This window comes from Micropterus salmoides, unplaced genomic scaffold (assembly GCF_014851395.1).
Source record: "Micropterus salmoides isolate LMB-PRFRI ecotype aquatic unplaced genomic scaffold, ASM1485139v1 Ms_hic_scaffold_16, whole genome shotgun sequence".
Classification (NCBI taxonomy): Eukaryota; Metazoa; Chordata; class Actinopteri; order Centrarchiformes; family Centrarchidae; genus Micropterus; species Micropterus salmoides.
Window position 1 is genome coordinate 12,925,639 of NW_024040707.1, and position 55,600 is coordinate 12,981,238.

Consider the following 55,600-nt stretch of genomic DNA (forward strand, 5'->3'; position numbering starts at 1 on the left):
CTGACACTGGGTGAGTCACTTTCACACACATGTGGTCCGCTCATCCAAACTCATACACACACATCCATACATGTATGTATGTAAAATGAAAACAAAGGCAGATAAACACACACAGAGTTGTGAAATTGTCTCACATTGGCCTTGTCAATGCTAGGTGTGTGTGTGTGTGTGTGTGTGTGTGTGTGAGTGTCTATGTGTGTGCAGGCAGAAATCACGGGTCTGTGTCTCTCTGCCATGTGATTGGCCCTTTTTCTCAATTTGTGTGAGTCCATTTGTCCACACAAAGATTCCCCATCTTTGGCTTGAGGTACTGCCACAAGCTCACTGTGCCTTCATGAGCTCAGTTATTTTTTTTTTCTCAATGGATTATAGTCCTCTGTCAGCTATTATAGGCTTGCGAGCCCTGTGGGCCACCATAGAATCTGAAACTGTAATATGGTGAGCTGCTGAATATCCTGCAGGGTCAACAGGGTCCTGTGTCACCCAGAGAGACCCCAGATCCCCCCCCCCCCCCCCCCCCCTTCTGTGTATTACAATCTTGTGTCAATCAATGTGTTTGACTGTGTGATGGCCTCTGATCAGTCTGTTGGCATTTGGCACTCTTTGAATGTACATCCTTTGTGGGTAACAATTTGTCCTGTGCTGTATCATCTGAGTTTGAGTTTAATCTATTTCTATTTATCTAATTCTGTTGTGTATCGGTAAAGTGATTTGTCATTACTGCCTTACTGAGTCAGCAATATCATCACTGAACTGAAGAGGCACAAAACTCATTTTTGATTATTAATATTATTTTTGTTATACAACTGTTCACTCAGCGAACAGAGTGATTCTTTTTCCAAGTTCTATTTACATCAGTGCTTATAGGATGTTGTAGCGTGAATGCAGAAGTGAGAATGGGAGAGAGAGAAGGAGAGAGGAAATGATACTAAGACATTTGGCCTGTGCAGTACCTAATGATCACAAGAGCAAAAAACACATGCACGCATATGAACACACACACAAGCACACACACGCACACACACCATGTGATCTCTCGATAAGTGCTGTAGTCACACCCTCCTACTCTCTCTGGTTGTTTGATCACAATCTCCCTCCTACTCCTGGGCTCCAGTCAAACAGAAACTTTCAAAAGATAATGCTTGCTTGACATGAAATCCTTGATGACCTTTTGTTGAAATGACTTAGATACTCAATTTCTTCTCTACACTCAATGAAAATGTATGGCTGACAGAGCATAAGTAAATCTCTTTAAGGGCAATCATACCTATTTACAGCTATTACAATGTTTTGCTGTATCTACAGAGATTTAAAACTTATGACTCAAAACCTAGAGGTGGACGTAATAGGTTTTAATAGCTCTGACTATTACTAGGCTGAAAGAGAATATGATTTCGGCTGGTTATAAGCCACTGATGTTACTGCAAGCATGACTCTGACGCCTTTGTTTGGGGTGAAATGGCTTGTCTTATCTTTATTTTTACATTCACCCAATTGAGCTTGCTGATGTCTGCCAAAGCACAAAAATAATTAAATACAGTAATACAAATATGAGGAAAATATATGTGATTTTAAACCATGTAACTAAGAGCTGGATATAACTTTTTAGAGGCCCTTTGCACTTTGAGCTAAAACCTTTGGCCCATTAAGTATTGATACTGTAACTTAAAGCACTGTATTTTCCTTGAGTGTGAACATTTTTACAGACTGATACACTGCTCTTTCTTTCTATGCCTTTTTCTATTTGATTTGTTCTGCTTGTGAGGGGTTGTTTTGGAAGGCTTCAGTATCCACACATGAATAGGCCTTGCTCTCCTATGAAATGGTGAGATTTATTTATGGTCAGCGGTATGTAATCAGAAGCTAATTCATTATTTTTAAAGATGATATGCACAGAATGTATGAGTTTCTGGGCAGCTGCATCATGTGCCTCTAATAAACATGTTTTATATATTGATGATATGATTAATTATTTATTTATTCAAGATTAACCATGCTCAGAATTTTCAGGTTACGAGTGATATGACAAAAAAGGACAATAAAACAAATAGAGGAAGCACGCCAATTTTAAAAGTAAAAGACTGATAATTGCTTGATCCTGCATGACGGAGTGTGATCAAAGGCTAATGAAGACTCTCACTTCACTTTCAACTCAGCAGGTGCAGGTTGTAGAACTCCGTTTGACATTGTATTGTAGAGAGATCCCAGTCCTGTAAGCTGTTCATGTGACCTGGTTTGGCCTGTCCTGGCAGTCCCAGCTCTGGACCTGAGTCAAATGTTTTGCCCATGATGACAAAGACGATAGTGAAAGTACTCACCCAGGTGTAGTTTAAGGCATCAAAGTAAATATTTGTCAGTGAGTTAGAAAAGTGAGATGTTAAATGTTAAGACTGTACGTTACTTCGGAGAAGAAGAAGAAAATGACTTGAAGTCCAATAAATATTTTAAAATGTTCATTGTGTAATTTTCATTTCTCAAAAACAGTCATTGTTTAACCTACATAGTTATCTCAAAGAGATAAAAGAAACCTCCCTTGGGAGTTTATGCTTGGTCATATGTGATGGGAACTGGGGCGTGCAGTACAATTAGAAGAACATGTGACTTATTGCTACATTACGCAGGACATTCCCATACCTCGCAGTGGTTTCACAATAAGATGTGTGAGTGGTCTGTTGTGGTTTCTTGCTTGAAAGAAAAGCACATGATGCCACCACACGCCGACCATGACCAAGTGATTAAGCAAAAGAGAACATGACTCCTGATTATGAAATCCTCAATGTGTTAGATTTGACCAGCTGGCATCACCTGCCGTATTCATTCATTCATCGTTCACATGTCAATACTTAGTGATTGCACCACTAATCACACAAATGCTACAGCATCGTGTTCACGGCAAACACACCTTTCCCATCATCCCTGTGGGCTGCGATTGGCTGATGGGCAAAGAGGCTGAGGTGTTGCAGCAAATAGCACGAGCCGTGGGCTGATCCATTCTGCAGCTCGAGGGAGGTTAATGAGTGAAGCCGCTGGGCTATCAGCCAAACATGAGCAATGCTAAGGCTCCCACAATGAGCCTGACTGTATTACCACTGAGCTCTGTCTAATTATACACTCCCAGAGAGGGAGAGAGTCAGAGAGAGAGAGGGAGAGCATATTAGGCAGGGGAAAGAAAAAGTTATCAAGTGTCACTCTGTGTCAGAGAAACTGAGTAAGAGGGATGAGTGTAGGCTGAAGTTGTAAGGGTGAGACAGAAGGTGTGTTTCAGTTAGAGCGAAGGGGAGAGAGAAGGAGGGAGGGGGTTGGAGAGATCAAGCGAGCAGGGGAGAGAGAAAGACAGCGCACTCAAAGGGAGAAAGAGAGAGAGAGCAAAGAGGCGTTTAGAGAGTGAGAAGGAGGAGAGGCAGGAATAGGATGAAGGGAGGGGAGGCTGAGCAGTAGAGAGGAGGAAGAGACTCGCAGTCTCAAAACTGGATATTCCCTACATGCCTGCTGCCGCCTGATCCAATGAGTAAACTCTCTGCTACCTGCTACGCAAAGGCACCCGGCGAGGTATGTGACCACACCGCTTCCTCCTTTGGCTGTGTTTGTGTGTGTGTATGTAAGAGAGAGGGAGCGCAGGTGTGTTAGCAACTTTGAATGAAGGGATAAACACACCGTGCTCTGTGTGTGTGTGTGTGTGTGTGTGTGTGTGTGTGTGTGTGTGTGTGTGTGTGTGTGTGTGTGTGTGTGTATGAGAGAGAGAGAGGAAACAGGTTTAAGAGTTACTGTAGGTACATGTCATTCTGAGAGTGAGCTGGGTTAATTATAGGGAGAAAATGTGTCTGAAATGTGTGTGTGTGTGTGTGTGAGTGTGTGTGAGTGAGTGTGTGAATGAGTGTGTGTTGTATACTCATGTAAGTCGGCACCTGTGTGTGGGGGTGTTTGTGCGCGTGGAAGAGAATAACAGAGACAGTGTGAACAAGAGGGAGAGTGTGACTGATCCAGAGACAAGGAGCGTGTGAGGAAAACAGAGGCAGACAGACAGAGAGAGAGAGAGAGAGGGAGAGAGAGAGAGGGGTGGAGGTTCATCACTCAGCCTGATGGTAGATCAGGACTTTCAGAATTAGAGCAGTGGGCTTAAATAGCCCTGGTCCAGAGATAGCCTGGGGCCCTGGAGGAACCCTCTGAAACTGGGAGCGACGGATATGAGATTGGTGAGGGTGGGGTTTGTCGAGTCGGGGGAAAGAGACCGAATGAGGGAGGAGGACGAGAAAAGAAAATAGAAAATAGGAGGTGCAGATGTTGGGGGGAAGTCTGGGAGACGATCTCATGCAATCAAAGGGAGGATGTGTAGGAGCAGGTGCATCAGGCGTCTGTAATCAAACTTCTTATTCAAGCAGTGTACAGGATAGATGAGAAAACAAGCACTGGAAGAACATCCAATGTCACGTTTCATTTTAAATTACAACTTCTCAACAATACTGGGTGAAGGACTTTAAATGAGTCTGTTCCCGCATCGCTTTGTTGGGAACACAGAGCTATGTTTGGGGTTCTGTTTCTGACGACACTCAGTTCCCTACTCATTTCTCGCCATTCTCGATGGAAAAATACTACGCCAGTGTGCACGATTATGATTTCTGAATGTCTATTTCTGTTTTAGCAGGCGCTGTCCTTCTGCTGCAGTGATTTCCCATATGCTGCATATAGGAGCACTTCACAGGTTCAAACAGTTCTAAGCTATAGATGTCTTTCAAGCGAGACGTACAACATTTGTCCCTGCTGACTTAATTCACTTATTTCAATTATGAGGACAATCTGCCGGCGTGTACAGGAAGTCTTATGTCACTGAGAGATTGTTCCTATAAATGTTCGTTCTAAGGGCATAATTACAAAGTGTGCCTTATTTCCTAAGAGCAAGTTTTGCTTGCAGTTTCTAGTGTTGGATTTGTCTCTAACATGTTGAAGCAAGGACTTTGTGGTGTATTAGAGAGTTTGTGCAACGGTGGGGCTCTGGCTGTTGTCAGGTGGCTTCAAAACCCAGATATCTTGTGTTTGATATGTACTTTATACAAACTTACTAATAAAACCTGGAGCTTTATTTTACGTACTAGAGAAGCGCGACCATGAATGATGTAAAGATTGCAAAGAGAAACTGAATTTAGATATCAATTTTAGGTGGGTTTCGATATCTTTTGGGACACCGAATTACACATTGTCTCTGTGGGCTGAATGAGAAATACAGCATGTTCTCCCATCCCATGTTTCTTACTGTCACCCTGAAGAGCAGAACAGGCCTCTTGTGAGAGAAGGTTGAGTGGCTGCTGGCCCTTTAAGAGGTCTATTTTTACAGGGGCACACTCATGCATGGAGCGAGGCGCACAGAGGAGGCAGTGGCACACGGAGACTCTATCTGCTGTGCCTCACTTCTCTGACTCCACACAACACATCCTTTAGGACCATAACCTTGTGACTGAGTGGCCGAGAGAGAGTAAGAGTCAGAGAACTTTTTCAGCCAATAGAGGAGCATGTGTTATACACAGGCTCAAACACGAAAATCATCAAAACTGGAAGTTACGTGGTTTGAGCCTGGCAAAGAGAATCAGCCCTTTTCAAGTGGATCTCTCTGAAGTCTAGAAGTGATAATGAGTGGGAGCTCGCAATAAAGACACCCTTATGCACACTGTACACAAATGTGCCAACATTCCCACATACTTGTTTTGATATGCAGATAGCTATGAAAGAAATCTGAAAACATTCATGCCCCCTTCTTACAAACACATAATACACTTTAGTTTACTTACACCCACACACTCCTCGAAAGAAGCCACAAAAATGAGCGCATTTCTGAACATTTTTACACAAACACACATCCATGCACTTAGAGGTGTGCATGGTGCTGTACACCCACGTAAAAAAATTACTTATACATCCTCAATATCTGGACCTAAAATAATCTTCTCCTTATGCAATCTGCATGTTATATAATGCATGGCCTGTCATTATCACAGCGCTCCTTCACGCCCTGCTGTGCCTCTCCACCTACAGCACCACACAGGCAGGCAGACACACTCGCACACACACCCTGCACCTTGTGTTGACAGTCATATACTCTACTCTAGCACTCTCACCCACGTTGAGTGTGTGCTCTCATATAGCCAGCCACATGAGTGAGAGGGAAAGACACAGAGGAAGACCGAGAGTGGGTGGGTTAGAGGGACTGAAAGTGAAAGAGACAGAGAGGGAAAACTTAGAGAGTGAAGGGTACATTCACGTAAAGACTACATTTACATGATTGTATGCATCTATTCACGTTGGGCATGAATGTGTGTTTTTTAGGGCTGTGTGTTATATGTCTGCTCTGAGAAAATTCCCTTTGTGGGTGCTGCAGTTAAACAGGCATTTGAGGTGCATAACCCCAAATAACCTTGTTCTTGTATTCATTTTCTTTACCAACTGATTCCTCTTTGCTCCACATCTATAATTAACTTGTCTTACTGCAAGTTATGTAAGAAACAGTCAAAACTAAATGGTACTGAACACATTCCTCCTAAGGTATATACTGATTCTGAATAAGCTGTGTGTTTATGGGATTTTTGAATCAGTCAAGGGTACCACTGTTCCCAGATCTGCACTCTCACAGTTGGAAGGGTATGAGAATTGGCTTGGGAGCTCAGCCGGGGAGCCAGGAGTGTGGCGAATAATCCCAAACAGAGGCAGGTGTTTGAATACAATTGACACCATGCCAGACTACTTAAAGGTGACAGACACACCTGTCGGTCTCGGCGTACCGTGAGAGGAAGGTGCAGAAAGTGATATATTATAACATGCATTTACATTCAGATTCACTTACTTGTGGAGTGAAGATGTGTGTGTGTGTGCATGCAAACATGCATATGCAATCTGTCAGTTATCTGAGCTTTCTTTGCTCTTTGTCTTCGTACAGATCATTTTCTTTGGCCCTGGCTCCCTAACCCTTGCGTATGATCAAGCAGTATGTTCTCCTCCTCCTCCACACTTCATCTACAATAGGGGTCAGCAACCTTTCATCCCTGCCACCCACCACTTACACCCACACCTTTTCAGTCAGACCTGCCTCTTTGCCCATGCAAGTAAATCCTCTCCCTCATACAGACAGACCCGACATGCACAAACACAATATATTGCCCAGTATCGGTTTTGGTATCACTGTACAGAAAGTGTAACATTTGAGACATCCTGTAGCCTATAGCATCAATAGTGTCCTGAAAGCCTGTCCTGAAGCTGGATGTGTATTACATTCCCTACCCTTGCAATGCTTTGCTATTCATTTGTTTCATTCATTTCTTTTGTGTTATTCTGTGCAACATTAAAATCACTCAGCAAATTCAATTTGATGTCATTTTTTTATTTAGTAATAATTAGCAGAGATTATCAAATAGCTGAGTGATAAAGGTTCTCTCTTAAGTGGGACTGGGGCTATCCCTATTCTCATTTTGAAAACAAGCATTAAGCCCACTCAATCCTATTTCAATTTAATTTGCAGCACCCTCTATAACAAACAGCATAAGCCATGTGTTTAGTAAATGGCTGTGACCGTGTGTGGCTGGGCAGCAGATTTGGTGTGGGTGGGGTTGTAGAGCAATAGCAATAATGGCAGTGTATTGCAATGTTGCCTTGAATACCAGCAGTGATAAAGGTACTGCAGACAGTATCTATGAAGCCAGTCTAGACAGTCTCTCTGAAAATGAATGGCACTTTAGCTACCAAAGGGAGACCTGGCCATGCTCTCTCCATGGAGCTGCTTACAGTTTGCTGACATTTTGCTGCAAAACTAGAGATCCAACAGAAACCCAGTTTAACTGGCAGTTGCCAGGGGACAGTGCCAAAGACAACAAATTTTTGGAATGAAAAGTAATCCCCCTCCTCTTTCGCACACACACACACACACACACACACACACACACACACACACACACACACACTCTTGTCCTCCCTTTTTTTTAGCTGTTTCTACCCCATCAGACTTTGTCTCACTCGCTGAGTCTCTCTCTTCCTCTCTCTCTTCCTTTCTTTCTCTTTCCCCTCTCCTCCACCCTCAACCCCCCTTGTAAGCTACTGATCTCATAGTGTGAGAGTACTACTCGCATCAAGGGCTCGGCGTTGGGCTAATGTCACAAACTAGCGAGAGGGACTGTTACCTGTGAGCCAGTGAAGTTGAGCATGTAAAAAGTTGGAAAACTAATTTAGAAAAACAAACAAGTGAGCTGCAAGAATGGAAATCCAAAAACATGACTGTGCATCAGCAGTATGTGACATCACCGCACTTGCATAAGAATTGCTGTCACTATTGTCAATGCTAACCAATAGTGGCAGATTTGATTCTGTTTCATGTCTTTTCTTTACGTCTTTGTAATGCATGTGATGCCAACAAATTGAAACCAAAGTGTGGTTGAAAAATAGAGCTGGTGCAGATGCCTCATAAGAGGCATATTATCAGATTGAGGCAGTGGAAAAGAGCGAAGATGAAACTCCCATCAGTAGACACCTAAATGTCAATGAATGACAACAACATGACACCCGCCTTAGAAAATGTCAGCCACAAGGTTTGCAGTATACCTGTATACGGTTCCACTTGTTCCCTGCTGATCTCTGCGTGAACACTTGTATGTGCAATATATGTCTGTGTGTATTTACAGAAGCAGGGAGAGACAGAGACAAAGGAAGGAACACTGTGGTAGTCTGCCATGGTCAGAGGAAGAGGAGAATGAGGTGGAGGAATTTTTTGCTTCTGCTGACTGGCTGACCTGCGTGTAATTAGTCAAGTCATATTTTTAACTGATATTGCGTAAAAGCCAGCTTAAGGAGCCATAGCTGCCCTATTTATACCCTAGGGGCTAATGGCATGTACCACTACACAGGGGGATTTCCTCCCAGAACTATACTAAGCCTGCCTTAGGCCGTACCAGTTAGGATTCACAGGGATTAACCCAGCAATACATCTCAGGCGTCACCCTCTACACTTACACTGTCCTACTCTATTCCAATTCGCTCTGTTCTTGCAATATTTACAACTCTTGCTTTTAGAAGTTGGTATATTCTGTTTATTTTGTCGCATACCCAGTTGATCTTATTCTAAATCAAAAACAGATATTTCATTATTTTTGCCAGAGGAAGGTTTGTAAGTCTGTCAAGACTGAGTACATTTGCATAAAAAATCAATCTTAGAATGACTCTTTGCGTGCATGTTTACTTTTCTCTGTACATGCAGCATACTCTGTGTGTGTTTGTGGGTGTTAATAGTAACTCCTGAGCCATAAGCCCATCCTCATAGTGCTCATCCTGTTGAAGAATGGGTCAGGGCGCCGAAGGCTGACCTGGCCCTTTGCCCAGTAAGCTATCACCCGTATCACCCTGCCCTTTTATCAGCTTAGCCCGGCTCCTTGTGGAGTAAGCCACCACACAAGGAGCTAGTAGTACCCCCCTCCTCCCTCCATCACTCCAACTCTCTCTCTCTCTTTCTCTCTATCAATCTATCTATCTGTTGTGTCCTCTACCCCCCTCCCCTCCACTCTCCTCTACTCTCCCCTCTGTTCAGATCTGTTACATTCAGCAACAAATTTCTGCTGCATCAGACGTCCATCATAGATCCCCGCTCAGCCTGAAACGTGATCAGACACCCCATACGAGGCATCCACATAAAAAAAGGGAGGGGGGCAATGCAAAATGGTGTTTAGATTTGGTTTTTAAAAGGACCAGAAGCCAAGATGGTGAAACATGTTTTCTGTTCAATAGAAAGAATAGTGAATCCACTCTCTGAAGTTGCACCTGTGGGACCCCTTTTGCTACTTTTCACTTCCACCACTATGCTTTTTTGAGTGTGGTCTGACTCATCTGACCTTTTTTGTCTGGGCCTGACCCTGTATGTTTATGAGTGTGTGAGTATGTTTGTGATGGACAGATTAAATAGTGTAAAGCCAGAGAGAGAGTGAGAGACACACAGATAGACAGACAGAAACAGCAAGTATGAGAGGGAGAAAGTCTGATGGTGCCATAAATGATTGACAGACAGTATGACTCCACAGTGAGTTTGCTTGTGTTGATGTTTGTCTGTCTTTGTGTGTGAGTTCAACATGCAAAATATCAAAGTGTGCCTGCATAAGTAGAGCATAACAGTCATTTCTATATCTCTGTATTGTCGTAAACATCCTTTGATGAACCCGGTCCATACTCTATTTCCTTCTCTTTCACTCTGACTGGACTATATTCTCTAATGTATATGAAACATAGTGTTGTGATTTATGCAGAATTATAAGTAAGATATTGTACATTTATAAAAATTAGTGATATATGCTGATTACAGGGCAGAAGTGTCAACAATAATTAGAAGAAAGTAATAATTCTATTTTGCGTAACCATCTTTCTTTCTTTTTAATACATGAATGCACAAAGTAGGATTTATGAGTTTTAATCAAATTACTTAAAAATATCTTTATTTTGTGTGGACAATTCAATTAAAATTACCATGTCAACTCTGACTCCTTATGAGCAATGGGTTGATTTGAAGGTAAACATGCAATGATACAAGAAGCAATTTTATTTTTACATGCTCTCAACTGTACAGTCAAATTAGTTATTAAGGTTTTTAAATCTAAAGAAAAGTACCGTAGAGTAACTTTTATAAATAAGTAAGAAGCCTGTAATTCTTGGCATATTTACCTTTTTAATTTAATATGAATTAATGTGATTTTGATATTTTCTTTATTTCATATAATCTTTATGATTGTTTTCTAATTTAATTATAGCCTACCAATTAGATATTGTTGTTACTTTTATTTGCTGAGACTGAACATTGATTACTATTCACAATGTGGCCCTACTTTCCAAAATAGTTTAATCTTAATAAAAAAAAAATTCCAGAATTAAAACAAATAGACATATTTGCTCTCTATTAATTGTGATACTTGTAATGAAACCACATGAGTACAGCAAATGCCAGAGTAGACAGCGATCGTGCCCACACAACCTCAGTGCATATCATCTTCAAACAGCATTCACTTTGAAAAATAAGTTATTTTCACCTTAATGTCAGAGGAGACTCACTGTGGCCTTCAAGCTGATGTGTCTGTACACACCTACAAGTCTGATTAGCTTTCCATTGCATTGAGGTTGAGAAGTTAGAGAAGGTTAACCTCTAAATTACTGTTGGTAACAAGTCTACATTTTGCTCTGAGTTTGAAAGGTTGGATGAATTGCTCTCAGAAATGTGAAAGAACATAAAGATTGCTTTTTACAGTTAACCACCAATAATGATTTGATTGCTTCATTAAATCCTATTTCCCCCTGCGCTGCAATTTACATTCTCGCTCCTGTATTGCTTTTCTGTGCTGGTAATTAACATAAGCTTGTTTGAACTGAGGTTTATTTCTTTGACGAGGTGCAGACGGAGTTATTTGCATACTGTTGCATTTTCAACCTTGAGCCTGTTTGTCATTTTGTAAAAGGTTTTAATACTGACAGCTTTCTGATTTCTTGCCGTGAATGAACCACACTGCTCTCACCAATTCAGTCCTAAAAAGCCATACCAGCCATACCTACACACACTTTACTTGCACTGACTGAATCACTGAAGCAAATCATTCAGAGCTCTCCTGCAGTAGTCCTGTTAGCGTATGAGCCTGTTTGAGTGTGTGTGTGTGTGTGTGTGTGTGTGTGCATATGAAGTCAAATCAAATGTATTCAGAAAAGCTCTTTTAACAACAGGTACGTAACAAAGTGCTTTGATGAGAACAAAGGACACAAATTCAGATGAAAACTACAGATAAACAAAAAGAATGAGTATGGCATTAGTGTGTGTGTGTGTGTGTGTGTGTGTGTGTGTGTGTGTGTGTGTGTGTGTGTGTGTGTGTGTGTGTGTGTGTGTGTGTGCGCGCGTGTGTGTGCTTGATGGATGTGAGGTTCAGTTTTGAGTCAGAGGCAGCAGCAAAAGCCTAAGTCTGAGAGTGCATGTAGGATGAGCCTCCCACCACTCTCCCTGTCTCTCATCAACTGTCTCTCTGCCGCCCCTCCATCCTTCCCTCTCTTTTATGTGCAAACATGTCTTCTGAAAATCAGAAATATAGATTCATTTATTAGTTAATGGCTTTTCATGTTAAGAGATAAATTTAATTGTTTAAAGTTATGTGGAAAGGATAACATGAGACAGTACCAAGGCAGCATAAATCATCCTGTATATTATCTGTATGTGCTGCATCCTTGACTGTTTGTGTGTGAAAATTTGTGTGTGCATATGTGTGTGTGTGTGTGTGTGTGTGTGTGTGTGTGTGTGTGTGTGTGCATGTTTGTATCCCTCACAGTGATTAAAGCAAGTGGGCGGCAGCAGCAACTGGTCTGCCTGTGTGGCTCTGCATAGCAGACATGTTTCTCACTGCTAGATATTACTCATTTCCTCAGCCCTTTGCACACACAAGCACACACACACACACTCTTGACACTCACATACACAACAGACACAGAGACGAATAGCAGGCTCTCAGTTCTTTCCCTCAGATTGGTGGGCTCGCTGGTGTTATTTTATGCGTACAGAGATCAGAGGCAGTGTGTAGCTGGAGGCTGCTGATATCTGCGGGTGTTGTAACTGGCAGTGGTGCTGTGGAGGAGCAGTGTAGCACAGTGAGGAGCTGAGGAGTGGGTTGACCCTCTGGGAGGACTGGAATATGAATGACTGTCAACACAGGGACGTCTGCACAGCCCGCACTAAGGTCAGTGTTCACATCACATGACAACAACTACCAACTCCATCAACCTGTCTGCCTGCTCCTCAATTCTCTAACTGCCCTTTTGGATTAAAAAAGCTGTTGCTTTTAGCACTATTGGACTATCAACTGATGTTTCTTTGATAACAAAATAGACAAAACTAGAGAGTAATATTCTTTAGTTCTGTTTTTTCAAGGTTTGCATTGCAAACTCATTGTCATGAGTATAAAGGTATGTCTGACAGTTCTCCTGAGAAATGCATGTAAAGAAAAGGCGGGATGAGGGGAGCTGTACAAATAGGTATGTCTAATTTGACAATTTGAAGAATGTAACCACTTTACATTTTAATATGCAACCATAACTAACTGTTTTAGACCATGTTTTATTTTTATTCGTATGAAGCACAAAAAATTTAAACAATGTTTTAGATAAATAGCATTTGTGCTTACGTAGCAAGTCAAAAGTCTTGAGGAGTATTTCATTGGAAGGAAGGTGTAATATCATTATGCTCGTGATGTGTCAGTTTTGATATATTTAAACTCTATAGCCACAGTAGCTCCAGCTAAACTCCAGCTCTGTGTGCATGTCTGCACAGTGTAGGAGTATTATGTTAGAAGACGTTTCTCTGCAAACTCCTCCACATGCACAATTGTGTTCTTTGTTTTCTTGTACTTTTTTGGCAAGTTTATATTAGGTCTACTTTGACAACCTTTTTCATAAGGGCTGTCGAAATGACACTGAGTCATTTGAGGACAAAAACTGAAACCAGATTTTTGTCCTCAAAAAGAAATCTGGATTCTAGTTTAGCTTTTCCATGTGGGACGCATTCAATAGTTGTTGCTTCTTTTCTCTTTTTAATTGTCAAAATGTATTTTTGATAATCGAAACATTCATTTGTAGTTTTTTCTTTTTATTTAATACTGATGCTATGTTGATCTTATGATACTGAACTGGCTCTCACATTTAATAGATTTATGAGATAATCATTAATTAATTAAAAATAATTAATAAAAAATATTGATAGAAAACTATAAATGAAGATGTGAATGGATTACATAAGTAATGATTTCCAATACTTGCTGCTGTCTGAAGGCCTTTTATCTGGCCTTTTTCAGCCCACAGAACAGCGTGTTATCATTTAGCTGAACTGAAACTCCTAAGTTGCACTAACAGGAACATGTTCATGTTCATGTTCATGACCTAATAATTGGCTATCATAGACATTCTCCGCATTCTACTCCATCACACCTGTCCTGTCAGTGTCTGGGACATTGAATCCCCCATCCTCTCACTGCTCAGTTTTCATTTTTCCACTCAGATGCACAAACAGCTTGCTCCACTCTAACACTTATTCTGTTTTTGGACCAAGTCACTTGATGAGCAACAGTTTACCCGCCTCTCCGTGGAGTATCCCCATCCAACCTCTTTAACTGACTGGATGTGTGTGTGTGGACACAGTTGCCATGGTGACAGTGGGGTGGATGGTGAGACGGCAGGGAGTTGGTAAGCTGTTGAGACAGACATGCGAGTGAGTGCGGGGCTGACTGGCAGCATGTTGTTGTGGTGTTGTGGCGGCCGACAGAAGCGGCGATGGTGGTGGTGGTGGTGGTGGCGGAGGGAACAGCTGGGCTGGCGGCGCGGCAACCATCACTTCAAAAGAGCTCATTTAAAACGTTTGGAGAAGAATTAGTAGAGCTCCCCCGCACTTCTCACTGAATGAAACAAGGCTGCAAAATCTCTGACACATTCGAGGACTCAAACACAAACACACACACACAAAGACCTAAACAAATAAACACATTCACACATTCCTCCCAGAAAGAAAAGTTACACACGCACACACACACACACACACACACACACATTTCCCCACACCCCTGCTGTGACACATAATTAATATGCAAAGACACATATCCTGTATCCACAACAACTGGTGGTAATATCAACAGTGTTTCTGTCAGCTTTTGGGTGGGTGGTGACCAGCTTTGCCTATCACTGGGGGAGTAAGTACAGCCGCCCTGAGGGAGTATTTGTGTGTCTGTTGCTGTCCGTGTGTGTGTCTGAAAGAGAAGGGGTGGGGGGTGCTAGTAGTAGGCTTATATAGAATACAGAGAACACCCGGGGGTGTCGTGGGGGTGGTTCATGAAAGTGGTACAAAAACATATCTACATATTCCAATCATCCCCTGAGAGTCAGAGATGAAAACTCTCCTGCTGTGAGTGCTGTGTGTGTGTGTGTGTGTGTGTGTGTGTGTGTGTGTCTGTGTGTGTGTTTTACACACATACTTCACTGCCTCTGAACTTCATTGGCTGCAAAATGTATTTTTAACCCACATGTGGGAGTAATGTGTTTGAATGAAAAGAGTAAGTTGGGTAGTTTCAATCCCACCGCAGTGCAAATAGGTAATGACTAATTAGTGACAGCTATCAAAAATTTCAAACCTTTTTAAAGCACTTTATATGAAGGAGCCACTGGCTGATTTCTCTCCATCTGTCTGATGCAGCTGAATGTTTGTTTGCATGCCTGACCAGACAGTGAAGTATTAACAACAAGTGATGCCAGGACCCGACAGACTGTTCTTTTTCTATGCTCACTCTTAATCTCCCTTACTTCTGTTTCTGTCCTGTCCTTCCTTTTTACCTACCTTATCTCTGTTTCTGTCCTCTTTCATCCTCTCTGTAGGTGAGTGGTGCTTCAGTAAAAAAGAATCAACAGTGATCTGAGAGTGATGCTGTGTAGCAGCCTTCCCCTCTGTCTGCGCCCCTCGTTCTCCCGTGAGGCCCATGTGACCTAGCCTACACCCACACACAGGGGGCCCCCACTGCCGCTGGAGCCCACCCATGAATCCCAGCCCCGACCGCGGCAAAGAGTGCCTCCCTCCCAAGAAGAGGGAATCTCGGCAAGGATCGACAGATCACCACGTCCCTCTGGATGAGTTTAAACCCCCTGTGCCGCTCCGAAGTCGGTCCAGCACAGGGGGAGGGGAGGGAAGCAGGGAGGCCAGCGACAGGGACCGAGCTCTGATTAACCCAAACCTCCATCTCCTACATACTCCTCCACCCCTTCCTGCTCCTGCACCAGGCCTCCCGCTGCCCCTTCCATGGCACCTGAGTTACTCCCCCTCTGTCTCTCTCCCCCTTTTCCCAGGTCAGGTTAGTGAGAGGAGGGGCTCAGGGTCTCCTGCTTGGAGAGATGACCCTCTCTCTACAGCCCTGCCCCACCACTCCAGGTGGCTTAGTAGAGAAGGGCCCCTCTCCTTGCCACCTTCACCATCTTCCTCCTCCACTTCTTCCTTTAAGACTCCCTTCCCAGCAGATTCTAGAGAAATGTGGCCCTACATTAACAGTGGGCGGCGAGACAGCAGCTCCTCTCTTTTCTCCCCCTCGTACTTGTTTAGTCACCACTCTCTCTACCCTCAAGATTCAAGCTTAGTTGAAGCCAGACACAGGTACCTGGGCAAGAGGCCCAACGGCCTGGATGGGCCAGGCAGCAGGACTGCCTCAACCTCCAGGCCTCTCCTCACAGGAGAATATGGGAACGATAGCAGCAGAACCAGGCTGGACATCAGTCCACACAGCTCCCATACCAACGGTGGACGGAGACCTCAAGAGGATCTAACATCCCGTGTCCATTCTGGAGGGCCATTTTTGTCAGACTCTCAAGCTCAGGAGGGCCCTGAGCCACATTCCTCACTGCAGGACAGACTTCCGCATGGGATAGTTAAGGCCAACTCCAATTTACTTTCCACCAGTCCCCTTCCCCTGGGACCAGTCCCCAGGGCAGGTAGAGGAGGACTATTGGACCCCTTAGGGGCTACACCAGCTGAAGCTCAGATCTACTACTCTTTGGGATCGGTGTGCCACCCCAGCCCTCAGGCCCAGGCCTACCCACTCTACAGCCCCTCAGGAACACCTCTGTACAACCTGCACAGGGAGCCAGGCTCCAGGCAGCACAATTTAAGGAACTCACCGCACTCACCCCTGGGTCTGCCTAACAGCCATGACAGGTCGCAAAGAGACAGGGAAAGAGACCAAGAAAGAGACAGAGAAAAAATCCTACAAAAGGACAGGGAACGAGGTAAAGACAAAGAGAAGCACCTACAACATGACAAAGACCAAGAAAGAGATAGTGAGCGTGAGAGGCGACAGAACAGAGAAAGAGACAGAGGGAGAGAGTTATCTCCTTCCCATCTTCACACCTCACCCCCGGGCCTTCACTCATCTCCCCCTGCGCTCCTACCTCACTTCACCAAGGGTTCTCTGATTGAGTTGGCCAGTGGGCGGTTGAAGCGGGTGGAGGAGCTGCGGACAGAGGACTTCCTGAGGAGTGCAGATACCTCTCCGGAGTTCCACCTCAGCACCTGCACTGTGCTGCTGATTTCCCCCAGCAGTACACAGGGCTTCAGCCACCTGCAGGTCCACCTCACAGACCGCAACACTCAGGTCAGCTTTCTCTTTAGATACATGCTTCAGCTTACACTCTTATATTACAACATTATCAGAAATAATTAAATGAATAACTGCATGGCAAGATTAGTGTTGATGCAAATCAACACAGTTTAGGCTGTAGTAGCCTTGATCTTCTCATATGAAAATACATGACGGACATGAGATACCTCATGGTTGAGTGTATAACAATGTTGTGGTTTGTGTAGGAGTTACTGAAGGTCTTGGTGGAGTACCCGTTCTTTGTGCAGGACCGAGGCTGGTCTTCTTGCTGTCCCCAGAGAACCACACAGCTGTATGGCCTGCCCTGCCGCCAGCTCATGGAAGGGGATGTCTGCCTGGCTCTCACCCCCACCCCCACCCAAACCCACCGGACACACACGCGTACCAGCTCCAGGGCCCATCGCACGCAACTCTCATCCAGGGCTGCAGGAGAGTCCAGCAGCTCGCACAGGGAGGAGATGCCGCCTCCCCCTCCTCCTCCCCCTCTTCCTCACCACCCACCTACTACCACACCGGCCCCTCCACGCTCTTTGGCTGCAGACCCTCCCGCTCAGGAGCAGCCGCGTCCACGCAAACGGCGCTGGTCTGCCCCGGACACCCTTCCCTCACTTGGAACTGATGAAAGCCTCCTGGATTTACCTCATGGCTCCAAGCTAATGAAGTGGCAGTAGAAACTCGGATATGCATATGAAACATGCATACTTACTGTACACACACACACACACACACACACACACACACACGCAAGCACATACACACCCTCCTTGTCTCTATTGCACCCATCAAGACAAAGAATTGAGAGACCTCAAGGCAGGGTTGCAGGGAAGGAATAAAAAAAAACTATAGAACACACAATTTACGGGTGTCCACACTGCTGCCCAAAATATTAACCTTGTCCAACCTAGGCTAGCCCTTATTGCACCTTTCCTTCCCTTCCCTTTCCATTCCTTTCCTTTCCTTTCCTGTCCACAACCTTACCTAACACAGCCCTGGAAGGAGCAGCATTTGAAGGATCTCTGGATGGCTCCTTAAAGATACACATAAGACATTTAGTGAGACAATCAAGCACTTGTCTGTGTTCACTCTGTTTTTGTAATGGTTGTCCCACACACCTACTTACTGACAGTGTTTTCCGCAGGGTATCAATTTTCAATCAGTGTTAGAAAAAACACTATTGAAGAAGTGCAGATATATATGAAAAGTTGACTATATATATTACATTACAAATGTTATATACAGTAAATATGCTAAACAGATTTAATGCAATCTCTCTGTCAATTTCGCAATGCATTTTTGTTTTCTTTCTTGCTTCTGAGCCAATGCCTACGTGTCGGCCTGGGCAGGCAAGGTGAATGTATGAGCAACTCTTCGCCTTTTTTATTCTCGTCACTGGGAGTCATTTCACACATTTGTTCGTCAAGGCATTACCCTCCAATATGTTCTTAACATTATCTCTGACAAAGGGAGAACACTAATGAAAACTGCGTAACAGACAATCCCACCCACACAGACAGGTCTGTGCCACATCGCCTCGACACTCATGGTGTTTTTCCATTAAAAACTGAATGATGGAAAGAGTAAAAAGTGCAGTATGGCTGAAGAGTAATGGTGCTAATAACACGTTGGAACATGATGCTTTGTGAATACTCTTGACCCCTGTGTACTGTACGCTTCTGTTCCCATCTCATTTTTTACGTACTGTATATGTTTGAAGGCAGGGAAAATGATGAAAGTATTTTAAACTCAGATACGGGTATCTCCTCTGATTCAGCACACACTCTCACTTTAGTTTTTGTGTTTGTTTTTTTTAAATTTTATTTTCAAAAAGAGAACCTTGTTGATTTTTCTTTTTAAATGTTATAGCAACAAAATGTATATTTTTAAAAAATTGTGAATCTGTTATATGATGTTCGCTAGAAATAAAGGAAAAAAGCTTTATAGATTTATGAAATGTGTCAATTTATTCTCTGCATGTGTTGTAAAGTACTATATGTTTAAATTATCATTTAATACATATGCTGAATATGGGGTTAACATAGTTTAAAAAAAAAAGTTTGTTTTAACAGTAGCTAATAACTCCTGCCAATTTAGCTGCATGGTGGATGTGAAAAAAATCAATATAAGGTAAAAAGAATAAAGGACATTACTTTCCCTTTATGCATTGCTAATAGGTCTACAATGCACCACCTTCATTGTTTCTCGATCATATTTACATCTCCACTGATGATATTCTGTATTCTTTGCTCTGCTCTTAGGATGTCTTTCATGATGATGACAGGAAAGGAATAAAGTTTCTGTAATCCGCTTGTATATTGTTCATGGCTACCCTGGTGCAGGGAACCTTTCCCCATCTTCCTACATCTTCTCACCCTCTGTGTTGGAGTTGAGACCTGGACGCATATCCTCAATCTCACCCAAGTTGAATCTCTGCAGCAGTTCCACTGCAAATAAGGGCACCACCTGGCACAACAGGACACAGAGTAGTACATAATCAGTATGCTTAGGAGGACCTCTACTGGTGGCTTAAAATACTACCGCAGAGAGCATTTACACAGCAATATTTTTTAAGTATTGTTAAAAGTATTGTTGATTATAGAGTTTATATACTTTTCAACATGTCATAAAAAGCACATATAACTTTAGGTAAGTCCAACCTGATGGTGTTTGCATTTGAGAAATGTATGAGATGGATCCAACCTTTGACAGCAAATCATACTGACACATGTTCACATCACTCTAGTGTAAGTGTAACTCTGTGTAACACAAATTTTAATGAAAGAGAGAAAAATGTTTGGTTGCCTCACACTCAACTGTAATTGTGATTTCATTCTTCCAAGAAGGACAGATGAATGTGTACCTGATGTACCTCAGAATGTTGAACATTTTCTTTAATATGATAAAATAGAAATTTTAAAGGGAGTGGCAACAGTGTTGTCCTTGATTTACAAGGCAAATATATAATCAAAAATTGAAATATGACACGTCTACAACCACAATCTAAACATATGCATGCAGGGTAAATGTGGAAGAAAAAATCTTTTCTTGTCTTTTTTTCAACCCACCTGAGCCATGATCAGCTTCTTGGTTTTAGGTATGTTGGGGTCTGGATATTCTTCTCCAAAGCAAAGCTCAATCTCATAAGAAGGTGTAGATCCCTTCCCCTGTAAACAGCTCTGGAGGTCTGAACACAAACATTTTATATTGGAAAATTCTTATTGGATCGTATAAACATATTGCCTCTTTACATAGGCCAATGATGTGACACAATCTGCGTGTCTCATGCACTGACTTACCACTGAGAAATGTGGGTATATCAAGCAGTTTGAAGGTCTTTTCTCGCTCCAGTTTGTTGGGTCGGTCAGTGTGTGGGGCCATGGGCCCACTCCAGTACACCCTGCCCTGACAGAAACGCTTGATGAACACCCCATCTGGGGCCACCCATAATAGCACACCCCTCTCTAGGTGACAAAGAAGTCGGTTCATTGCTTCGGCCATGCATGACGGCAGGGATACGGAGCCTGGGGAAGGGAAGGAGAGCTGCTGGGCAGTGCAGGGGCCGTAGATCCGTTCATTTCCCAAGGGGACACAGCCCTGCAGGATGAAGCACCCATCTGGGCTCTTGGTGGTCACTTTCATCACCCTCTGGCCGTGGTACAATAACATCACCTGCATACGAAGGTCTGTCCACAAAAGAATGCAACTTGTGTTCTAGGTCATACAATGCAAAAGCCAGTGACATTTTCAGTTGGTTTTGTTCCTGTGCATAATCCCATAAACGTTCTTACCTGATATAGTAAGTGCAGGGCTGAAGAAGGTAATAGGAGCAGGGCTGTGACTGTGAGGTTTCTTTCCTGTGAGCTCACAATACATGTGCTCCCTCAGCAGACCCTCTAAAGCAGAATAGCGATCAGTACTTTCTCAATGCTTTACTGTATATGTACCTGAACATTGCAATTCCTAGAGACATACCACTAGCATGCATGCCAATTATCTCGCATAATGTGAGGGGACACAAAAAAGGGCAGACAACACTTCAGCTACAAGTGTTGTCTGCCCCACTTTAGCCAATTTAGCAACCCATATGAGGTAAATGGACAAATACTATCAGGCTCTATTTGGATTGCTCAAATGGGATCCAAATGCCAGGCCATTACAATACTATGCCCACATGTATATTTAGATTTGATAGATTAGATTTTATTGGCCATTTGATGACTTGATTATTGCAGCTTTCTATTCTTTGCATTGAGGGTTTCAGCTAGACTCAACTTAATTGTTGGGGGTTGTAAAGCAAAATAGTTATAGACTACTGCCTTTCTGAAATTTATGGGCATGATCCCCCATAATTATTCTATAGAAGAAGTACCGGTTTGTTTGCATAACTCTTACCAGTCAATGGTTTCTTTTCATCTTCTTCTTTACTTGCTTGACATGATTCCTTTTGATAATGAAACTACAGAAACAGAAACCAAAATTAGGTGAACAAAGCAAGAGGTTTAAAGCAATTTTTTTAAAGTATCAGGTCCTTTTTTTTATAAGATCAGATCATTTTAAACTGATATCCCCCCAAAAGTGTTTTTTCCTTCAGCAAGGAGACACTGTTGTCCACTACAGTGTAAAGTGTACAGTTTGTACAGTGTATAGTCTTTAGATGCAGGTAGCTCAGAAAAATACTTCCACTAAAAAAATTCCCTCAGAACACTAATCAATACATGATTAAATCCCCTATACATAGGATTTCAACATTTCTGAATCAGGTGACTCATTGTGGTAATACCAAAAAAGACTAAATAAGCTAATTTGACACAGAGACAGTGAAAATAAATGGTCTTCTTCACCTAACCTTTTTACTGGAATTTTTGAATAAAAACAATGTATGCCATTGTAATCTGATTTTCATTGGTTTTTCAAACTCCAAATAAACACTGATAAAAACAAAGAAAGCCCAGAAATAATTAGCCCTATATTTATAAGAAGCCGATTGCACTCACGCAGAGTTTCTTAGCATGAGGTGACTGAAGGAAACCTCTCTTAATTGTGTCCACTGTAAGAACAGTAGGCTAAATGACCCACTGTCAATTATTAGTTCAGTGTTAGTTTCTCATTGTATATCTTATTGGTTCTTTGTTTTTAGAATACCTGTTTGTCCATAAAACCAAGGCTTTTTGGAGACCTCTTAGCCTGGATGATCACTTGATCCTTTGTCTCAGGAGACTCTGTGAAGTGGGAACAAAAATGAGAGCAAGTGAAGGACTCAGATATTTAAAGTTACAGAGAAATCCAAAAGATAAACCAATAATTAATACAACAATCAGTTTATTTCATATTGGTAAAAAGCTGATGGAAGAATGACAAAATGGTAATAAATTTGAAAACCTTTGTTCATTATGTAAAACAGCATTTCATTCCTTGTTTAATTTGCTTTGGTTCGCCTTTTAGGAGTATAAAATGGACACCACTGCTAAGCAGCATAGATATAATCACTAAGACGAAAAAAAAGGAGCTGTTTTCTTAGTTTTCACCTGCTGGCCTGGCTGGCACATTGTTGTGTTGGATAGAGTAGACTTTATAGGGTTCAGTGATGTCCAGCTGGTTGCGTTCAGGGACCTCTTGGAAGTCTGTGCTCTTGTTGAGTGCACAGCGGAGGCGGGTCTTCCACATGGTGGGGTCCGCTTTGTCCCTCCCCTCCCTGTACTTGCCCTTGTACACAGCCCAGGCCTGAAAGTGACAATTGAAACAAATAAACATGATTTAATGAAAAAATAACTGGGGAAATCACGAACTACTGGTTAAACACATACATTTCAGTACACAATATTTTTTTGCAATTCATTGATTAGCAGTGTCATTTTCCCTTTTCCCAATTTATCCCTGAAATATATGTAATTAATTATATTTAACCAAATCTATCCAGAGCATTGTGAAAGCAGAATACTGTAAGAAAATAATGACTTACTTAATTTTAAAAATATAAGTCACCAATCAGTCTTGAAATTGTGAGTTTATTGTACTTTTACTGAATAAATTGTTCAGATTGTTCATTACATGTGCTAACGTAAGTCTAACTGAATTAACTTTGGTGAACTTGTATTAGTGCTGAGCCATGGTTTTGTCATCTGGAGCCATGGTGCCTTACATATAAAATGCCTGAGGTTTGAATTTGATACTGTAGCTCCCCTCCAGTTTAAATCACGAATACAAGGCCTTCCTTTGGTTACAGGCACCAGCTGATGACAGCTACAGATACCTTTCTTCAGGTTAGCATTTTGATCAGAGTTGTACATATTTGTTTCTTAATTTCTGAGACCTAATGATAAAATTTGAAATGAATTTACTGCATAGACTTTGACATTTGACTGAATATTAAATGCCTTTAAGTGAATGAAACCAGCAGAATTAGAATCAACACACAGGTAGAACAGTCGTTTCATTCATTCATTCACTCAAGCTTGCCTGTCTCCTGCTGACTGTTAAACATTGAAGTATCAGCAATCTCAAATCTCAAATCTAGAAGTACTTATTCTTACACTGTTGTTTCTTGGCCATTTGAAACCACTGACACTATTGCAACATGATAACTGACCAGGATTCAAAGGAATTTTTAGTTGCACAGAGTTGGGCAGTAGTAGCCTACAAAGCATTGATAGTAAGTACTTCAAAATAGTTAGGCAATTAATGTTGCTTCTGTGTGCGAGATTAAAAAGAGAACAATAACAAGACAAGGAACAGGCTGGACTATTAGGCTTCTATGTTTTACTTTAGGCTACTGGCTGAATTATAAACCGAAGTTGAAGCTCAACATGGTTCAGTGCACAAATATTTTATCTTATATTTATGGACATGTTATATGCCTCAAATAAATGAATACATTTAGCCTAGCTAAATAGGGAAATATTGGTTTTCTTTTCCAACTGACTTCAACAGTCAAAGTGGATCAATTTCTTCCTCATAATAAATTCAAAACAGCCCAGAACTGAATTCACAAGAATCCACATGATATGTTTTAGAATTTGAAACAAACTGAAAGTGTTCACCTTGAAGAGAGCTGCATCTGCCGTCTGTTTGTAGTCCTTCTTAGCAGCGTGCTTCCACGGGATCCTGAACATCGTTTTGTCCTCATCTTCCCAGCATAGTCCTTCATATATCCCACTCTCTATCTGGGCTATCAGCCACTCTTTCATGTGCATCTTCGCTCCTTCTTCCATCTTCAACACAGACTATGTCTCTCAACCGGAACAAACGCACTCTACATGTGCAAAGTGGCTCAAACACTTTAATCCTGTCCCCGCGTTGCAAACGGAAAAAAACATCAATATTTTATTCGGACACGGCTCTAGCTTCGAAAATGACTTTAAGCACAATAAAGCTGCCTAATAATATAATGAAGTGTATAAAAGTTATAGCCAAACAGTCCTCGTCGCAAACTTAAATGCAGAAGTCCTTACTAAAATTAAGTGCGCTCGTAGGGAGCGAAAGCGAAAGTTTTCAGCTCATTTGATACTTTCGGTTTCCCCCTTCGTGCTGAGTTGCAGCGAAAGTTTAAGCATTTCCAAGTAAGGTGCATGAGGGAGGGTGATAAACGAGCATATCACTGGGTTACAAATCAGTTAAAGACTGTCTTTTTGTAAAAATATTTCATAAACAGCCAAGGCCGACACAGTTCCAAATGCCATGCGTTTGTTAAGGTCTATATTAGAATCAATTGTATGTTGCCAGATACCAACATAAACCCTTTATAATATGTCACTGATCACAAAACTCATATTCCTTATGATATTAAAGAAGAAGGAATCAGTGAATAATGAGGAACAGACAGCTAACCTCTGCAGTCCACAAAACTGCTGAATAAAATTATGTTTTCTTAAGTGGGGAATTCTCGTTTCATTTGCCCCCACTGGAATCAGCACGTGGGCAACTGGACAGTACCCGCAAACATTAAATACATGAAATGACGAGCACACAAACTCACACACAGATGTAGGCTAGCCTACTTGTAAGAATCATAACGAAACGTTCATCTGAAAATGAAAGTATGTGGGTGTAAGGGTTTTTTTTCTCATTGACTCCTCCTCTTCCTCACAGGGTTCATGATGCAGACTGAAGGTGTAGTCATTTCTTCAGCTCTGTTAATGATACTGAGGGGGCAGACAATAAAAATCCAAAGTTCATATCGATCAGAAAGATGTATAAATGGTTCACAGCATTACATATCGATGTGTACACAAGCACACTGTATCCCCAGCAGAGGGCAGTGTACGCCTGTGCTGCTGCCCACTGCCACACAAAGCGATGTGTGTTAATTAATCGACCAATCAACCGTCTGTTACGAAATTAACATGCTGTAAAATCCAGGGCTCATCTAAATTCAAGTGTCAGTTAGAAAGTATCTCAAAAACAGCTGGTTTGTCAGTCAGTGGTACTGTTCACTGGTGGTGCTGGTGTTAGTGGGAGTTTGGATTTGTTTAAGGTAGTGGAAAACATGATGCCAAAAGCCTGTCTCCTAACAGCCTGCAGATTGTGTTACCTGCACCAAGTGACCAGAACAACAACATTAGCCAGGCAGAAAAGAATCCCTGATAAAATCCAACACAGCACTCTTATAATAAACACTTTAGGAAACTACAACTTTTAAAGGTTATATATACTTTCTTTCTGTATGGCATATGTTTTCTCCTCTGTATAAGCAATTGGGTGAGAAAAATATTAGAAATAACTTCCAATCTAACAAAACCACACAACCAGCCTAAAAAATGACCATAAAATGTAGTTCTCTCTTATGCAGTGTCAACAATTAAAAAGACTGATGATTGATCATTAGTACATGACTGTTGTATTGGATTGTATTGCAACCCAAGAAGAATGAGCCTCACTGTTCATTTTGTGTTTATTTTTTGGTATTGTGTATTTCTGGATTTGCACGTTGTTGATATTGTATATTGGAACACTTTATATTAGCAGTCTTTCCTACTTTAAACTGCAACTGCTGCACAACAATTTCCATCCAGTTAAATAAAGTTCTATCTATTCTCTTATCTTATTTTACTAAAGCCTTCCAAAAGTGCTTTAAATATGTTCTTTCATGTCAAAGGCATTAAATTAGACACTCACACATGCACAGAATGCAGTTCTTACTATACTGTATAATGTCAATGTCAAATACCATGCCCTTTTTTATTTCAATAGCAAATTTCATTACAATACCAGTGTGCTTTATGCTGAAATACATGCGCAAACATCCACCCACCTAAAGACCGAAAAAAACCCACATCCACCCCACATGCAGAAACCACAGACAACCATGCACACAATAAGTAATCATAAGCCTGAGAAAACAGAAAAGTTTTCAGTTTGCTTGTGAATGTGGAAACACTTCTCAGGCAGATCTCAGGTCAGCATGTAAAGGATGTAGCTACAATCCAAGCAAATATTTGTGCAGGAACAAGCAAGAAATTGTAGTGCCAGCATGTGTTCCCCCTTCAGCTTCGCAATTTGATTCTGCTTTTCGTCTGGATTAAACAACACATCTCAAGGTGGTTTTGTTGCTTTTCTCCCAGTTTATTGTTGTACCAGTTCAGCAGTAAAGCATGGCTGAGACATCGGAGCACACTGTAGAACATATTAGCCAGCTCTCAATAAATAGACCTTTTAAATATGACAGATTGTATTACAGCAGAGGAATAGAAACCTGAAAATGTCTTAACACACAGAACATGAGGCTTCGTACAAAGCTCCCTCTCTCCCTCTCTCTTTGACAGTTCAGCTGATTGTTGCTATAAAACATGCGTCAGGTATACATAACAGCTTCGACTGATGAAATGTGCAGACATTTCCACAGGTCCAAGATGTCACAAATTGCCTCTCACCATCAGCGTACGTGTACACATGAGGCAGAGAGGAAGCGCATAGAGTTTGAACTCAACGCTCATGTCAAAGTAGTTTTCTGTCAACTTTGTTTTCATTTCCTCAGAGTCTGTGTGTACAATAATGTGAAAGAAAACAGGCAGCATTACATACAGGAGAAAACACAAACCCAGGTGACATTCCAGGAAATAAATACACTTCTTGTTTGTTTTTAAAAAAATTATTTACACAGTATTGTACACAGAAGAAATTCAGAACATCCACCCGGGTCTCTTGGCCATAAAAAAAAAAAAAAGTATATATATATATATATATATATATATATATATATATATATATATATATATAAAATATAATATATATAATATAATACAGTAAAATTAACTACAATAACAATAATTGAAATAAACTAAAGATTGTTGACTGTGAATGAATATACAGTACAATCACTGCTTTTAATGTCTCCTATACACAGTAGAAAGCACAAACATGAATGTGTGTGTGTGTGTGTGTGTGTGTGTGTGTGTGTACTTTGATCGATATTCCTATTCAGCCACTCAACATTGCGTTTACTTCAGGACAACCTTGAAAACGTAACGAGAGTTTCTTCCACACTGGAACTCTCAGAATGATCATAAAATACGTGTGCGTGCACTATATCATGTCATCCATTCTAAAAATTTTAGTTGGTGCCTGACAGCAAGGAAAAACCCTCTCTAGTGATGTGTGTGTGCGTATGTGTGTGTGTCTCTGTGCGAAGATGCCGACAGTCTAGTGGCAGCCACAAGCTCTGACCACCATGTTGCGGTACTTCTTGAGAATGACGTTGGAGCTGTCGTCAAAGTAGAGCACTGAGATAGCGTGGAGCTGCGTGGGGGCACAACAAGGCTTAGGAACCGTCTCAGGGTTGATAAAATGAACCTGGGAAGAGGAGGAGGAATTAAAATGTTGAATTCATCATTACAACATGAATGAGTAATGACAAATATCCTCTACAATAAAATCCCCAACCGTTTTGGATAATTAAATACAGTAGTTCCAACAATGGAAACATTTTCCTGACAGTTGATGAAATGATTAGACTCTTAACATGACTGCTGGGTTTTTGTTCCCTGCCTTCATGGTTACTCACAAGGGTTTGCACAATGGCATGGTTTGTGGCATTCATGTAGGAGTTCAGCGGGAAGGCGCATTCTCCCTCGCAATAGTACGCCGCATATCCTTCTGGAGCTATGATCCAGTCCTAAGACCAGGGAGGGAGACAGAGAGAAATGGAGAATTGGGAAAATGGTATAGTGCGCTGAAAACTAAAATACCGGGAGTGAGGAAGTGTGAGAGTAAGATAAAGAGATCGAGACAGATGAATGTTGAAGGATCAGAGAGGCCACATAGCCAGCAGAGTCAAGCAAAATATGCCTTAGACACAATGAAGTTCTTTCGTCAGAGGTTTTCAAAGTCTGACACTGTGGGTGTCCACCCTCCCTTAGGCAAAATTCAAGACAACTTGATTCAGACCCAGGGGAATAAAAATCTTACGCTTATTTCTCTGAGCATATGACCCAAAATGACTCAAAGACTGCATGTTGTGTGGCAGCTGGACAGTAAGAGTAGATTTTTGGTGACTACATCAAGCTGAACCTGTAAAAGTGTGGTGGACTTGTCCTTGTCCCCTATCCCCTATGGAAATATACACCCTTGGGTTTAAGTATTACGTGGACTGATTCTAGTGTTTATTATTTATCATGATTCTGGGTTAAAACCAGCAACCAGGAGGGTCTGAGTAAGGCTTCTGTTGGGCCAAGCAATTTTGGCTACCTGGAGAGGAATGTTTTTCGTACCTGCCACCCCAAGTCTCTGAAACTGACGTAGAGCTCATGCTTCTTACACGCCTGCTTCTGATCAGTACTGCTGTTTTCTGTGGAAAAGGACAAAAAGACAGAGAGAGAGATCACACTTCAGTACATGTGCTACTATCCCATGCAGCTACAAGAGTAACTATTTACTGTAGTCAGAACCCACATTAGGCAAATATGATAAAGAAGAGCCAGTATTCTCATACAGAACATTCACATTTAAACAATGGCTGAAGGACTACAGCAGCAGTTTGGTAATTGTTTCAAATGAATGGGCCACCCTGCTTAGAGGTCACTCTGCTGGGCTTTGAGTTTCCACTGAATGAAACAGATGTGCACACAGTCGGCTCGCCCTTTTTTTCATAACTCAACACATTATTTATTCTCTCTTCTTCCTCTTCACCCATTTCAATATTTCTTTTCCCCTTTACCCCATCTGCGTGTTGAAAAAAGAACAACCTGTTTTCTATCTAATGATATCTCTCGCTCTTCTTCTGGTGACCTCTGGGGCTCTGTGGTACATTAGTTCCTGAGAGTGGTTCACATTGGAAATGATGATGAGCAACTGGTTCTCATCAACCAGTTAAGGACCACTGCTATCCAAAGTTACAAACAGGCTCATTTGGCCCATGTGTTGTGGCCCCGGTTGCCCCACAGCACACCGCAGATGTGTTCCGCCATAAAAGCCTGCGCTGCCTTACCTCCATGCAGGGAACTTGGCCCCAACTGCTCTGTAATGCTTGTGTAAATAAACAAGGACAGCAGAGGGATATTTGTGGCTCAGGCATTACAGTCTAATGTTTCAGCGCTTCACATAAACACAGCCCTCTCACACCTCTAAAACAAAGGCCCTCAGCATGCATCGCATGTTTTGTCGTGCAAGGATCACATCGATTCCAATGGCATGCTTTTGGTGGTTCCAGATATATTGTATTATTGTGGATGCTCGTGAGTGTTTGCATGTATGTGTTGGCCATTGTACTATAAAAATATAGAGGATTCTCATCTGGGCTGAACGGTCATCTGTATCCCATTCCATTGATTCCTCACATAGCCAACAAAAGCCAACAACACAACAACATAAATCATCGCTCACTGTATATACAAAGCACATACACTTTGCGTGTTTACCTGCAACATTGGCCACTCTGAGTGCCTCTTGGCTCTTTGCCCCTTTAGAGCCTTTGTTGTTACGTGGTTTGGTCCCCCCTGTCGCTGATCGGATGCTTCGCAGGTGCACCTCAGTGGCTTTGAAGAAGGCCACCATGAAGGGCTGTTTATTCTGAGGCCCACTCCGACCAATCAGCCCTGCCACACGAGGATTGATGCTCTCTCCTGTAGTGGGAGACAGAGAGAGCAGTAAAACAAGTGTTGCCGTCACAGAAATCTAGATTTTATTCATACACAGCGATGTATAAGGAGAAAGGGAATGCTTTTGAAATCAAATAAATATGTTCCCACTTGATGTGCCTGTGTTTATTATGCATGTGTGTGGTCCTCTCTTTCCTCACTTAAACCACTTTCGTCGTGTCTATAATGCTGCATTCAGATTTACAAATGAGCTTTTTCTCTGTAAATTCCTTTCCCTTTTTCCCAACCCTCCTCAACCTCTGAAATGCCAAGAACAAACGTAGCACTGAACATCAAAGCCTCTCTACTTGTGTTTGCGTGCATGTATGTGTGGGTGTGTTCGTGCATGTGCACTCCAGCAATGTCTATCTAGTTCTCACTCAGAAGAATGTGTGTCAGATCAGCGTCTGGTGGTAAATCAAGGCTTCTGGTCGCCGCTGGCGACAGGATGTCCCGTGAGCCTGTCTGCACACGCTCACCCATAACCCTTCATACCCATTCTAACACACAAACACACTCATGGATACAGCCTCTCCAGCAGCCCCCTCCCATAACACGAAAGCAAGTCTGTTTTCCTCACCTAACATGTAACATCCTGCCATCCTGTGAGAGATAATATTCTCAAACACGCTCTTGTACTTCACACTGTTTGTTGATAAAAGTTTTCCGCAGACTAACATCCAAGCCTTGTGATGACAAACGCCTGCTGAGATGTTATCCTTAGGATAACGCAGCATATTTTCTGCATGCCCTCTAATGATGTTGAGGGTATGACGGATGAAGACGGGGATGAATGACTGATGATGAATGATGAGGAACAGGGTTTGATTTATCTCTGCTGTGTACACACAAACAATGACTTGACTGATTCTTTTGCCTTTCAGAGAACGGTCATGATGTAGGTGTAGTATAAATGCTATCAGCTACACAAATCTGTCAGAGGGGAATGATTCATCTTTATGGTCATTTATCTGGTTTCTCATCACCTTGTCATCAGCCACCCATCTCACCACACCAGTAACATGGCCACCTGTGACTTCCTATGTACTGGGTAATCCACTGATCTATGACAATCCACTGACAAATGGTGACACTCACCGTGGTGACACTCACCATTTGTGCTCTCCAGGGCCAGCTGTAGACCCAGGTTCCTGCCAGGGTTCAGGACCCAGTGGTTACTGGTGGCTGTCACGTCAAACACCAACCAGCCCTCCTCTGCAGCCCAGATCACCCGTGAGTCCAGTAGAAACAGGTCTGACTCCCTTGGAGATGACACAGAAGAAGATAATAAAAGTTAACACTTAAAGTCAGAGACAGACGGGGATTATATGCACAATTACAAAAGATAGGCTGAAACCACCTGACAGAGTGAAAAGCTAAGTGACCGAAGCGCAAAGCAAAGTAATGGAGTGGAGAGAGGGAGTCAGAAGAGTGTGACAGAGTGAAACAAAGAGAGAGAGAGATGGAGCATGAGAGTGAAGGAGGGAGGGGGTAGGGAGGGCTCCAGATGGTGAGACCCAGGGGAGCATTTCATTTTCTTAATTGACAATAATGGCTTTATAAACGACCAGTCCTTTCACACACTACACATACTCCATCACTGGCTGGAATTTTGTGGCTAAGCCAAAAAGCCAAAGAGAGAGAGAGTGAGAGAGTGACAGAGAGGAGGAGAAAAAAACACAGCTGCGAAAGAGGAAAAAAATGTGTGAAAAGTAGCAAGTGAAATAGTGCGTATTCAAGTCAGTCCTGTTGTCCAACACTGAACTCTGAATTTTCTACTATTTCGCCATCGGAGACTAAAATCTCTCGTACTTCATGTGGCCATTCATGTATCCCGACCTATTTTCTGACTGGGCAGATAGTGTGTCACAGGGCTGTGGTTCATTCATGTACCCAGGCCCGTCTCTGGCAAAGGAATAAATGACTGTGTTGTTCCCTCTGGACAACAGAAACCTTTAGGAGGGGTCGAGGAGAGCAGGACATGGGCCATTCCCGAGTTACATACACCTTCTGGAAGACTCAGATTAGCCACATCGAGAACATCGGGGGGGGGGAGCTTCCAGATTATAAGGATTGCAATTTATGCTTATTTTCATATGGACAAATATGTTTATTTTTCAAATTAATGAATCAATTATTAGTCCAGTCTATATACTATAAGAAATAATGGAAAAACGCTTATCACAAAGTCCCAGAAGTGATGACATTAATTACAAACACCAGTTCAAAACCCTACGATACTCAATTAGTAACCAAGGACATTTTGACATGTCACAGCAGGAAAAGCACAGACGTAAACACTGAAATGAATGATGGCTGTATTCCATTTAGCTGCTTTGGTTTCAGGGTCCTGGTATTGTGCTTCCTGGCACATTGTCATGGCTTACTGCGAGGGACACTTGGATACAACAGAGCCATTGTTAATGTTATTAGTAACACCTGTGCTTTTCCGACTATGATAGGTCAAAATGTCTGCTGGGAAAAATGCCTATGACATAAAAGCAGCAATTCTTCACATTTAAGAAAATGGAACCAGCAAATGCCATTTCTTCTTGATAAATAACTTTAGACAGTCTACAGCCACACAGAAAGTAACTTACAGCTGTGGCTGACAGGAATATCATTAGTTTTGCAGGTATGTGGTTAACCAAAGTAATAGACGACACACATAACCATATACCCACACTCACCTATCAGAGTGTTCCTCCAACACCTGGTAGACGCTGATGCGAAAGGTCTCATTGTCATAACGTTCATGGATGAAGTCTTTATATATCCGAAACTCAGCAGCAGTGACCGCCTCGCCCTCTGGGATCCGTGACAGGTCAAATCTGAACTCTCTGTGATGCCGCCGCACTGGTAGGAATTCCTTATCGTGCTCCACTGCAAAAAAAATAATAATAAAACAAGAATATTTTACAAAAAATGTATGCTCAGACAGATCATATGTTTGCAGAGGATGTTGCTTCTTCTCACAGAAGCTCTTTTATATTCCCCCTTTACCAACAGGGATACAAAATGTGTGCAGTGAGACACAGAGGAGTAATATGTTTTCATGTGAAACTAAAAGATTTTTTTGTGTGGTATTGAGTTGCATCTTACAGAGAAACAAAACTGACGAGCAAATGACTCTTCCTCTCCTGATTTATTTTATTCTTCCTCCTCAGTCCATCAACCTCAGCTGTTAGCAAGGGGCTGACATAGCTTGTCAGACTCTGGGTCAGTTCCAGATTAAAAACATCTATAGAAATGCAGTACACATGTTGGCTTATGATTGAAACATTTATGAAGACTAGCACTAGGAGCAATCATCTGGCCCACACCGAGCCAATGATAGAGAGATGCTGGTGGACTCTGACAGCTTTATGAGCCCCTTTCTTCTCCCTCTCTTCCTCTCATAGCCCCAGAGAGTCATCCAGTCTGCCCTTCATCTGGTTCTCATGAGTTGGGGCTCCGTGTTTGGTGCACCCCCTACCAATCCCCTCCTCTCTCACATCCCCACATCCTAGCTTTGCCCCCCCTCCCAAGATATGCCCCCCCTCTCATGTCCCAGCAGGATATCCCAGGGGTCAATGCCTTGTCTCTCATCATCTCCTGACTCTCCTGCCACCTCCCTCTTCATCAACTGTCAGACAGACCGCCCACATGTACACGCATCCATACATATAGAAACAGATACATAAAGACAAACAAACACAATTATAAATTGACTGAAAATGAATAGCCAAACCATTTCACAATTTATTAATCTTACAGTAATTTATAAACAAACACAAAAAAGAAGCCAAATCTCTTCTGGTTCCCAAATTGAGAGATTCCCACCCTCCTTTTATTTATATAGAACTTATGAAAAATAGACACAAAGTGCGTTTCAAGGGGGAAAATGGAAGAAAAACCCCAACATTAATATATCAAAAGGATTAAGTGATTACATGAAGGAAGACTAAGATGTACAAAGGTGCTTTAAGCTAAATGCTAACATCAGCATGCTAAGATGCTCAGAATTTAAATGCTAACATGCTGATGTTTAGCATGTATAATGTTTACAATTTTTTCGCATCGTAGTTTATCAAGTTAGCATGCTAACAATTGCTAATTAGCGCTAAAAACAAAATACAGCTGTGGTGGAAGGGAAAGTCATTATTTTTGCAGGTATTTAGTTATAAACCGAAGCATATGTTTTTTCCTGATGATGAAGCAAGCGGAAACAAATTTGTGATCACCAAAATCATTATCATTCTTTGGAGACAATGCATGTCTGTACAAATTATACAAAAAGGAAAAAAACAAAGTACCAGGATCTTTGCCAAGCTATTGTCACACTAATGGAAAAATACACACACACACACACACACACACACAAAATAATTTCTGATGACAGCATACTTATTCTTTACCAGCTGTCAGTAATATAAGTGTGGAATGATGTAAATGTTATGCATGTTTCACTGTACAGCGAGTGCGTTGTTATTTGTTTCACTGCACACCTGCATCTTTGCCTTGCCCAGCACTGTTTCCCCTCTTCCCTCTTATGTAGTTTTCCCAGTGGACTCTCTCCCCTACATCCCCTTTCATTTATGTCTCTATTAAACCCAGTTGCTGAAGGACATTATACAAAGGCAGCACTGTGAGATGATTGGCCAGAGCAGGAGTAAAAGAAAGGATCTAATTACTATTACAGCTCTGCTCTCTGTTGGCCATTACATGGCCTAGCTTTAGGCTCCCATTGTCCTCCGGTGGGCACACATTGGACTGGTTAGATTCCTCCTGAAAACAGTGGAGTTCAAGGTTATGTGGACCTTCACCAATTCAACATCACTTCCACCAACACCCTAAATTATCCATTACCTCTTTTCATACCAGCCCACTCTCTGTCCTCACTTGTACCAATCCTGCAGTGTGGACCACTCCACCAATCAGGCCTTTCATCAAGCCCCCTTCCTCCAAATCAGCTTTTACAACATTATGCTGACTGTGTTGAAAATGCATACATTTTACTGCTGAAAAGATCTAAAGCTCATCAGCATTGTTCACATGGTCTACACCTGCAGCACACCTTTGACTTCACTACATTCTGTATACTACCCCAGTGGTTCCCAACCTTTTTGGTTTTCAGCCCTTCTCAGGCTGCTTAATTTGAATAATTCATTGAGGCCCAAAGACTTTACACCTAAAGAGGTGAAAGTGCTAATATAAAATAAGAAAAAGTCAGAAAAATTAAATATAATTTGTGTAACAGAAATAAATCATTGTGTGATCCCTCAGATTTATTTTGGCATTCTCTATACTAACTTACCCGACCTGGGCAGTACCTCTCAATATCATTGTCTTTTATTATCTATCCAGGGAACCATTACTTCATGTTTGTTAGTACCCTCACACATATTCTCATTTCTCCTTCATATTGCTCTGCTCCGGGGCCTGCTTATTCTTCTGCCACGTCAGGGACCGCTCCCTCCTCCTGTAGCACAGTGCAGGTGCAATCCCTCTGGGGAGAAAGCCAGACCTGTTCTTTAGCCTCCAGAGCAGCCACCCACCCCTTCGCTGTAAAAGCCCTTTATCTCTGATTGTGAGAACAGCTGGATGCTGCTGTGCAACTCCCACACTAACTATTTCTCCTGCATCCCTTTCCATTTACACTCTTTGATGAATTAATTTCATCTGTAGAGTTTGAGAGAAAATGAGAGCAGCCTAGCTGTGTAGCTTGAACGTCCGTCATGATTCTGCCTTTGTCTCTCTCTTTTTTCTCCGCAGTATGGCAGTCATTAAATGAGAGGAAGAAGCACAGTCAAAGCCAAGGGGGTGCATTTATGACTTCCCCTGACTTCCCCTTCCCCTAGCCACAGGGCTCAACAATAAGGTTTGGCCGATTGCCTGGGGCAAGTACATTGCCACGTAGGGCAAGTAAATCTAGTAACTCGCTTGTTCGATTGGGTGGTGTCAAGTTGGAAAAAATAATTCAATTAAACACATAATTTTGGTCTAATTTATTTTCTCACTGCAGCCTTCTCTGTGTAAGGGCTGAGCTCCTCCACACATACACACACACACACACACCACAGACACACACACACGCTTGTTACTGTAAGTAAGTACCCTAAGTGTAATATTTATCAATGCTCTGTTCAACAAGCATAAACATGTAGAAGACGATATATAAATTTGCTCTGTTCCCAGTGTCTCATCATCATTTCACTGTTTTACACAAGCACAGTGTGCGAGCTCTGCATGCCAAAACATAAGCTGTCTGTCTAACTGTTTAGTTTGCCACGTACCTTAAAATTTGGAAAATTCTTGTAAACTTAGCTTCTGGCTGAGACAAACCAGCAGCTCCTCTCTCTACCAGAGGTACCTGGAGGCATCGGTCACATCAGCAGCAGAGGGAGGAGGACAGAGGACAGGAGGAAGGACTGATACTTACTCTATTCTTCATTCTTTCTAAACTTTACTCAGTATTTTCATTTCAGAAATGATTTATTTTATTGACATTTTAGATTTGCTTCCAGTGTATACAGACTTTGCTGTAACATTACTGTTGCTGCTCTAGAAACAACATTTAGTTATTTTTAAAATATTTAATTGTCATACTTCTCTGAATGTATTATTATTTAAATAATACATTATTTTTGTATTGATAAAGAACTCAACCGACAAGAAGTATTCAATAAGAGTAGTAGAATCGATAAAATCAGACCATACCCATCCCAACACGTGAGAAAATGGCAGTAGGAAGACAGAGTTTATGATAATTTAACACACAGTTATTAAGTCCATCTCTGGGTTTATAGGGGCCAGTAAAAAATTGACGGACAGAGCAAGAGGGAAAAAAACATAAATTTTGAACCCAGAGCCATCGCCCCACCTGTGCTACAAACATACACACACACCACAAACATGGCGAATACACCCTCTCACGTCATAGGAATCCTTCATTCTAAGTAGCTGACATCCGGATTGGTTGCTGCTCCTCACACACACATACACTCACATGCAAACAACTATCACAAATTATTTCCTGTGAAGCGAACGGTCTTGTGCGTCACAGCACGGTAACACAATCATTATGGGTTTCTGTAATCCATAATTAGAGCAACAACGCACACATGCAAAGAGACAAACGTACACACAAGCACACTGACATACACGCATATGAGCTGCTTTTATCATCTGGTTTGACATCTGATCTGCTTTTTATACAAAATGCTGATGATGCACAATTATCCCACATCATTTGACTTGAGCAGGCCACACAAGTGCAGAGCAGCACACATCAGAGATGTCGAGCTGATTATGGTTTCTCCATCCTTCAAACCGAACATGCACCTGGCAACCAGTGGGTTACTACCGTAACACTGTGTTAGCATCTTTCAAGACTTACACTAACTGGCCACTTTATTAGGTACACCTTGCTAGTACCTTCAGAACAGTTTTAATTCTGTATAATAATGCAACAAGGTGTTGGAAACATTTCTCAGAAACATTGGTCCATATTGACATGATAGCGTCACACAGTTGCTGCAGATTTGTTGGCTGCACATCCAAGGTGAGATTCTCCCGTTCTACCACATCTCAAAGGTGGTGGAACGGGAGACTGGTGACTGTGGAGGCCATTGGAGTACAGTGAACTCATTGTCATCTTCTAGAAACCAGTTTGAGAGAATTTTAACTTTGTGACATGGTGCATTATTCTGCTGGAAGTAGCCATCAGAAGATGGGTACACTGTGGATGGACATGGTCAGCATCAATACTCCACCACCAGCGTGAATCGTTGATACAAGGCAGGATGGATCCACGCTTTCATGTTGTTTTATGCCAAATTCTGACCCTAACATCTGAATGTCGCAGCTGAAATCGAGACTCATCAGAGCAGGCAAAGTTTTTCCAAGCCTCTATTGTCCAATTTTGGTGTGCCTGTGTGAATTATAGGCTCAGTTTCCTGTTCTTAGCTGACAGAAGTGTCACGCAGTGTGATCTTCTGCTGCTGTAGCCCATCTGCTTCAAGGTTCGTTGTGCGTTCAGAGATGGTATTCTGGATACCTTGGTTGTAACGAGTGGTTATTTGAGTTACTGTCTGCCCATTCTCCTCTGATCTCTGACATCAACAAGGCATTTTCGTGGACACAACTGCCACTCACTGGATATTTTCTCTTCTTCGGACCATTGTCTGTAAACCTTAGTGATGGTTGTGCGTAAAAAATCCCAGTAGATCAGCAGTTTCTGATTTACTCAGACCAGCCTGCTGGCACCAACAACAATGCCACGTTCAAAGTCATTAAATCCTGTTTTTGAGTGCATGCACTGTGGAGAGTGTATGCATCTCCACTGCTGAAAGTCATTGCCTGCTAATAGCCAAAACCTCAGATCATTTCCAGGCAAATAATCAACAGTGATTTGAGGTTCACTACTCTACAGCCACACAGTGATTTCTGACTTTATTGACTCCTTTTATTCTCAATTTATAAAAAAGCATGTTCTTTTTAAAAAGCTCAAAATCCATATAAACTTTTCTGTACCTTGTTTTGTCTGAAGTAAACCTTTAACTGTCTTTAAAGGTAGAGTAAGCGATTCCGGAGAAATCCAACATCAATGACAAATACTATGATATTGAGCGAACAATGACACAGCAAGTACTTTAGCTAGGTTTTGGGTTAGCAGCAGCGTGTCTTGGCTAACTAGAAAGTAAGCTGAATGGGCAAGTCATTAAATATTAACTGGCATGCAAATCATGGTTGGAGCGGCTAGAATAGTGTAGTCTGGCGGGGTGTGGGCCACTATACAAACATAAGATCTTTTCAGCGCACACACAGAACAGACAGCTAGCAAACCTTTAGGAGATGTGTGCTGAATTTGACAAAAAGACGTGTATGGGATTACTATAGCTTACCCCACCTTTAAAAGGACAATTCTGTCGACATTCTAAATTTTTCTTGTAAACAAAATTAAATGACCAAAGAACTGTTCCAGTAAAAGGCCTTGAGGCTGAGAGATGAAGTATTGAGAGATGAACTAACACACTGCTGGTTTTGGTTTTCATCATAGGATTTTTTGGCAATAACAAACGTAAAGAATATCACCAGCCTTATCCTCCAACTCCCCCCCCCCCCCGGGCCTGTAGACCTAAGATACTTCTCCGACACCTCAGGCTCCTGAGCAGCAGCGGACAAATCTGACGGCTCGCATTAGCCCAAGTGTCTGTTCGGCACCCTCACACCCCTCAGTCCCGCCTTGCACGCTTCCGCTGCTCTGCAGGGGGGTGGGATCTCACCACTGGCACCACTCTCAACTTCCCCTCCTCCCCATCCTTCCTTCAGTTCTCCTGAGATAACTGTGCCGACCATTATCGGCAACTCACTCTGCATCCCCGTAGAGCCCATTAACGCTAACAGCACACCTGACACCCAAACCAGAAACTAGAAAAGCAATAAGTCATTCAAATCAGGTTCAGATAATTTCATGATGAGAATCAGGAGGTCAATAAAGTGGACGGTAATACCAGATAGAGTCATGCAAATGTGATTGATGCACCACAATGAACTGCATCTTTCTTTCTTTCTTTCTTTCTTTCTCTTTCTTTCTTACTCCAACAACGTTTTAAGTACAGTACTAGGAACAAATAAGTCATAGTTTCCATAAGCTAAAAGGAGAGTGCAAGGAAGGGGCAGATTGCTCAAGATGTTTATCCTATAAAGAGTAAAGAGGGTTTGATCTCTTGGGTACCGGGTGACTACCCACAGTAGGGTGATTACCACGTTAGGAAACATCCTGTACAGTGGCGACTACTGATGACATCATGCCTGTGTGATGTATTTGTACTGCAGCAGGGCCTGACAGCAGTGGCTTCCTGGGAAAGGGTCAGAAGAGTTTCATGCTATAACTTACTCACACTTAGATCATTAACTCACCGCAGCATGTGTGTGTGTGTGTGTGTGTGTGTGTGTGTGTGCACAACCACGTACACATGCCTTTGAGCCTGTGTGCAAGTAGAAGCAGTAACCACAGGAAGAAGAGTCTTTACATTTAAGATTTGTGGTCAAACCAAACCTTTCTGAGTTCTCCTGAAAGCCATTGAGAGGTCTCAGATTATACTCAAAGCAGCTTTGTTGACCTCTCTCTCTCACTCTCATTGCAGCCATCAAGCATGCTTACCCTCTGCACCCGTAAACTGTAGTGCAGGGTTCCACCTCATGCTTCACTGGGCATCATGGACCAGAGATTTATAATGGATATGCAATAGCCTGGAATTCACAGGAATATATCTGACTGTAAAGTCTGTCTGTGCCGTGATACCCCCGTCCTTTACAGAGCACCCGCACAGCAGCTGTGTTAAAAGGTCGGTTCATCCAAATTACAAAATCACATATTTTCTCATTTTCCTCTACTGGTATTTGCCATTCGGATAGTTTTGGTTTGAAGGAATAATATGACATTTTGGGAAAATACTTAAAATACTTATTCACTTTCTGCCAGATAGTTAGATGAGAAGAGCGATATTAAATCTGTCTCTTAAATATGAAGCTGGAGCCAGCAGGTGGGTAGCAAAGCTTTGCATAAAAACTGGAAACAGGTGAAATGACGTAAAACCCCCAAACTGTAATTTTTACACTTTGTTTTATTATATAATAAAAGAATTAAAGTTATATTGTGTTGTCATGTTTGTGAACTTTTGAGGTGCTGGCAGGCAGATTTTGTTACCTACTGACACAGCCAGGCTAAGTGTTTCCCTCTGTTTCCAGTCTTTGAGCTAAGCTAAGTTAGCTAGCTGCTAGCTGAGTAATCTCTCTTCTCAAGTCTAGGCAAGAAAATATCAAACTATTTCTTTAAGTAGCAAAGGTTTTGAGATATCCATTGTGACCATCCCAGTACCGCAGAGATGGATAGAATTTCGTTTGTGGTGCTCACAACTCTCTTTACAGAATCACTCTTTACAGAATCATTGTCACTCGAGATAATACACACTGTCAGGTCAATTGTTCTCATAACATTGTATACCATGGTAAGTGAGAAAATATATAAAATTTTTGATATTTATATATTCATAATTTGGACGAACTTCTCATTTACTCTAAGCCAAAGTGATGATTCTAAAGAGCCCACACTACAGTGACTGAAGTGTATGCAATTGAGTCATCTCGGAAATTGGAACTCAGACATCATCATTATCCCTCAGAGGTCTGTCAAGAGAGACTGTACATGAGTGAAAGGCAACTGTGACAACAAAGAAACCACATCCTAAATCTTCAGCCTTCATTGTTCTGTGGCGTGATATGTTGAGAGACAGGGATGAAGGGGTGCCTAGAGTTCTGTGCCAAGCAGTGAGGGATCTCTCTGTGCTAATACCACTGTAACCATCTGCGCTTCCTCTTAACTGCAGGATAAAACAACTCATAGACGTAGAACCACAGCTATTCAGTTTCCCCCACTCACTCTTCCCCTCATCCCCTTGCTTTTATGTTCTTTAATTTTGTGGCCGCAGGGGCCACACCCTCCTCGACCAGCCAAGCCGCCTCTTATTATAGACCTCAAGAAAATTCACATACAATACGCACATTGGCACAAAGTGACACACAGATGTGTCTGCACGGTGTCTACATAAAACTTTATAATTTCCTCTTGCATCCCAGAGCAGCATCTTATGCACACATGACAGGCACATTGGCAGCCTGATTTTAACAGCTTGTTGTTTATTTTGTTTAATTACAGCCCATTGCTTTTTAAAATAAACAAAATAGCTGTGGAGGAAACACAAGGGAAATGCAGCCGCGCGCTTGCCTAAATAAACAGAAACCTGCGCTTGCAGTTCATATCTTCAATGCTACACAGACGCAAAATGTCATCACATATCATAAAAACACTTGTGTATGGTTGTTGCTTGGTTTTTACAAGCTTTGATTTGGCTGTTGGAACCTGGTGAGGAATCTGGTCAGTATTACGGGCTTCCGCTAACACAATCTACCGCTAGGAGAACTAACACACATCACACAGTGCAGCTGGTGACTGGGCAGGGTAGGTGGCTCTAAAATAGTGTTTTACTATGCACAAACACACATAACTGCCCTAACACGAATGCTCTAAAGCACATTATGTTCCCACAAGGAAAAGGAATAAAGAAAGAAATGCACTCGGTTTAAAGAAATGCACGGCATCCATTTGTGATCCACCTTCCCCCTCTCCTCTTCACTTGGCCTTTTCTTTCCTTTCCAGTCTCCTTTCCTTTCCTTCTCTCTCTTTTCCTTCTCCTCTCATCTCCTTCCTCCTCTCCCCTCTGCCCTGTCAGTGCCCCAGTACAGAGCAAAGACTGCTGTATTTGTTTTTGCAGCGGCGGAGCTGTTGGTCCCAGGATCTCTGGCTGTGCTCTGGCCCACATCTGCTCTCTCAGCTTCGCTGCTTGGTACCCGCCGTCATAAAAGTGCAGGGGAGTCTTATGTGCTGCTGGTCACTGATAAGCCAAGGCCAAAGTAACCCAGATGAAAGAGAAGTGGCTAAATGGGTGGAAATATAATTCATTCTGTTATCCAACACACTTTTTATAATCTCACAGCTCACCATCAATTATTCCTCTGTCAATTTGCATTTAATGTTGGTCGAATAATATGCAAGTTTACCACAAAATTGGAGCAGAGTTTAAAAGAAAACGTAAAAAGCTCAGGAGATTGAAATTATTAGAAAAACTAAAATGAGCCCAACATTCTTGGCAATGAAGGAGCTCCGTCCATCACTGCAGCAGAGCTAGAACTCCCGCTGCTTAGTACATCTGGGCCTTTTGACCACTCGCCACATTATCAAGTCCCACCCGCAGAGTGTTTCATCATCTCTCCCAGCAAGTGCCTTAGCCTGGCCAAGAGCACAGAGGCTTTGTTATGTACATCCAGATGTCATTCTGGACTCCTGGGTTCAACAGGTGAATCTAAGAGATAATAAATTGGAAAAAACATGATTTTCCTGGATCTCTGCAGCTGTGGACTTTGCAAACCTGCCTGAAGCTTTTAGAGAGGAGAGAATCTTTGTCTCCATTTGTGGCATTTATTTACACACCAGACCTTGATGTAGTACATCAAATTGTGGAGAACATTAAGAGAAATTACCTGACAGGAAAGGCAGGGCTATCTGTACCAACTGCCACATTCCTCTGCTTCTGCTCACTCCCTGTCCAGCACAAGGCAATAAAACATGCACTCAATAACACTAATTAGCTCCAGAAACATTCCTTTTGGGCAAAATAAGAGTGTATGTGCGTTTCTCTCCACACATATGAACACAGTACATGAATGTGCCTTTAGTCCACTGGGAGCGTATACAGAAGCAATTATATAAATCTACGGGAGGGAGAAAGGTTTACTAACATTGTCAGGGCCAGGCTGCACACACAGAGCAATGACTGGCCTTCAACACATTTTTGTGTTTTCATTTTCTGGTCCTCATGTGATGAGAAGCCTCCTGAAAACACATTTGGGGAAGCAGTTTCTGGTGTGACATGTAGAAATCCATCAAATTACAACAACAGTGGGCAAAAAGTATGAGTGTGTGTGTTTATGACAGAGACAAAGAGTAAGAAATGAAGTAGAGAAAAAACGGAAAGCTGTGTTTTGGGTTCAGAGAAGGGGTGTGTGTGTGTGTGTGTGTGTGTGTGTGTGTGCGCGTGTGTGTGTGTGTGTGTGTGTCTGTGTGTGTCTGTGTGTGTCTGTGTGAGAGAGAGAGGTGGGGAGTGGAAAAACACACAAAAGAACTTGAGAAAGTGTTGAAATGTTTTATGTCTGGAAGCACGGGAGGTTTAAATCTCTGGAGGTGAGGGCCAGAGCAGGAGGCTGGAGACTAAACACCACACAACACCACTGGGACCATATGATAACTAACTAATTAAAACTAGGAGGCCAGTGCTGATAATCAATACTGTTGGTTCAGGAGGGTAGCGAGGGAAATTTGGTATCAGATGGTCCTGCATGTGGGACAGATTGGAGACAGGGCCAGACATGATGGCAGAGGTCGAGATGAGGGGACTTGGACTCTGAAAAGATAAAGTTTCTCTGCACAGCTGCTTTGGCCTGCAGACAGAGGGAAACATCTGTATTAACCTCAGCACCACGGGCAGCCCACTGTGGAGAGGAATGCAAGGAGCAATAGAGAGAAGGGTGGGGAGGGGATGAATGGGAGATATGAGTTTGTTTTTAAAAATGAGAGATATTGGAGCTGTTCATTTGAAATTGCAAGTGTGGAGCCCTCCGCCATTCTGCCAATAGCTATAAACTAGAGCTGCATGCCTCTAGCGTGACTGTAGCGTGACACAACTGCTTCCGAGACCCGCGAGAGTGTGTGTGCCGGTGACACAATGCTGTCTGAAAGCCAAAGCACTCTAATAAATCCAAACTAATTTACCAGTTAGACATTTCTTTCCCTCTCTGCTCTCCATTACCTTCCTATTAACACAATCTACAAAGCAGAGGAAACTGGCAGACAACTGTGTGGCAGCTCCTATGGGAACAGACAGAGGGCCATGAGGAGGTGGAGGGCCAGGTGGTGCCCTGTCAGGTCACCAAGGTAACGCAAAGGATAATTACCTGCAAGTGCACTGACTCACTTGGCCAAGTCTGTGCAATACCTCTCCCCTCTCTGATCACAGCCTCAACTCACTAGTTAAACATAGGCAAAGCTTCAACGTGACACAACGCTACTAAAAATGGCCACCACATGCAACATCATGCCAAATGTTGCATATTGCAACAGTGAGAGAAAGAAAGCAGTGGGGCTTTGTTTGTTTACCGCATTTCAATTCTGTTTAGTGAAATGTGTCACATCTGGTGCAGATTAACAGCAGCAGAACACTGAGCAATTAAATGTGCCCTGGTAGCACTTTTCTTTTTCAATTGCTTCAATATCTGTTCACTTTTTAGATGCTTTTACTGAGTGTCCAGACACAGAGACTGACATCATCCATGTTACACAGGCAAGGTTAAATCAGCCAAGGATTAGTGACTGAAAAGGCTACAGAATGAACAAGCACCAATTTTAAGAACATCTACACAAACATCTAAAAGGACGTTTTTTTACAGCAGACATTTTGACTCAGTAGGAAAAGCACAGGTGTTACTTTTAACATTAATAATGGCTCCATTCTCCTCAAGTGTCCCAGTGAGCCATGACCGTGTGACAGTGAGCCAGCATGCACAAAAACTTAACCAACTAATTTAGTCAGTTTTTGGAATTACCGCTTTTTCCAATTTTTACTTCTGCGTCGAGTCTACACCGTAGATGCCGACTGAAACTGAGCAGATCATGTTGGAATAGGAGCTGATCGATGTGGAACAGCAACCATTTTTAGTCAAATTACTAAAATTTTGAAACGATAAAACGCGTCGGAGGAGATGGTATGTACGACCCTTGAAGAAAAAGAAGAAAAAGTTGGAAATGCGTAGGAGGAATATTATGCTACCAAGCGGGCCAATCACAGTTCTTGCAGTCTGCGTCACAGCAACGTGTAGTTACATTAATGGGGAGGTCAGGCTACAGTACACAGCAATGCATAAATTGGCCTTTACAGCTTTGAATTATTATTAATCATAAGCCTGGCGATATTCTGTCTACAATCTTTTGTCAACAACTCTTTGTTTTTTGTTTTTTTTAGGATTTAATCCCTTAATCCCTTTAATAACTTTATGGATTTACCTCTTCAGTAGGAACCAAAGGGTTTGGGCCTGAATGCCAAAGACTCACCTATGGTTACGTTAATCCAAACTGGGTTGCATGAACACAGAGGAAATAAGGAAGCTGTGACTAACCCGCTTCATGATAACATTTTAAAACACTATACCCCCTCCTCCCGCATGAGCACAGGTGATGATGTTGCTACTGTTTCTGTGTCATCCAGGAAGCAAATAGTAGACGTGCAAGTCACAGCCCTTTCCTGTGGTCTGGGAGCTGTAAATGGCTGTGTTTAAAGTTGGGCATTATGAGTGTTTGTGCGTGTGCCTGGATGACTGCGTATGGTCGCCCTGTGTGAGAGTTTAACATGAACTGAATTGAACTGTAGCTCAGCACAGGCCAAAGTAGTGGCCAAAAGCCCTGGAAGCTGTGGTTTGTTAAGGAGGAAATGCCATAATTCATAGTGACTGAGTGTTAATGCTGCCAGAGACCACTGGGAATACATTAAATAATTATTACAAAAAGTATGTGTATGTATGAGTACCTACAGTTTATACAGTATCTGCATATAGACAGACAAATAAGACAGATATAATTTGTATAAATGTTAGCAAGTAATATGTTAAAATGCAGCTTTTATTACTTTCTTTTTGTACCTTTTTGTAATCTTCTCTGTTGTCACCTTGAGAGACAGGAGAATGTGTGTTGTGTTAACTTGTTGGCATGTCCGGCACACACCCAGTGCCTGGGTGACCTGTGTTTCGTGTAGCAGTGTACATTCTGAATGTATGCTGTAAGCCATTTACACAGCTGGGCTTTCTAACTGAAGCGACTCAGTGAGAGGACGTCCCTGGCCGGGTGTCTGTCCCAAAGCCCACACCCGCCCTAGCTGGCTGCACTGGAGTTTGCAACACTCGCACCAAGCAGACAGTAAAGTGTATCAGCTCCCCTGAGTGGCACTCAGGAAGGAAGAGGAACACCTGTAAAAAAAAAATGTATTAAGGCACTGGGTGGCTTTGTGCACTGCGATATGTTCTTTGACTTAGATGGGTAGTTTACATTCTGTCACTTAATGTTAATCAAGCTATATTCTTATAGTATAGTATAGTCAATAAAAATACAAACCAGTGTACGAAAACAGGCCTCTCAGGAAGCAGTAACTAGTATACAAAGTCTGACTAATGCGCCTAGGCACGGTAGTTATGGAGACATGCAGAGTTTTGAGGGACAGTTTTGAAATAAAAGCCACACTCATTTTGCTCTCAGACAACCTAAATAAGAAAACAAACCCACAATGAGCAAATGTGGAAAGGAATTTGTAAAGGAAAAAGTCAATCCATTTGATAGCCATGACTTCTCCGTGTCCCTTTCTCGCATTATCTGTTGTTGTCATATTTGATGGTATTACATGAGACTCCGGGAGAAGCCTAACAATCAACCATATTGACAGAAGCAAAACGTGGCGAACAGCACATACAATGCGATGACAAACGCCCACTTTATATCCAAATGAGCTACATAAATAGAAACACTGAACATGGGCCATGAGGAAGAGTCAACTTGGCAAATGCCATCAGTAATTACATTAGCCACAAGACAAGGAAGGCAGTGTAACCTTCTTTCCATGGTCCTCTAATATATTAAATAAAAAGCTGATGTGACCCATCTTTGTTTAGATTTTCTGTCTGCTTTAAGCATCATCCTTGCAAAAGAAATGGGCCCAGTCTCAACCATCTCTCATCCTTCTTTCTCTCTCAAAAGCGCCTCTCTTTCTTGTCAGCTTACTGCAGCCTCGGCCCTCGACTTTGCGAGTCTCTGTGGTTAAATCCATCTGTGTCACAGCCTGTCAAAAATAGTCACAATGCAGCAGCTCCCACTGTAATTGCACATTGCAGTGGAGGAACTAGTGTCACCTCCCTCTCTCTTGCCAAGACGCTCCAACAATGATCTTTCCAGGAGTGAATTTAAACTTCCATCTCCTTGCAGAATTTGGCTGGCAAATGCTTAACTGCTCAGAATTTAGTTTTCTATTGTGTGTGTCTTGTGCCAAATTATGGTAAAGGTTAATACGCTAAAATAAAAAAACAGCTACTCACCTAGAACATAGGTGGAGACATTGTTATGACAGATATATTTGTTGAGCAAACTGTATGATAATGATCTGTTTATCTATGTACAAATCTGACACTGCCTGACAACAATAAAATAGTCCAGGGCTGTTTGAATTCAGCAAACATTCTGTAGATAAGCACAGTGATCCAGGGAATAACATTCAACAACCAAGAACTAAATAAAACTATTCTATTGGAGTCCATCCTGCAACATAATGACTCGTGTGACCAACTCAAACTAACTAAACTAAGTCTGAATCGTCATTGACTGGCATTATGATTTTGTCTGAGTGTCTGTAGGGATGTCTCCAGATTGGAGTGAGGGAAGAACCCAGTGCACTTTGAACCCGGTCTGCTGTTGACTTACTCATTCTTTAGATAACACATTTTAGCTGCTGGTTGGTCCATCATCTGCAGCTCCAGCACCTGAACATTAGCTTGTTGCACAGCTGTTTAACAGTGACAGACAATGGAATGTGAGGCATTAGCTGGATAACTGCACCTAGCTGTACGTAAACATGGTTATTGTGCTGGTCTCCTGTGTGTGCATCCAGGTGTAACATCAGAAGAACACATGCGCTACTCCTTAATTCTTCTATTCTACTATTAGCTATGACTCATAGACTGAAATACTCATAGTGTAATTGCAACAAGTGGAGTGCATACAGTAATTAATTCTCTCTACTAATGAAGTCCTTACAGTGAATTATAGCATACAGGCCAACAGGACAACAGCTACTGAAACTTCAAACTAAAAATGTGTTAAAACAGTGCATGTGTCACATAAAAATAATTTGTTTCTGTTTTATCATTCTATGATTATTTTTATTTCAAAAATGTTATCATTAAAATATTTAGCTTGAGAGACCGGAGACAGACTGGACTGAGCAGTGGTGCACAATAGTGAGTGGCCTTAATCTTTGCCATCATTACAACATGTCTATAAATCTCTAAGGGGGCTTGTTTTTCTGTATTTGACCCTTGTTCCACTGTATTTTCATTAGTTTTGGTCATGCATCGATTGATGAGAGAAGGAGCCTACCTAAATTGACAAAGCTCATGACCATGTCTGCGTCGTTCAAGAAGTTGTTGTCTTGCAGGCTGGCTATCGGGGGCCCCTGGGTGGTGAAGACGGGCTTGTAGGGGTAGGAGTATCTGTCCTCATCCCCCTCTGTGGACATGGCGTTGTACAAGTCCAACATGAACATCGGTGCAGCGTTGTGCTTTCCGTGGAGGTGGGGTCGCGGCCGGTGCGGCAGCCCCAGGATCGACAGGATCTCCCGCTGCATCTCTCTGCGCTCTTGGCTCTTCAAACGACGGTGGATGAAACTGGAGTGGAACTCGTTGTCCAAAGTAAAGTTCGTAAAGGCGGTGTCCGCCAGGACGCAGTAGCTCCATACCAAGAGCAAAGCGGGAGTACGTCTATCCAAAATCGGTGCCATGGTCCTCGTCATGCGTAATTGCGCCCCGTTCTGTTCGCCGAAACTCTGGAATATGGATATTGAACTTTTAGCAACAGGTAGCCTGTGTTCAATATCCAAAGTCAAGTACGGACCCTCATGTTGAGGGAAATAATCCCAAATTGAACATCAACCTAACTTCAAAGTCCTTTTATTGATTCGTTGTCTGGGCTGATTGTGTTCGCGCGGACCTCTGTCCTCATCCACAACCTGTGGTGCAGCCTGCAACTGCAGAGTGAAGGTTGCGAGCAAGACGCGAAGTTCTAAGGAGACGCTGTGTGCTGGGAGGAGCAGGGGAGAGGGATAGAAAGGGAGAGAGAGAGGGGGGGGGGTATGATGCGGTTTTCTAATGGAGCGAAGTTGGCCTTTGTTATAAGTTGGAGAAGGGCTTGAGGCTACATGTGCAAATACAAAATGGATTAGGACGGGATTTGTATCATGATGCTTCAGTTTATGACAAAGCACATTTCGTCATTCCTTTCCCACAATTCCTTGTGCTTGTATGCTTGTGTGGATTCAATAATGACAGATGTGGAGCCTGTGACAATAGGCCTTTCAGTGTTAGTGTGCTTATGGAAAATAACAGACTTCATATCAGAGTAATTATTTGCCTGTGTGGGTGAATACTTCATTACAATGGGGGAGGTTGCAACATGTAGTTGCAATGCTGCCAGTATAATAGTTACTCAGCGATCTGCAGGTGCACTCTCTGAATTCCCTGGTTCACATGTGGTTGCGAGACTTGTGAGAAAGTCAGCTGTCTTTTGATGTCAATGAGGCAGTATTACAGCCTCACAACAGCCATTTCATGCTGCATTTTTGAAGATATCCAAGCATTCAATCGTCAGCAGGAAGTTTGTGACAAAGGCAGCGGCCCAGAGACAGAGAGCAGACCACGAAGGAGGGGTGCAGATGTTAGGCAGCTGCTTCATCCCACCATCTGCCACCCTGGCCCCAGCACCTCTTAAACACCACACTTTAATGGAACGTCCCTGATCCTCTTGTGCGCTCTGCTCTCACTGACACAGATGGTCCTTGCACCAGGAACGACTGCTTTATCTAGACAGACCTCCTAAAAACCTTTTCAATACACAGAGAGTGGAGTTTTAAAGGTTCTGTAGTTGAGATGCTTTAAGGCTACAGCCTGCCAGGTGATTTTTATGACAATAAAATTAGACTTCAATGGCACAGCAAGAGAGGCTGCCAGAAGGCTTAAGCTATGATTGTAAACAGAGGAAGGGAGGAAAGGAGGCAGAGCGTGTCTTGGGGTCTTCTACACTTAGCTCACCTTCCTGCCCATTTAATGTGGTTGTTCTTGTCTTCAAAGGGGTTCCACTCCTCTTTTTCCAAAGACAATTCAACATGGCTTAAAGCCTGAAAGCTTACATAGCCTGCCACTACTCATTCTGTATATCTAATCCTCTATTTTCTTTTAAATGGCCTTTCAGTAGTAGCCTGTAACATATAAACATTTCTATCCGGTGCCTCAGATAGAATCAGCTAATGGCCGCAGGTGTTTACATTACAGCAGTTTCCAACAGGGGACTTGAAAGGTCTTGGTTTCAGTTATAACTATACATCTTCCACTCTTTCTCTCTCTCACTTACTTTTCCCTCTCTGTCATTGTCATCTCATGCTCTCTCTCCCTTGCTGTAAGGTTGGTGAGGTCAAACTCCCCCGGTGCACCTCCAACAACCCCCAGCCCTTGGCTCAGTTTGTGCCCAGAGAGGGGCTGACAATCCTGGGCAGGACAATAGGAACAGACCCCCCTTTGTTTGGCCCTCCATAGGCCTGATGACAGTCACAGTAAACAGTGGGCACAGGCTGAGGCCAGTCTGGGTGAGCTGCACTGAGGGGCCTTTGACAAGGAGAAGTAAAGCAGAAAAGCAGAACAAATAGTTTGAACCTTCTGCGCAAAAAAAGCTGCCAAAAGAATACACACAGTTTCTTCAAGTATCTCACGCTGTACTAAAATATTAAGATATTATCATATATTAAGTCTAAGATACACACACTTACATATTTAGACAACCAATGATACGCACTGTCAAGACCTATAGCATTACATTTAAGACAGGGCTAGTACAAATCATTTAAAGGCACAAATGTGGTTGGACAGCTGTACATCCATGACTATATGATACTAGGGTTATTAGGACTTCACAAGCTAGCTCACAAGTTCTTTACATATCAAGTTTACGGTCAACACGTGCTTGTTCCTGTTTCACTGTTTAGGGCAGTTTTCATTTTAAATGTCATTTAGCTCAAATTTAGCAATTTGGCCTGTGGCATTTTCAGTGCAGACACATACACTCTTCCAACTATGATCTAAGACAATCTGCGCAAATACACATCTCCACACTCCATCAGGTTGGCGCATGATCCTAAGCTTCAAAGAAGACCACACAGCAGTGCAGTGAAACATCCCTGGGACCTCTTTCATAGCCCTTCAGCACACACATAAAAAACATTTTTCATCTCCTTTTAATATTATTCTCTTCTTTTTTATCTATACTAAAAGCTAGTGCTTTTTTCCTTATGCCTGGTTATCTCGATTTAGGAGCTCAAAGCATACACTCAGAGGTTAGATTAATATTTATTACATGTCTTGCCTCAGAGAACCGCAGGCAGCAGTCCTTTGAAAGCCTGTGTATGCGTGGAGGCGGATGAGGTCTGGTGGAGGGGGGTCCGACCAAGCAGACCCACAGATGATATGGTAAAACTTTTTTTCAGGGTAAACTGACCCTCAAATGAAGCAGTGTGGGGTCGGGGTGCAAGGACAGGAGAGGGTGAAGGCACATCCCCCCCCCCCGTCTCCCTGTCCTGTCCGCCCTTGTCTACGTTTTTGGCGTAACCCCACTGTGTGCGCTGTGTGTGCACAAACCAGCGGCCTGTTAAAACAGCATAACCAGGTGGAGCTGAGCAATTGCAAATGTTCCCCTTCTGGTGTCTCACACTACCAGGGGCCTCATGAACATATGAGACACAGCTGTGAGACAGACAGAAGAAAGAGAGGGGGTGGGTGTATCATACAGCTTTGATTATTGAATTATTGAATCTAAGCGTTTTTGGATCACTTATTTATAAGTTCTAATTCTAATCTATTTAGTTTGGGGTTTTTTTTACAGTTGCACAAAGTCACACACCACCTAATTTTTCAAAGCTAAAATTCAAGTACTTGTTTTAGCTAAATTGATATTTGTTCATGCTCAGTACTGATGGCAAAGGAAAAATGAGATACAATAATCAACACATTTTTCTTTAGACTCTGAGCTGTAACAAAATGATACGATTTGAAAGCAAATACAAACTGGAACTGGCAATTGCAATCCAATCACTATCCCATTCTCATTGTCGATTATTAATTTGGCATCACTAAACCAAATGAGTTTCATGACAGCAACACATGTCCACATAAGATTCAGAGATGGCACAATTATATAGTTGCTATCACTCAGTACCTACTTTCGCCTGCATCCGGTATGTCCTGTCACTCCCGCCTCTGTCTGCAGCCGGGTATGGCACTAAAGAACACCAGAGTAGCTTGGATCTGATTCATAGCTCTCAGCAGTTCAGCCAGACCCATCAGTTATCGTTGGTGTCACTGACAGTCAGAGATACCGTTTTAGTTAAGCTTTCCACAATTCCCGGCTTAGTGGGGCTTATCCATTGCAGGATGTTATCACTCAGGCACTCTGTCACTTGTGTCATCGGCACAGAGTCCGAGCTTGACACTGAGCTGGTCTCTTCACCCAGCCACATACTTATCACCATCCATTACTGAGGTGTGAGGGCCTGATAAAGGTCTATCCAGTTCTATGCAGCTCTAGGCAGAGGTTCCGATTTAGATTGTTGTCTCTGCAGCGAGAGGCCTTGCCCCATTGACTCTTGCTCTCATCACTCTGTGAGGCTGTGTTGCTCTGTCAATCAGAGAGGGCTGTGGGTGATCAGTCAGCTCCTCTTTAGGGGATGCTGGTCTGAGGAGCCATTAGAGAGGAGGCAGCATAGCCAGACTGACCCAGGCCAAAAGCTGATGAGAAACAGAGGAGCAGGAGAGCCTGAGGTAGAAAGTGGGGGGGCAGAGGAGCAGGAGGTGGATGTGCTGAACTATGTGGATTGTGAAGGGAGGGCAGCTCTGTTTTCTATTTGTGAGGATTAGGTTGACAGATCTGTATTTAGTTTCTTTGGGCCTCTAGCTGCAGTTAATCCCCCTCACCTGCAGCGAGTGCCCCCGTTCTTTTTCCTCTGACCCTGCAGCCCCCTACTTCCCCCATGTCCCCCACCTACTGCCCAGCACAAACACTCATCCCGAGACAAGCACATGACTCGTTGCACTCTGTCTCCTCAGGTTAGGGCCTCACACTCGACACAAATCTCTCCTGGGCCAAAGGAACAGCAGGGGTCTCCGCCTTTCAGGAACAGAAGAAAAAGGACCCCTAAAACCTGTGGTCTTCCACATGTTAAGATTTTTTTCAGCTTGGGTGAGGGGTTGTCCGTCATCACTTAGAGATAGCAATTACTCAGAAATTAAGAGCCATTACTACGGAAGCGACTTGTCAAAGCCACTCAGGAGAAAGGGGGACCTTTGGTAAAGCTGCACATTAGGAAATATACAGGGTCAGGTCAGGGGCACAGACCTCTTCTCTTTAGATCCTGGCTCCCACACACTCTGACCAGGCCTTCACACTGTTAAAGAAAGACTGCAGTGCCTCCGCAAACACACACAGCATGCCTGCCAGCAATTCTTGAAGGTGGGGACTCTGGATGACCTAATAGTTTTAGAATCTAAGCACATTTCTCAGTTTTAACAATAAAGTGACCTGACTATAAGATGATGCAACAAAGAGGTTGGATGGATTTGACGGGTTGTTGATGAAGAAATATGTGGGATTTCCTCGAGGTGTCATATTTATTTAATGTAATTTTAATGTTTGGAACTGAAAACAGCTGTAATTAGTCAGTAACTGTCTGATACAATGAACTGAACTGCATTTACAGTATGTCGCTGAGCCCTATAAACACATGTTGGCCAGCATTATTGTTGCACATAACCATCATCAAAATGATATTTAAAAAACACTTCCACACGGCTGACAGATACAATGTATATTTGGTTTCTCTGGGACTCTAACCACAGTCTATTACCCCCAATGAAACACCACACACACAAACAGAAACACGCACATACAGTAGACACACCTTTGGACAAGTAGCAGCAAGCTCACATAAAGGGTGTCATTAGTGCCACAATGCCACCAATGGGGCGCTAACTGGCCCACACACATTCCTGGATTTATTAATGGATGCAGCTGGCAAATGTGCACTGACCTTTAGCTTGAAGAGGAAGACTGGCAGTGTTGTGCAGTTATTTCCAGACTGCAATCTACCTGTAAAGACATCAGTACTTAGCATAGATTATTAAGTGTGGTATTTCTGCATTCTCAAACTGTGGCGACCTGATCTCACAAATACAGTGAAGTGAAGATTTAGCACGCAATGACAAGAAGCAAATAACAAAAGGTTGGAGGTAGCAACACAATGAAGGGGTGTAGTGTAATCTATCACAATGCATCATATTTTCAAAACTGTCATGGTTATTGATTGGATATTGTCATGTGGTCTATATGCAGTTTAACCCCAGAGAACAGCACACGGTAGCCAGTCACTGACAACTGACTGACCGCCCCTGCCTGTTTTTAACATAATGGTATGGTCTCTGCCTGTTATCACATGCGCACAACGTTCAGTCACTGCGTGGAGAAAGAACGGGCAGCTCAGGTGAGAGCTAGGGAAAGAGAGAGGGTGGAGCTGAGCACGTTGCAATGACAAAAGCCCTGGAGGGACAGTTCAGCACACTTCAAAGCTGCAAAATTGTTGTTAATATATATTATAAACCAAAGCAGGCGATGTGTGTGCGTGGAAATAAAAATGAAAACAAAGACCAGTATGATCAACAAAAGTTGAGTCAGAGCTCTGAATAAATGACCAGGTGCAATACAAATATACCAAAAAGCGCATAAAAAGTATATATTAATGTGTGTTAATGTAGCTTTAATGATGGGCTATCTGATTGTAAACTATTTATGAAGCCGTTTTTGTAACGCTAAAAAGACTAAAATATGTTATCGGTGTGGGCTGACGTTGGATTCTGTATTATTATCTCAGACAATCC

The 55,600-nt window shown here is 42.5% G+C and overlaps 3 protein-coding genes across 5 annotated transcripts; 1 reads left to right on the forward strand and 2 right to left on the reverse strand.

The window, feature by feature from the left end:
• Window positions 1-3,308: 3,308 nt before the first annotated feature.
• zmp:0000000926 (ataxin-1-like) lies at window positions 3,309-19,101 on the forward strand. Of its 2 annotated transcripts, none has more exons than XM_038722171.1 (3): window positions 3,309-3,549; window positions 15,394-17,153; window positions 17,366-19,101. In XM_038722171.1, exons 2-3 carry the CDS (start codon window positions 15,552-15,554, stop codon window positions 17,828-17,830), a joined length of 2,067 nt encoding a protein of 688 aa, XP_038578099.1. In that variant the 5' UTR covers window positions 3,309-3,549; window positions 15,394-15,551; the 3' UTR covers window positions 17,831-19,101. The 2 variants fall into 2 exon arrangements, with proteins under 2 accessions (XP_038578099.1, XP_038578097.1); XM_038722169.1 differs by lacking the exon at window positions 3,309-3,549 and adding an exon at window positions 9,207-12,716.
• irf10 (interferon regulatory factor 10) lies at window positions 19,098-24,656 on the reverse strand. The gene is made up of 8 exons (XM_038722172.1): window positions 24,194-24,656; window positions 22,682-22,877; window positions 22,299-22,375; window positions 21,549-21,612; window positions 20,945-21,049; window positions 20,453-20,839; window positions 20,222-20,340; window positions 19,098-19,619 (listed from the first exon to the last, which is right to left on the reverse strand). Exons 1-8 carry the CDS (start codon window positions 24,362-24,364, stop codon window positions 19,515-19,517), a joined length of 1,224 nt encoding a protein of 407 aa, XP_038578100.1. The 5' UTR covers window positions 24,365-24,656; the 3' UTR covers window positions 19,098-19,514.
• A 2,735-nt stretch (window positions 24,657-27,391) lies between these two features.
• On the reverse strand, window positions 27,392-49,661 carry bmp7b (bone morphogenetic protein 7b). Of its 2 annotated transcripts, none has more exons than XM_038722173.1 (7): window positions 49,011-49,661; window positions 32,914-33,106; window positions 31,322-31,485; window positions 30,005-30,208; window positions 28,859-28,935; window positions 28,153-28,263; window positions 27,392-27,941 (listed from the first exon to the last, which is right to left on the reverse strand). In XM_038722173.1, the coding sequence occupies exons 1-7, from the start codon at window positions 49,420-49,422 to the stop codon at window positions 27,792-27,794; spliced, it is 1,311 nt and encodes a 436-aa protein (XP_038578101.1). In that variant the 5' UTR covers window positions 49,423-49,661; the 3' UTR covers window positions 27,392-27,791. The 2 variants fall into 2 exon arrangements, with proteins under 2 accessions (XP_038578101.1, XP_038578102.1); XM_038722174.1 differs by having other exon boundaries at window positions 31,337-31,485; window positions 49,011-49,659.
• Window positions 49,662-55,600: the final 5,939 nt, after the last annotated feature.

Excerpts from the sequence above, each read along its gene's own strand:
- zmp:0000000926 (XM_038722171.1), top strand. The coding sequence starts at position 15,552 with ATGAATCCCAGCCCCGACCGCGGCAAAGAGTGCCTCCCTCCCAAGAAG. Across the intron at positions 17,154-17,365 it reads TCACAGACCGCAACACTCAG|GAGTTACTGAAGGTCTTGGT; the intron begins GTCAGCTTTCTC and ends TGGTTTGTGTAG.
- irf10 (XM_038722172.1), bottom strand. The coding sequence starts at position 24,364 with ATGGAAGAAGGAGCGAAGATGCACATGAAAGAGTGGCTGATAGCCCAG. Across the intron at positions 21,613-22,298 it reads TTGGTTTTATGGACAAACAG|TTTCATTATCAAAAGGAATC; the intron begins GTATTCTAAAAA and ends CTGTTTCTGTAG. Across the intron at positions 21,050-21,548 it reads TGAAAAGAAACCATTGACTG|AGGGTCTGCTGAGGGAGCAC; the intron begins GTAAGAGTTATG and ends ATTCTGCTTTAG.
- bmp7b (XM_038722173.1), bottom strand. The coding sequence starts at position 49,422 with ATGACGAGGACCATGGCACCGATTTTGGATAGACGTACTCCCGCTTTG. Across the intron at positions 33,107-49,010 it reads CATGAGCTTTGTCAATTTAG|TGGAGCACGATAAGGAATTC; the intron begins GTAGGCTCCTTC and ends TTTTTTTTGCAG. Across the intron at positions 28,936-30,004 it reads CAGAGTGGCCAATGTTGCAG|AAAACAGCAGTACTGATCAG; the intron begins GTAAACACGCAA and ends CCTTTTCCACAG.